Source organism: Eleutherodactylus coqui, chromosome 9 (assembly GCF_035609145.1).
Source record: "Eleutherodactylus coqui strain aEleCoq1 chromosome 9, aEleCoq1.hap1, whole genome shotgun sequence".
NCBI lineage: Eukaryota > Metazoa > Chordata > Amphibia > Anura > Eleutherodactylidae > Eleutherodactylus > Eleutherodactylus coqui.
Genome location: NC_089845.1, coordinates 116,316,657 through 116,377,604, shown reverse-complemented (window position 1 = coordinate 116,377,604; position 60,948 = coordinate 116,316,657). Strand labels below are relative to the sequence as shown.

Below are 60,948 nucleotides of genomic sequence, written 5' to 3'. Positions count from 1 at the left end.
AGTGTACAGAGTGCATCATGTCATCTTTGCTTGTCCAGACCCAGAGGGTCACGTTAAAGCCTCTTTATGAACACTGTAGGTTTGGGTGGGTGCTAAGGTTTCTCCTTGAGGAGAGCACAGAGTTCAATTCTCCCTTTTGGTAGAAAATGCAGATAGGGTATAGACAAGTAGCTCCACAGCGCCACCGATTGGAAGAAGACTTCCCTATATGTCAATTCTTGAACTTTCAACAGGCTTTTGTAAAGTCGAAAAACTGACTTTATAGGGAAGTCATCTTCCAATAGGCAGCGCTATGGAGGTACGTGACCACTCTAAAAATACATAGAGAAGATCTAAAACAAACCGTGAACCCCACGACCACAGGCCACATGATGGATTTGCAAGATTTATTTAAACAAAATCAACTTAGAAATATCACTGAATTAAACAAAATGTCCTGAACATGTAAACATATGACATGTTCCTGCAACTGGAATTCTCTCTAATATTTAATACATTTGTGTAAAAATTAGGAATCCTTTTCCCAGGGATCATCTCCCCTCCCTCCGCCCAGGAAAAAACCAAAACAAAAACTCAAAAATCTTAAAGTTGATCCACTGCCAATAATCAGTAAAGGCATCTATGCAGTCAGTCTATTCACTGGGTACTAGTGGCATCACTGTGGCACTAAGCACTTCATGCTTTAAGCCAGTGAACAGGTAGGTGTCAGTTTCCTTTTTATCTAATCCTGATCGGCTTCTTTAATGAAAGTGAATTAAAGCGTCCGATTGTATTTCAAAAACCACATCACTGCTTGTGTCAAGCCAAAAAGGGTCTGAGAGCTGCAATACAAGCTGGAAAAGACCCCCTTTTTTCAAATCCTGTACCCCTTTTACTAGGGTTTTCCTATCTTAAAGTGATGGTATATCACTAGGACTGTGCAGAACTGCAGCAGAGCTCCATTGAAGTGAATGCGGCTGGCTGCAGTTCCTGTACAGTCGGATGCCTGGAAGTGCCTTTGTGTAGGGATCAATCATTGAAGGGGCCGCAGAGCCGAATTGGCACTGTGCCCCCTTCATTCTCAGGTTGGTTCCCCACGGTTCATTAAGTGATGGCATTTGCTAGTGATCCCTCAATTGAAATTATTCAGAGTGCATGAAAGTTCTTCCAGAAGCCAAGGAGGCTGACCGTGCTGAACAGAATACAGCAGGATTATATAGAACGGTTGATCAGTAGCGTTGGTTAAGTGCGTTATGCTGCGGTTTTCATTGTAGGTTTAGGTGTTTTAAATAGGACATGGCTATCTTGATCCGCACTTGTCCTGGAGTTTCACTTCCTGCCCTCTGAGCATTTGGTAAGGCTATTTACAATGTCCGTCTTACCATGCACAATGTACAGATACAAAAGTTAGCAGGAGATTTTAATAAAGGTCATTACGTTGCCTGTAAATTCTGATGAAACCCACATGCATCTTTTTTTTTTTTTTTTTAGAAATGAACACGATTTGACAGGTTTTGAGCTCGGTAGGAAGGGGGGCAGAGTTACTCTCGAAACTACGCATGTCTCATTATAAAAACACTAATTTTGTTCATGAACACTACGGGTTAAGGCAGTAAAAACATTCCTGATTATTGGAGGTCTTGATAACGTCAATTAAAGCTGTCTTAAGCCACAACGCCCATACATATAACCTAGTATAGCTCACGTTATGGGACAAAAATGGCTGCCTTATCAATTACCAATGGTAGCCCTAAAGAAGAAGAAAAAAAAGAAAAAGATACTGCTTGGTTATCAACGGCCATCCTTGAAAACATGATTAGTAGCCAGACTATGTATGGCTAGAGTGCAACTATTACGTTTTATGGGACATTAACAGTATCATGGAAAAAAGGGGACACACCATGAAAAGCTAATACAAAATAGTAAGAGGATGACGATTCTAGTAAAGCCAAGGAAGGAAAAGAAAGAATGGAATAGGAACTGCTCATACATTCACTAGATCACAATTTAGTCTCTTATTCGTTGCTTGATGGCTCACACATCCCATGATGCTCCTGAAACGATCCCTAACACTACAGGCTGGCACATTGCTACTGTATGACAATAGCCACCAATATTAAAACGGACGATGAGGAGAGAGAGAGTGTCAATGAGATGGCAGAACTGTTATTTCACAGAATGGCCCTGCGTATCTTCCACTCTCTCGGAGATTAGATAGGGCACAAGATGAATGTAAACAGGTCACCATTTAGTAAAATCAGGAACTGAAGTCTCTTCTATATCAAATTAAAAAGTTCTCAGTTGGCAAGTACAACGTGATCTTCTGCGCGATTCCATTGTTGCTGGAAGGTCTTGATCGCGTCCGTAGATATTGAGTTCCTTTACTTTCCCCCCTCCTGCCTGTAGGGATGTCACATTGACAGCAGTTACTTTTAAAAATGCAGACGTTATAAAATTCTGTACATGTTCACAAATTATTGCATATACAGCATAATCTTCAAGAGTGTCTGAACATGTTTTTCCAGTGATGAAAGAAAATCACGTTTCTCTTCTGGCCTTTTTCTTCTTCTTCACTTGTTTTGGGGATTCCCAACTTTCTTCGGACTTAGCTGAAAAGTAATAAGATTTATTTGGATTAGGAACAGGCTTGTCAGATTTTAGAAAGTCTTAAAATGTACCAAGCTTTTACGGATAAGCTGCAATGTACATGAGGAATACCACCATTTCTTGCCATTATATGGCTTGTATCCTGCATTTCCCTCTCTGCAGGGTGTACATCTGATTCTCAGTTTTTTCAGGACTGGTGGGAATAGCCCATCTGCTGTGGTGTGTTCTATAGTCTGAGCAGAGAACTGCAGATTCTGCTTTTTTGGCTGTAACACACATGAAAAGCAATGTTTGATTGGTAGTGCTGCTGACAAAGTGCTAACGACCACTTGTCCGTGAGTGTGTGTGTGTGCTTCACATGCTCAGCCCTCTGATCACATGATGACAGCAGCCATGTGCTCACAGGACCTGTGATGTCACCCTTGTGTGATCAGTCACATGGTCTCTGACCCATATCACATGACACTGACCTCATCGCAGGTCCTAAACCAGCAGAGCCTGATCACATGATGGTGATGTTATCACAGGTCCTTCATCCCAGTGCACTGAACGAGAGATTACAAGTGGATTACATTCCCCACAAACCTCTGTGGCCTCAGTTGCTATGGATACACCAGTACCCAGTCTGGAAGTTTGTAGCTGGTTGTGAGACAGCTGCACACCTGTGTGGAGACTCCAATAAAAGGACACCTCACAAATGTACACATACATAGCTGGCAGTGCATATTGACCAACAACATTGAAGCATTGTTCTTCACCACTATCTTCTGCCACACACCTGTTGCTCTTACTGCTGGATATGACTTCCACCTGGGAATGGATGTTTTTTTAACATTGCCTGCGATTAGTGGGAACCTGTATATATTGGTTCTGTATTGTGCATGTTAAACAGCTTGACAAAAGCTACTAAGATGTCCGAAACGTTGCTTGTCTTATGTGGAGCAAATAAAATTTCCTTTCATGAGGTAAAGAATCTTTTGCACTTCATTGCTGCTCAGCTCATGTTTCTATGTAATCGTCTTGTCGGACAGTGTACAGCAGTACTGCGTAGTGGAGATGTGAGGAGCAGTAAATAACTCACCACTAACTCCAATATAATGTCTGATTATTCCTTCTCTCTGTATGTTCTCAGAGGCTTCAATAATTATGACAACTCATCCCCTTCTTCCACTTTGTGTTCTGCTGTCAGGCCATTTCCAGTAACAGATGACAGCAGGCAATGGACAGCAAGTTTAGAGGAAAGGGAAGATCTCTAGTGGCTGGCGCTTTAGCATGATTTTCCAGCAAAAAAATCATTTTAGGTAAAAGTAAAAAGTGCTTTCATTTGTTATTACACCAGCTATCATAATCATAAGTCATTTAAAAGGTAGTGCTCATTTAAAGAGGTTGTGCAGAATTAGAAAACATTGCTTTTTTCAGAAACCACACCTGTCCATAGGTTGTGTCTGGGTTTTACAGCTAGGGAGCATTAAAGTGAATGGAACTGAGCTGCAGTAGCAGACAACCTGTGGACAGGTGGGGCACCAATTCTGAAAGAAAGCAGCCATGGCTTTCTAATCCTTTGCAACTCCTTTACAAAATGTGCACAATTTCAAACAATCTCATTTGCACTGGAGTAACATCTGCCTAGCTTATTTACAGGCCCAAGTGTTTGTGTCCCACCACTGGAGCACCCATGAAGTCCGTGGTTCTTACCCCATGACTGTGAGGAGGAGAGTGAATAGAGCAGTCGAACATTACCTTGTGAAGGAGGAGACACATTATTTTGCTTGGTAGCCGAAGCGTTGGCCTCCTGCGGCTGCTGTGCTTGGGCAGGGCTCTTCTCAGAAATGTTATGAGCGGCTGACACAGGAGCCTCAGTAAATACAGTATGTAGGCGCTTTTCTTGCACAGTTTGTTTCTAGAACAAATTTAAAGCAATTACATATCTATATGCAAAAATAAACCACTAACATGTAACAGCCTTTTCAGCTATCATGACATTCACATATTAAGACATCCACCCTTTCTCCCAGCTCATTGGTTAAAATGGAGTAGATGCACAGATGGCAGCAGAAATTAATATCAGCTGTACCTTTTTGCTCAATTCACTTTAAAGTGGTTTATAACCTACCACTGGAGCATCCATTAGGACAGGTCATCAACAGCCGCTCAGCAGGGGCCTGCCGTTTGGGATCCTCAGACCCACCGTCCGTACGGGCAGCGCTGGAAGCCGATGTATGAATTGCAGCACTGGTCTGGTACTACAGGCAGAGTTCCCACTGATTTTAATGGGAGCTGTGCCTTCACCACACTGGGCCACTTCAACATGGACAGTACTAACTGCTTCTACCACTGTCAGATCACTAGCAGTGGGGCCTCTGCTGATCAGCTATTGATTACCTGTGCTGAGGATATGTCATCAATAGAAAAAATGGTGGAAGACTCCTTTAAGAGTGTGCTGATGTCGAGCTACAGGCATCAATGTAGTCGCACACTACAGCTTTCCCCATATGCCACCGAAAGGAAAAAGTGCACTTAAAGGAGTTGTCCCGCGAAAGCAAGTGGGGTTATACACTTCTGTATGGCCATATTAATGCACTTTGTAATATACATCGTGCATTAAATATGAGCCATACAGAAGTTATATACTCACCTTCCCTGCGCTGGCGTCCCTGTCTCCATGGTGCCGTCTAATCGCCCGATTAGACCGCTTGCGCAGAAGGGTCTTCTCCCTTCTGGTCGTTCCGGGCACTAGCGGCGTTCTGGCTCCGCCCCGTCATGTGTGCCGATTCCAGCCAATCAGGAGGCTGAAATCGGCAATGGACCGCACAGAGCCCACGGTGCACCATGGGAGAAGACCAGCGGTGCATCGTGGGTGAAGATCCCGGCGGCCATCTTGGAGGAAAAGAAGGAAGAAGTTGCAGAGAGGGGATTCGGGTAAGTAAAAAATTTTTTTTAAATTTCAACACATCCCTTGGGTTTGTCCTGCGCTGAACGCGAAGCCTATGCAAAAAAAAAAACAACGTTTCGGTGCGGGACAACCCCTTTTAAAAAAAAAAAAGCCATGGTGACTGCTGCCAGAAAACTGCCATAGTCTTTTAACTGCTAGAAGAGCCCTAAAAGGGTAAATATAGCTCTATCCAAAGTCACTGCCCCTTTATTAGATGGGTACCATAACACATTTGTTAAAATAGCAGCAGAAATTTGGAGAGTTTCTCTTCTATACTTCTTAATGCTTTGGTGCTTTCTTAAAGCAACCCTCCGGCTCTGAAGAAAGATGGTTGCACCGCTTCTCTGACTACCTGATGCACACTGTGCATTAGCATGCATCAGTAGTCTTGAGACTACATGAAGCTCACATGGACAGTGGGGTAGTATCTTAGATTAATGATGCATACTAATGCACAGAGTGCATCAGGTAGTCAGAGTAGCGGTGCAGTCATCTTTGTTTCTCCAAGCCCAAAGGCTCGATTTAATTATAAACAGATTCACTTTAAAGGGGTTGTCCCGAGGCAGCAAGTGGGTCTATACACTTCTGTATGGCCATAATAATGCACTTTGTAATATACATTGTGCATTAATTATGAGCCATACAGAAGTTATAAAAAGTTTTTTACTTACCTGCTCCGTTGCTAGCGTCGTCTCCATGGTGCCGACTAATTTTTGGCCTCCGATGGCCAAATTAGCCGCGCTTGCGCAGTCCGGGTCTTCAGCAGTCTTCTATGGAGCCGCTCGTGCCAGAGAGCGGCTCCGTGTAGCTCCGCCCCGTCACGTGCCGATTCCAGCCAATCAGGAGGCTGGAATCGGCAGTGGACCGCACAGAAGAGCTGCGGTCCACGAAGACAGAGGATCCCGGCGGCCATCTTCAGCGGTAAGTATTGAAGTCACCGGAGCGCGGGGATTAAGGTAAGCGCTCCGGTAAACTTTCTTTACTTCCCTGCATCGGGGTTGTCTCGCGCCGAACGGGGGGGGGGGTTTGAAAAAAAAAAAACCCGTTTCGGCGCGGGACAACCCCTTTAAGCCTGTATACAAGGGAGAGAAGACCATACAAGGTACAACTTAACAAAAGTTTTACCTTTTACCTACACCGAGTTCTTACCCTTACAGCAGAAGCACTATGTAAACTAGATTTAATATGCTGCATGCAACTTTAGACTGGTTATGACGAAGTTGTGCAGTGAACATACCTTTGAAACCTCTTTCAGTTCCTTACTTTTTGCAACTCCGGTGGGGATTACAGGAGCTGATGAAGCTGGGACAGAATCCTCTTTGCAATTGACAATTTCATGTGTGTTCTCAGATTCCTGAAAGAGAAAAGGCATCATAAAATATCACCAAATAGCCATTGACAATTCTAGTTCCTTTTCACAACATGTAGAATGAGAAGTGATCAAGCTGAATATGGAGAATACTAGCCGATGTTCAGTGAAACTAGATGTCATGAAACGACCATTTGTTCGCATCTCTACAAACATTTAACATAAGGCTGTTGTCACTCAAACATTAAGGAAGCATTTAGACATCTGTAAGGCCTCCTGCACACAGGCGGATTTGCACTGCAAAATCCAGAGTGGGATTCCACCTCCGGATTCTGCAGCATATCCAGCCCTTAGCATGCAATGACAATCCACGATTTTCTGCCCACAAGCAGAAATAGATAGCGATTTTCCGCTCGCGGGTGAGAAATCACAGCATGCTGCAATTTTGTGCGGGCTACGCATGTCTAGCTTCCATTAAGTCAATGGAAGCCGTCCTGTGGCACTTCCGCAGTGTGCACTGAGGAAGCGTCGCGAAATCCGCGTCATCTGCACATGGGCGACAGAATGCCGGACAGAAGGTACCAGACAGGTACACAGGGGAGGGGGTCACCGGCTGGGCACCAGGTCAAACTCCACTGCGGAAATCCCGCATGCGGGATCCGACCCACCTGTGTGCAAGAGGCCTAATAAAGATGAGTGCCCTGGCCTGAGCGCAGGTTTCATGACCCAAACAGAGTAACAGAGAATCAGCTGTTTGCTGGCCTGCTGCGCTTGTGCACAGTGCCGTTATAATGCCAAAAGCAAACAGCCACATACACATTGCAGCAGCTTGGGTTGGTACTGCAATGTTTCTATTGGTGTTGGTCCGTAATGGTGGATCCACCACCAATCAATTATTGATGATAGGTCATTAATAGTACAATGGTGGACAACCCCTTTAAACTGGTTGATCTGCTTTAACAAATCCCATCCTCACGCAGAGTAAAGTTTTCATGCAGAACGTGACCTGCTGCGTGGATTTTTAAATCCAAAGCACATCAACCTCTATTGTGGATTGGTCTAGGATTTGTCATGCATTTTACCCATTAATTTCAAAGAGATAGTCAAAATCCGCTACAAAAAATGGTTTAAAAAAAAAAAAAAGCCAATCTACTCTATTACCGATGTTTTCAATGTTTTCATCTCCCGCCCTCCACTGATGACATGCTGACATATGACTGCTGTAGTGGTAACAAAGGTCAACAGGATATTGGTAGGAGACTATCAAGTTAAAGGGGTTGTCCCGCGAAACAAAGTGGGTCTATACACTTCTGTATGGCCATATTAATGCACTTTGTAATGTACATTGTGCATTAATTATGAGCCATACAGAAGTTATCAAAAGTTTTATACTTACCTGCTCCGTTGCTAGCGTCCTCGTTTCCATGGTGCCGACTAATTTTCGGCCTCTAATGGCCAAATTAGCCGCGCTTGCGCAGTCCGGGTCTTCTACTGTCTTCAATGGGGCCGCTCGTGCAGAATGCCACCTGTGTAGCTCCGCCCCGTCACGTGCCGATTCCAGCCAATCAGGAGGCTGGAATCGGCAATGGACCGCACAGAAGCCCTGCGGTCCACAGAGAGAGAGGATCCCGGCGGCCATCTTCAGCAGGTGAGTATGAAGACGCCGGACCGCCGGGATTCGGGTAAGTACTACCCGGTTTGTTTTAACCCCTGCATCGGGGTTGTCTCGCACCGAACGGGGGGGGGTGGTTAAAAAAAACAAAAAAAAAACGTTTCGGCGCGGGACAACCCCTTTAAAGCCAAATCTAGCATGTATTTCCTTCAAGATGCCATCAGATTTGCAGTTCGATATCTGTAGGAGAGCAGCTTCAGATGGTTTTCTGTGGCCCGCAGTTCTAATCTGCCTCCTCAGCGAAGCTGAAAATCCACCTTCAGCCTCACTGAAGAATGATTTTACAAGTGAAGTGAGAAAAAGCAGTCAGTGCATCAGTCAGTGGCGCGAAGAGGAGTCTGTTAAGTGGGGAACAAGGTACTTTTCTGTAATAAGATATTACCAAGTTCTTTGTTTTACTACAAAGGGGTTTTCCAGGCAAAAACTATTGAGGACCTAATCTCGGGGTATAAAGTAAATATGGCAGTATTCATGGGTGAAGTCACAAAAGTTTCCTTTATTCTCCCATACAGGCTACCTGTATATATTTTTTGTTATGGAAGAATAAAGGAAACTTTTGTGACTTCTACACCCATGAATGCTGCCACATTCACTTTCTACATTTGACTGCGGATTAGGTCTGGATCCAGGTGGCTGGTGCATTATTGAGGGTCCCACCACAGGAGTGGTTGTTATATTGTGCTGCTGGTAATATCTGTACTTTGCTAATCTCGGGATAGGTTATCAATAGTTAAAAACCACTAGGGACCTCCGACTCAGGATCCCCAGCAATGCGCAGATCACCAGGCTCGCAGTCAGTGGGCAGAAGCAGAAGTGCCATTGAGGTGGTGTTCACTCCCATTAAAATAAATGGGAACAAAGGCCAGCTATCAAGGTTGGATACAAAAGTGTAATAGTTGCTTCAGCTCCCACTGATTTCAATGAGAGTGAAACCCTCGATTGCACTTCCGCCTCCGTGCTCTATGATGTCTGGCCCCACTGCACTGACAGTGATCGCGGGTCCCCGGTGATTAACTATTGATGACCTTGCTCAGTAAACCCCTTTAAAAAGGGAAAAATTCAAGCTACCAATACACTAATCTCTCAGACATACTTTTGTAAAAATACAAATGGACAGATTAGTGTGATAAAATTCTGAAAGATGAACTGCAGTAGTGGTACCTGTGTGGGAGAACCAGAATCCTCTCCCTGCTTCTTCTTCTTTTTCTTCTTCTTCTTAGTTTTGTTGCTAGCAGAAGTTTGAGCAGCCAGATCTTCCTTTTCTTTATCTTCATCGGAAACCTGCCAAACACACAACACACCTGGGTTATGTACAAAGAAACTTGTAACCGTTCTCTAAAACGCTGCTGCCAGATTAATCTGACAAATGTTAATTCTCGACACTGCCTAAAGACACTGACATTTTTTCCATGGACTAATTGTCATGCATAAAGGCCCATTTACACAGGATGAATGTCGGGCAAATGATGCCTGACACTCGCCCCTGTGTGTCCGCGCTCCCGTACTGTCATATGGGAGCTAGTATTGCTGGCTCGCTCACAGAGCGGCCAGCAGGGAGGCAGGAAATTTCTCTCCTCTCGCTCCCCCGCCCCTCTCCAATCACTTAATACAGCGGCCATTCAGTTCTGAACGGCCGCCATTTACACTGAACGATGAGCTCATCGTCTATAGTTTATGCAGCCCCCCTGCTGACTGCTCTGTGACTACTAGCTTCCATGTGACAGCACGACAGCAGACACACAGGGACGAGTGTCGGGCATCGTTTGCCCTACATTCGTGCCATGTAAATGGACCCTAAAATGGAGACAATGGATTGTGTGGAACAATACAAGTCATTCATTAATCTAGTCCAAGTCACATACACATTACATGTAATGCTGCACTTTCCTATACAACACCACAATTTTATATATAGCATTTCCACATCTGTGCCACTTCACACTGATAAAAGTTACCTTAGGGACTTCTTGCTCACGCTCCTCAGTCTGTGCACTTGGTGCTGGTTCCTCTTCTCCATAGTTTCCCCACTCCTCCGCTGGTGCATTCCAGTCAGAACTAGGGTCAGATGAATTAAGACCGTCTGCAGATACAAAATTGTAAGTAAATTTTATGTCAAACTCCATTAAATAGATTTTAAAGCTATTTTTGCAAAGCAGCAAAGTTTTATTTTTGTAGAAAGGGAAGCAAAAATGCGTTTCCATTAGTTTTTTTTTGACAAAACTAAGTTCTGTTCATACCAGGTAAGTGCTGAAGGCGTATGTGATAAACATATGTAGTAAGTTCTGTGGGCCTAATGCAGCGTGGCATAGAATCACACAGCATGTGCAAGTTATGCTTTTAATTCCCACAGAAACGAGATGCATACCGCGTGGTACAGTTGCATCCGCAGGAATACAGCAAACGATGTGAACAAAGCCTTAATCTTAACAGAAATTTGGCGAGTACGCCTTACGCCCCCTGTGTAAATGTAACCCGTTTTCAAGTAACAGACATGGTGCCTGTAATCTAGCTGGCAGTATTCGGCTTTCTTTAAAGTGTAGCACCAATTAAATAGAACAACAATTATAGTGCACAGTAATAGGGTTTCTAAATAACTTGCCTTGCAGATGCTGCTTTCAAGAAGCGACAGACTGTCCGCCGATCACACTTCTGCACTGGGAGACAGAGCATCCTGCTTTGTCTCCTAGGCTCCCGTATCAAATGGAATCAGAGCTGTAGGACAGTTTCTTAATGCATAAACATGGCCAGCCAATAGTATGACCGGTGGTCCATGCAGCTATTTAGAAGCATCATCCGTAAGCTGGATTCACACGAGTTCAGGCATGTTTGCGAATGGGTGTTACGTATTTGCACTCGCCTTGGTGTATTTTACTGTACTTTTTGTGCAGGCAGAAAAACATGCACCGATGCTCTCAGCCACTGAAATGGCCAAAAGTTTCATAAGTTCAAAAGATTCTTTTACTGTGCAAATGCGCAGGAAAAAAAAAAAAAAAAAAAGATCACACTGCATATATTTTAGTGCGACCAAACTGAGCATGCCAAACAAATGCGTGTGAACTAACACACTGAAATCAATGGGTTCTAGTTTCTACATATTGAGTGCGCACAAATCTTTTAGGCACAATCTGCTCGTGTGCATCTGGCCACAGGCAATATATTTAGAGAAGTTCCCATTGTGCACAATCCTGCACCATCATTGTTTCTCTATATAAACGGGGCTTACACTTTATTACAGTGAGAGAAAACCAATAAAGTTCACACTTACTCAGCCCAGACCATTCATCATCAACATTGGGCTCTGTAGGAGTCACTTCCCACTGGTTATCAGTTGTTTGTGAAACAGGTTCACTGACTGAAGCTTAAAATAAGGACAAGAGAGCAGTTCTTCAGTAAATTACCGAGATGCACATATTACAACTTACTGCGATTTTAGCGCCAGGTTATAAAACCACTAATATTTTAGCGCTTACAATTTGTAAGGTGCAGTCCCGAAAAAGTTTGGACACGGTTTCCATTATAAAGCTTGAGCACTGGGTTTAAAGGGGTTGTCCGGTTACCGGTCAGCACCACTTCAGTAGCACTCACTGTAGTAAAATAAGCTGAGCAGTACTTACCCCTCCTGCACCACCAGGATCCAGTGCTGCAGCCTGGCTATGACAGCTGACATCACTGAAGTCAGATAACTGATGCAGAATTACCATTTGGCTCTCCTGGCATCATGGCACTCAGGAGCCTGATCGGCTGTAGTGGTTACCTGACCTCCACTGATGTCAGCTATCACAACATACACTGCGACTGCAGCGCTGGATCCCGGTGACGGAGGAGTGGCAAGTACTGATCGGTTTATTATTTTACCACAGTGAGTGCTATTGCAGGGATTTTATTTGGTAACTAGAGATGAGCGAGCACGCTCGGACAAGAATGCAGTTACTCGAGAAGAGCTTGGCTCGCTCATCTCTATTGGTAACCGAACTGCTTTAGGAGAATGCTCCTTTAAACAATTTATAGGGATCCTGTCATCCACTTTAAGCTGGCCCACACGCTCGACTCTTCAGAAGACTGTACATGCACACTCCCACCGAGATGAATGGGAATGTGCTTGATGTGTGCAGAGGAACCAGGTGAGTAAGAGGCTCCCCCGACTCCACATCACCTATACTATAAGCACCATAGCTAAGTTTATAGTTGATGACATGTTCCCTTTAACCCTTTAAAGACACAGCATAGTCTGAGCTTTAAGATTACAGCGATCCCCCTTCATCCCAATCGCTGCAAAAACACACTTTTTGTCAATTCAGCTAAAAGGCTTATACTTTACTGTGAGATTTTAGTGCTACCATTTAGGAGGCACATATAATGTATGGATCATTTAGTTTTAGGAGGAGGGCATTAGCACACCATTGCCATGTCACTGGAGCGCCAGTAGGCTTATCAGAGACCCCCTTCCTCCGGTGGTGTGGTTATTAATTGCATCTAAGGGGTTAAACTGCTAAAATTGGTATCTTCAATGAATACTGAAAGGACCAAGGTGTAGTTGCATAATATATTCAGCAGCTGCAAGTTATGGCACGGTCACAACCTTTATGCCTGCATCGTACCAATAGGGTACTTCACAGGAATGACCAAATCACATTACACCACTAGGAGGAAAGGGGTTAAACATACATATTTGAGATGCAGAAATGTAATTTGGATATCCTAAAATACTACACCACAAGCATTCAGAAGTCCCCGGTGCATGCCTTCCACACCGACTCCTAGGCTCCTGTATACGTTTGCAGCGAATAATAATGGTAACAGTTTGTAAGGCTGAAAAAAGACATATGTCCATCTAGTTCAGCCTATTAACCCCAATGTTGATCCAGAGGAAGGGGAAAAGAAACCTTAAGATAGAAGCCAGTTTTCCCCATTTAACCCATTAAGGACCAAGCGCTGTAAATTTACAGCACTTGGTCCTGGGCTTTAATTCCAGCTAAGCATGGGATTAAAGCCCCTGTTCTGCAATCACGCAGGACAGGTTGTCAGCTGTTCATCACAAGAAGTCAAAGTGGAATTATAACTTTCATTACGTGAGCCGACAGTCACGTGACCGCCGGGATCCCCTGGCACAGCAGAGTTACAGGGCCCCAGCAAACCCTCATCAGCTCTGCCAGTGACTATTGTCACTACAGGGGATGTTTATTCCTGTAACTAGGGCTCCTATGGATGCCCCAGCTACAGTGGAAAAATGTCAAATAAAAAAATAAAAACATTTAAAAAACCCTCAAAATGTGAATGTCCCCCCAGAGGTTTTATATAATGTCATGGGGGACATAGTTTAAAAAAAACAAACAAAAAAAAAAACAAACACACACACTACATAAATAAGTAAAAGAAAAGAAAATAATAAAATTCAAATATATACAGAAAAAAAGAAAATAACCCAAAGCAGACACCAACCAAAACCGTCGCCATATGTGCCCTGTAATCCAAAACCATACATATTCAATATCAAACTGTCCGAAAACAAGATGAGGAACCCGTTCCGGTACTTTATTTTAGCGTAAATATACCAATTTTAAAACAAACAAAAAAGAAAAACTATAAATGTTGACAAAAGAAAAGCTATTTTTTGTTAGCTTTTTACCCCCAATGAAACTAAAAATAAAAAATAGGGCAGTAAAACCACCACATGGGTAAAATCCCAAAAGTGTCTGGTCCTTAAGGGGTTAAGGGAAAAAATTCCTTCTCAACTTGAAGGATTGAAGTATGCTATATTCTGTACACTGACAGGTAAACGACCTGCAGACGCATTTCTGGTGTGATGCCAAGAGGACTAATGCCAGGAGAAACTGATTATGTCTAGAAGTCATTCAATGCTCAGAAAGGAGTTTAAATTTTATATTTTAAATGGCACATTAAACCTTAGGAAAAGAAACCAGCAATAAAATCCCTAATATTTGGAAGAATCAAACATACCTGAAACAGAATTACTTAATCCGATGGTGGAGAAAGGTGGCCTCTTTTCCGATGAGTTCAGTCTTGTATCCACACTGGACCATGTGGCTGACAAAGAAACCAAAAGTTTAGTAATATCAAGTCACAGCAGTCAGTATGAGACAGGAAGAGTTCAGTGAAAACCTTGTGTAGATGTTTGTATGTAATTCTTTTCAGCCTAGAATCTCCTTTCCAACACCTCTTGACGGACCGCTTACCTATTCCAGGGAAGATTGAACGCTCGCTCCACGGTGCGCTCCACTCCTTGCCATTCGAGTCTACGGTATCCTGGTTCCAAGTGCAAGGCTCAGCTTTCTTCTTGCCTGCCGTATTGGTAACGGGCACCCATTTTTCTTCCACTATCTGGGAGGATATCACTTTAGTTGGCTTCTCATTCCAACTACTTCCATTCAGTGCAGAGGCTTCACTCGGGCCTGGTAGATAGACAAACAGTATAAAGAATGTGTGAGGCAAATAAGCAGAAGTACAAGAGTATTTAATAGGGACTGTCCAACCATTAAATATAATCATTGTACAGATCATAAAACAACCGTGTTTCCCCATTAATAAGCCCTACCCCGATTTCTGGGGGGGGCGCAAGCTTGAAATATAAGCCCTCCACAAAAAATAAGCCCTAGCTACACTACATGAGAAATAAAAAAAAAAAAAACTCACCTAGCAGCCGGTGTTCAGGGTCCCTGCGCTGAAGACTTGAAGATATTTTTCTGTAATACTACGTTTTCTGAAAATACAGTGTTTCCCAGAAAATAAGACGCTGTCATATTACTTTTTGCCCCAAGAGGCACAGTCTCATTTTTTTAGGGGGTGTCTTAAAACGCTTGGCTAGCAGCCAGCGTTCAGATCCTCACGCTGGTGTCTGCTGCTGCATGCCGACAGAGCAGTTTTTCCTGGTAGCGGGAATTGAATACCCCGCTTCCAGCAAGCTAATGCTCAGCCAATGAAAGTCGGCACTCAATTAACCAATCATAGCCATTCAATGATGCAAAAATTAATATACGACAGTGTTTTATTTTCTGGAAAATATGGTATTTTCAGAAAATGTAAAATTTAGTATTACGGAAAATCTTCAAAACTGATTCCACCTGGAAACCGCTAACAATTATGGGCTGCATGCATCTATATAATGCTGCAATTACAGAACGCTGTATTGTTCTACAGCAGAGGGCATTTAGCTCTCATTAACTTAGTATTAATACATTGAGAGTTACAAGAACCTTGATCAATGCAGTTTTGTTAGAAAGGTCCCTCAATGGTAATCGAACTACAAGGTGTCAGCTATAACCGGTCTTGAGAACTTGATGACAAGTATTCAATTCCCTGCAATACCACCTCGGAGAGAAGGTATTACAGGGCATCCACTGAAAGCAATGTACTGTGATGCATGGACAAGCCGGATCGCTATAGTAAGAGGTGCTCTCCACGACTGCTCTCCACTCAAGCTAATAGTTACCACATGGGATCCCTCATTCTCATCTAAGACAACCTAGGAATCGGAAAATTGGTTCTCTCAGCGTTTAGGCATAAAATCATTTTTTCTAAAGAGAATTAAAAGAGCAAAAATGAAAATAATTATAATTCTAACCAATTCACAAGAATCACTCTTTTGAACTAGAATTCGAGTTCCCTGGGTAGTAAAGTAAGACAAAGTTTGTGTCACCTTTAGACTTTCGGATGTTCGCAGACTGGGTTGGTAGAACTGTGAAGGCTTCAACCACTGAAGTGGTGGCATCAGATACATCAGCGTCGGCTCCTTTGTCACGTTTGCGTTGTTGCCTTTTTTCCTTGTTGCTTATTTTGGTTTCCCAGTTTCCTATAAAATATCTATAATGTAACTAAGTTCTCATCTATTTCCACCCATTCTTCAATGAAAAGTCAGTCTAAGGCCGGGCTCACACAGCTGTATGCATAAACTGCGGTGTGAGTCACGCAGTTGTTTTTCATGCAGTGAAGCCGTCCGTGACCCGGCCTATCACCACGTATGACAGCGAAAGTATCTTCAACATGGCAGTGCATCTCACACACGCTGTCATACGCAGTCCACCTGTGCTCTCTTTTTCCCTTATACTTCCTGCATCATCGCTTCCCAGCGGTGCATATACACATCGCCCATATCCAATATAATTGGGTATGGGCGCCGTTGATTACGCACTCAGAACAATGGCTCTCTCGCATCTGTTACGTTGCAAAATAGAACATGCTGCATTTTTTTCTGCGCTTTTGTATTTTGCAATTCCTACAGGCTAATGTCAGCGAACTGGGTAAGCCAATGTAATTGATTGCCTGCGAATCAGTGCATATCACATGAGCGTACAGCACATGCCGAATACGCGGTAATTTTATGTTTGTGTGAGCCTGGCCCGCATTCACACAGTCGAGAGCAAATTTAGTTAGTGAAAAACTGAGCATTTCATGTGCAATTTCAATACAACTTTCATGCAACATTTGCATCAGTTTTTCACTGCTCTGCACTAAAATAAATAAATTATATTATATTATATATTATATTATATTATGGTCACTATAGTAACAACGTTAACGGATCACAATGGTATGCAAATCACATGTCACGCGACTGAGACCCGTTTGCAGTAATGGTCGATTCTTGAAGAATAGCACAAAAATAGGAAATGCAATTTTTCTAACTCATTATCAGTCAGAGAAAAATCGCTTGTGTGAAACAACCCATTCAGATGAACGGACTCCTTTCCAGGACACGTTATGTACATCTTGGAATCAGACAGAACTCGTGCGGCAAAATCTCCCTTATGAATACGGCCTAACAGTTATTGCACAATCTCTCAGTTAAAGTGAATCTTTTCCATTTATACATCCAAAATTCTGTGCCAATTAATTTCTTCAAGGAGTTTTCCATGTCTGACCTGATGACCTACACTCAGAATAGGTTAATAAGTCAATTGTCAGGGATCTGCACTCTGGTCCACCATAATCATTCACTGGGCCGCTGTCCGTGTGGATGAGTGTGGTATATTACAAGATTACGCCCGATAGCAGGCACCAACCAACAAGTCTGGTGCTTATTTACCTTCCCTTTAAATGGACTGATTCAGAAGGTATGGAGGTGAACGATAGTACAAATGTTCAGCAGCACATCCCCTTTTTACATGCAGAGAAGTACTGCTGACATTTACTCCTATATTGGCTGATGGGGTGCACCTTCATACAGACTGATGATTAGACCAAACACACTCGGGTGAATCTTCTTGTCCGATTATCAAGCTATTTAAATGGCCCTTAAGTGCCGCTGTGCTCTGGATGTCACTCAGTGACACAAGTGATGCATAATCTTCCTAGCTTCTGAAAACAGTAATACCCAAGACATTCATGTAGAGTCAGTCACATGTCCTGCCAAAACTGGCAAATGATGGTGAATGACAAGGGTCATTATTCAAGTCCCAACGAGTAAGATGCGGTGAGAATTTCCTTGGCATGTGTCACTTCCAGACTATCATTGTGATGAAAGTCAGAGCCCCTTTAACTGTGGAGAATCATTAAATGACACTTTAAGTCGGTCCAATAAGTGATTACAGCTCACCTTCCTCGGCTTCCTTCTTATCTTGGTTGGATGATGGCTGTGTTTGTTTCGCATCTGCCTTTGGTTTCTTTTTGTTTTTCTTTAGCTAAGAAAATAAAACCGGGAAAAAAAGTAAATTCCCATAAATATACAGCCGCTACCTGCGTACTGACTGGGAGGCGCTCTGTAATGCTTCAGGTTTCTCTGCAACATGGGCAGCTGAAAACAGACTTAAATAGCCTTTACACTCACTGCAGGGAATAGGTGGGTATTTAAAGAGGGCCTTTAGGACTTGAAGGGTAAATAATGCGTTACTTTGGTATAGATTGGACATTTATGGACACAGCCATACAACATTTTTATTTAGGATAGATATATATATATATATATATATAGTTCTTTTTTTTTAAACCTTACACTTTTTTTTAATAATAAAACTAAGTTGACTTTATTTTCTGTTTTACCCCCATAGGGGACAATACCTTGCACTTGTTTGAACGCACGTACAGTATAAAATAATACCATAGTATTACATTATACCGCGATCTGACAGGCAATCAATCAAGTCATATCACAAGCATTGCTCAATAGACAATCTGTCATGATAGCCCTGGAAGCTTTTCCCACGGGAGGGTGGGGGGGAAACAGTATGGGACCCCCAAACATCGATCAGGGCATTTAAAGGCTGTGGTCATAATTGGCAGCAGCATTTAAAGTGTTAACAGCTCCAATCAGTAGCACAGCTAAATCAGAGCTGTTGTGGGCGGGTGTCGGCTAAAAGAAACAGCCAGCACCCGCATTGTATTGAGTGGGATTGACCCTCGATTCCCCTCCAAACAAACTCCGAAACTCCAGGACGCAAATATATGCCCTGGAGTGTTAAGGGGTTAATAGGAGTATACGCCATTAAATCTGGAAGTGGACCTGCACCTCAAAAGCTTTCTTTAACCCTTAATGACATGCCCCCCCCCCCCACTCCCTCCATTTTTGTTTTTTCCTCACCCCTTTAAAATAAATAAATAAATTTGTAACTCCTTTATTTGTCCATTGACGTCGCTGTATGAGGGCTTGTTCTTTGTGGGACGAGTTGTATTTTTCAATGGTGCTATTTACTGTACTAAATACGTTTAAAAAAAATTCTAAGTGGAGTAAAATGGAAAAAAAAACCAAAAACAACAAACTTCGACCATTTTCAGTGCATCTTGTGTCTATGGCCACAAACTGCAACAAAAAAAATAAAAATGACATAACTTTATTCTATGGGTCAGTACGATTTCTAGGATACTAAACTTATTTTTTTTTGCTGTACTACTATACTTTTTTTATTATTTTCTGCCACCATCTTCTGCACGTAATAACTTTTTTTAGTGACAGTTGAGAGGGCTCATTTTTTGCGGGACGGCCTGTAGTTTGCGTTGGTACCATTTTGGAATACATATCACTTTTTGATAGTCTTTTATTGCTTTTTTTTTGTTCTTAAGGACAGGGTGACCAAAAGAGCGTATTTGTTGTTTTTTTCCCCCAGATGATATTCATCATACATTTCATAGAGCGGACTTTTACGAACGCAGCGATACCAAATATGGATTTTTGTTTTATTATTTAGATGTTTTTTTTATTGTAAATATGGCAAAAGGGTTTTTTTTTTTACTTTTTATTAATTACTTTTTCCCCCTTATTGACCTCATTTGCACTCTTTTTTTAGTCCCCACAGGGGACAAAAACTTGCGATACTTTGATCGCTCCTGCAGTATGATGTAACGCTGTAGCATTACATCATACTACGATCGAGCAAGCAGTTTATCAAGCAACCCCACAGGAATGGCTTGATAGGAATTCTGCCAAGACAAGCCTGGGGCCTTTCAGAAGGCCCCTGGCTGTCATGACATCCGCACGGCTAAATGCGATCTCGTCGCAGGGAGACTTAAATGCCGCCATCAAAATTGACAGCAGCGTTTAAATGGATAATAGCTGCCGTGCTGAATGAAGGGAGGTCACCGCATAATCTTCCTTCGTACATACCCTGACCCTGCAGGACGTAAATGTACACCCTATAGCGGGAAGGGGTTAAACACAAACCCCAAAAAACTCCTTCCGCTCGAGTTCCTGAAGAACGATCCAGTCTTAAAACTTACAATGGACCAAAATTTACAATCAAACCAAGCCATCGCTGAGGAGGAAGTTGAGGAGACTAAAGCGGATCTTAGGCCACGCGGAGCTCCTGACCCAGACAGCTGGATGGCTCTTTATTATAAAATAAAAATTACCACTTCCCTTTTTCGCCCTTTAATATATTTCTGTAATAATATATTATCTGTAAAAGCTACGTCCGATGAATTCTTACCCGCATAAGTCATCCCAAAACTGAACATGGATCATACTACTCCCAAAAACTAATCACCCAATTTTGTTACTAAACGTAGACTACAAAATCCTTACACGTATACTAGCCACCTGTTGGGATGGTTTTCTTCCCTCGCTTCTACGCAACACCCAAGTGGGCCTTATAACGTCTCGACAAGCCCCAAATAACGTGAGAAGCCTTAACCCCATCCATATCTTACAAGATCCCATTGACAGTCCTAGCTCTAGGTATCGAAAAGGCATTTAATGGCCTCTCTTGGGAATATCTGCGTTTTTTATTACAGCCCTTCGATCCATATATTCTACTCCTCTGTGCTACTAAAACTCCCTTGCTCTAGTTCAATATCTATATGAAGGGGCACAAGCCACGGATGTCCCTTGTCCCCTGCCCTCTTTGCACTGGTAATGTAACCCTCGGCCTGCCTTAATAGAAATAACCCAAAAGTTTCTGCCAGTACAAGCGGAAATATAAAATTAAGCCTCTTCGCAGACGACATCCTTCTCACCCTTTCTGGCCTCTCACCCCTCTTCCGAATCTAACAGCAGTATTGGACCCTTGCAGATGTATTCAGATTGTTAATATGGACAAAATGGAAGCCCTTTACCATAATGTCCCCCTCAAAGACGCAGAAACTAATAGAACTTTATTTTGGGTTTCAGGCTCCCCACATTAGATTACATATTTAGGCATCAAGCTCACTCCTTCCTGGGATACATTATATAAATGGAATGACCCTCCGCTATGAAGAGATGAGATCAGCCCACTCTTTCTTGTACAAGGACTCATTGATGTCTTCCGCCTTTACTACCTTTTATCCCCAACCAAGCCTTTGATGCCAGTACTAAGTGATAGGTTCCCTTGGTGGTGTGACAGATGTTTGACATTATTGCACTATATAAGCTCCTCAAGCCCCACAATACTCTATGCCGCATCACTGTAGGCCAGAATTGTCCTAAATATACAGATTCCTCCGATCTTTGTTGGGCCCCAATTCTGCAGCCACCACCTCCCAGAGAACAAGATCCCCTCTTCAACCAGGAGTGATGTCCCTCCTATACACTAGCATGAATCTAATTATGTATTTACGCCACGCTCTTTACCTCGGTGGTAACACTGCTGTTCTATCTCAAAAGCCAGCCATCAGTTACTGCAGCTGAATCATGTAAGATATTACACAGAACTTATCTAGTCCCCCCGACAATCCATGAAGTCTCCCCAAATACTTCAACTGTCTTAGAGATTGTAATTAACTGGGATAGACGTTACATATTTGGTAGAAACGGCCAAAAGTTGTCAGCCAGGATAAAATAGAGCCATTTCTTAAAACTTGGCAAGCCTGGTCTACTTTCTTGGAGATCCCCGGTTGCTTACTACATGAGGATTGCGTGTAGGATAGACGTTGGGAGGCGAGCCTTGCGCTCCTATCTCAACATGACTTTTCTCTTTTGAGAGTATATAATAAGTCTGCCCATTTTTTGCTTTTATTCTGCACAGTGTGGCTGTTCTGTTTATCCGTCGTTTCATAATGGAGAACAACCAGCGAGGCGATTCTATAACTTATATTGTACTGTACAAACCTCCAATAAAGTTGTTTGAGAAAAAAACATGTACAAGCTTAAAGCCCGAGGCATATAGGTGGTCACTAAGGGGTTAATATACTTGGCTTGTAAGTATAAAAAAAAACTCTGAAAATGTACACTTGGTGGTGTCTATGATGATTTCTATATGGAGAAGCTGTTTGTGCACCCTCTTCTATGGTAGAATCATAACCAGCCCGAATTTTCAGAGGAGACAAAGCTGATCTGCCCTGGTAGAAGCGGTTATTATGTTTTATGGCATTAGACCAAGTGGTTCATTATGGTCAGAATGTAAATGGCAATATAAAAACAACCAAAGAGGCTTCAAAAGAAATCACCTTCTCGTTCTTCTTTTCTGCGTCGAGGGTTTGTCTTGGACTTTCTTTCTTGACTGTGGGGATCACCACCTCCTCACTCAGCTCCACTGGCCGACCATTGGGCTGCAAAACAAGTGGCCAACATTAAACAATCCATTTAATAAAAAAAAAAAAGAAGGATTAAAAGAGACAGTTAACTAGACATCAAGCATCTATATGGGAAGATGGAATATCTATCTCTGCAGCGCCACCTATTGGAAGGCAGCATTCTTGCTAGTCAACAGCTTTTTTAACCAGTCTTGTAACAATGACTGGGAATTGTAAGCCAAAGCCAGAATAACCATACACAGACTGCTGTTTGGGGTTTTTGCCCCTCATCAGTGTGCAGTAGGTTTCTGGCTTGACTAAAGAGGCCTGCAGACAGGGCGGAGGGGGGGGGGTCAGGAAGGGTACCGACACTTAGACACTAACTTTTCACACAACTTATATTCATCTAACAGCCTGTGTGTATCATCAGTCTTGTACCATAACTGTTATAAAAATGAAAAAACCACAAACTTGCTTTGCTTTTAACTGATGCCCATTAATGCTTTTTTTATTAAATCCACACAACCCCTTTAAGGCCCCTATAGGTGAGTGGCCTGAACCCACCGATAACGATGGGGCTGTATGACTGATGTGTATGGGGGTACGGGGGTGGGGTGGCTCAAGTTTTCCTCCACAAGTGTTGGAGGAAAGCAAGCTTGGGGACATTGAATTTCAACACCCGATCTGCTTGTTCCCCAAGAGATGAGCCAGTGCCAGATCTGTCCGGCTGCGGCTTACCTCCCTAAACACAAGAATATTCAGTCTAGTCTGATGTATGGGGAAGCCGATGGAAATAACTGCTGGACAACTGATCATCCACCCACCAGTTGTTGGATGTGAATGGGGGAAGGGATGCGGAGGAGTGAAAGTGAGAACGGAGATAAAAATATCAGTGTCCTTGCACCTATCACAGAAGTTGTGGGGGGTGCAAGAGATTCCCCTTAAATCCAATGTACTACTGTGGACCACAGGGCACCTGCTGAGGGGATATACTACATGTTTCCACTGCATATACAGCTGCTGCACATGGCAATAAAAAATGATAGTAAAGTGATTGACAACTGTCGGCGAGCGGCGCTGCACGTATTCGGATACCGGTCTCTCTCGCTCTGCAGCAGCACGCACCGTCTAGTGAAATACTCTGCTTTCATCACACTTTGCAGCATGGAGAGAGTGACCTAGTGAAAGTCACATAGCGAGCGCTGGATGGTGTTACACATTTCACAAGACTGGGAACAGCTTTCTAAATCTAGCCGTGATTGTAGGAATGCTGACTGTAGGCTTCTGCCGTACCGTGAAGGGGCACGCATCAGACTATACTATACAGAGCGACACCGGGAAATAAAACTCCGGCCGTCCTCATCTGGCAACTTATTACAACTTCTAACAAACCTCTTCCAACTTCCCACCATGTAGGAGAGCTGGGTGACACCCAACTGTCACTTCTTTCCTATCCAAGTAGTTTCATATCCCCTTCTCGAGTGTCACTACGTAGATAGCCCATGTACAAGCAGTAGTGAGGGCTATAGATCGCATCTTCCCCGAACAGCGTGAACTACCCAGAACATACAAGTATCATGTAAAAATGATTGGTAACACCCCGCTACATGTGCGGTAGAAAAAAAGTCAGAGAAAAAGTGGAATATAATACAAAAACGGAGGTCATGCCTTATCTATAGCATCGCTCCTAGTTCTTCCACCGACCAGGTGTCAGCACCCGTCAGACGGCGCCATGTCACCAAATGCCGCCCCTATAACATTACGTTCTCTCGATGTGAGATTTCAAGTTGCTTGTGGTAGGAACGCACGAAAGTGTCACCAAGGCCTTCGAGAAGCGTGTGGCGAACAGGCACGGTCATGCGGTCAGGACGAGCAGCGGTTAAGGAAGGACGCGAAAGTGTCAAACGTGAGGCTGGAACAGCCAGGCTTGAATCTCTCGGTTGCTCAAGTCTGCCCGCTACTGGAAGACGACCTACTATGAAGATTTTCCCGAGGTTCAAGCGAGTCACCAAATGGAATGTCTCAGCGCCCGACGTGGCACAATATGCCACGAGGAGAATCTTTTCTGAGACGCATTACCACAATTGACGAGACGCGGGCATGGCACTACAAGCCCGAGATGACATAGCAATCTGTTAAGTGGAGGCACCAACAATCCCCCGTCCCAAGCACCGTTACAGTAATGCTCATAACTAGGAGGGTGTTCCTGACGCACGCCGCGCCTACGACCGCCCGGTATTACCATCTTTGTCACAAGAGAGCTGCTCTCCTGCAGAATTCGCCAGTCGTTCTGCACAACGCTCTGTCGTGTGTACGCTATTGTGGACCAACTGTTTCAAGACGGGGTTGGGAGTCGGTGAAGCAACCCCCTTGGGCCGCCTGCACACCAACGAGTTCGAACTGCGGAATCTGTGACGGTCTCCCATGAGGACAATGCATGGCATTCAGCACAAATCCAAACCAATAGAGCAGCCGCATGTCTTCTCACACCAGCGGACAGCAATTGCGATTTTCCGCTCGTGGGGAGAAAAAAAAAAATGTATTCTGCGGTTTAAAAATTAAAAAAAAAAAAAAGTAAAATCTGTAGCGCGCATGTTCGCCGGCGAGCTGTACGGAGCATCCGCAGTAGAGATTATAAAGACAAAATACAGGTAGGTGCGGATGCTTCCACTATGATCCTCGAGTATTGTGGTGCACACAGTGGATAACAGATTGGCGGACCCAAACCAATGACTTCGGCCGCCTGCAGACGAGCGGGTCGGATCCGGCGGCGAGAATTCTCGCCGCGGGACCCGACCCGAGCGCCTGCAGAGACGAGCGTGTACTCACCCACGCCCGGCGGCCCCGGCTCTTTCATGTGCAGGCGCATGCGCAGACCGGAGGCGGCGGCTGGGTGAGTGACGTGTCTGTGCGAGGCTCTGCGAGCCCCGCACAAAAATAGGACATGCCGCGGTTTGTTTGCCGCGCGACATTTCGCGCGGCCAAACCACGGCCGTCTGCATAGGAGTGCGTATTGTAATGCACTCCTATGCAGGCTTTGAGCGGCGGAAATCCCGCTCGTGTGCAGGCGGCCTTAGTCGGCGGCCCGTGTGACTGAGGCCCAAGGCCGTATCAGCCATCATACTGCTGCATTTCACAGCCACTAGTCTGATTGCCAACCCCCCATTACATACAGCTTGTATCCCTACTGTGAGAAGCCCTCGCTGCCCCCTTCAGGTGGCATGGGGGTACTGACAGCTGATGAGGTCACACAACATGAATGGTGGAATCCATCTCCCGGATTGACAACTACAGCCCTGCTGGGTGTAAGGTGGCGGTCATCTCCAGGTCACTGGCATCATGACTGACCAGACACGCTCTGCCACATGTCGCTGACCATTAACACTTTCCTCACCCCTCCGAATGTGTGCCACTATTACAGCCATATAGTCTTTTGTGAAGAGAGGGGGAGCCAATAATTTGGTCAAACCTGTAGTCGGCTATGCTTTGAATAGTTTATATAGTTATGGTGCCATTAGGGGGCAGGAAGCCGGTGGCGGCGGGGTATAAGTACTTTTCATGCCCGCCCCGCAATCCAGCGCAGTCACATGGTGAAGATTGCATGGCATTCAACAATCTGACTCTTCAGGGTCCGGGCGCGGCACTCCTATAGACATATGGGATTCCGAAGAGTCAGATTCGCCTGTGCCGGGCGGACTTCCCCCCGGGTGACAGCGCTGGATCGTGGGAGCGGGTGAGTATGAAAAATATGTGACCCGGATCCCGGTAACGCCCCCTAATGGCACCAGAAGTTAATTTATGCATCTGTGGGGATGCAACAGGTTCCCCTATAAGTAAAGCTACTCAGAACAGTGCTTTACATGCTGCCACAGAAGGCAGAAGTGTCAATCAGTTGATCGTGGGGGTCCCAAGTGGCAGACCCCTGCCAAAACCCTGCAGTATAGATGGCGTCGCTCCTGGAAAGCCCCGCTACTACAAAGGGGAACCTTTTTGTGTTGCTGACAGGAAGTTAACAACTTGCACTTCTTGGCAGACACACGGCTGCACAGGCGCTCCGCGGTCTCAGCGCTGCCACCTCTTCTACAACATAGTATGATTGGACTGTTCGCAGCGCCCCCTGGGTATAGGATGCTACAGGACGGCCGTGCCCACACATGCAGATTGTGCCCCACCATCCCTTGTTATAGGAGGACGGAACTCACTGGTGGTCTGTGGTGCGACAATGAAACTGTCCTTATAAACGGAAATCACATGGAAGTGAGAGCGGTCTAAGAGCGCAGAGCTAGACTAGAGTGTCTTAAGGGAGTTGTCCCAAAAGTGACAGTTTTCACCTACCATAGGTTAGGAAAGACTGAACGTTGGGGGTCTCCGTGCTGAGCCCCCCACTGATCCCAAGCACAAAGGTTTCATGCCCTCCTTTGCCCAACAGAGTGCAGCGGTGGTCTCACATGTGCCGCTCCACTCATCATCAATGGGACAGTCGGAGACGGACGAGCGCTGGGATATGTCCAACAACCCCATTCAAATGAATGGATCAGCGGCGCCATGCATGTGTGACCGCTGCTCCATCACGGGGGGGGGGGGGGGGTAGGGGTTCACAGGACCTCCTTCTAGGGATCAGTGGGGTCTCATCAGTGAGACCCCCTCTGATGACACCACCTATCCTGTGGAATCTGCCTGCGCCACATTTGCCGCGGATTCTGCTGCGCACGCGATTTACTCGCCAATGACAACGCCCGCATGTACGACTTCCGCCCGACTGTGCGAAGCAGCAACAAGTCCCTTCCTCACATGATCTACACAGCAACTCGCTGGGACCGCCGCACGTGGATTTTACTCGCTGACAGCACCAAACCTGCAGACCTCTGTCCCGTTTAAAGGGGGCGCTGCGGACGTGCATCATAATGTGCCATTTTTGGCGATTTTCCGCCCCAATTCGGCTAGGCATGAGGTCCCGCCAGCTCCGATAATTGCACTCATTACAACTCCCTAATCTTGGCGCCCGCTGTCATGGCCTGCTCAGGGATAGTATGACTTGGGGCGTGACCCTGTGTAACCTCCCAGAGGTCAGGGGTGAAAGGGTCAGCTCCACGGGCACACGTCTCACCTTGCCCTTGTCCGCCGCCACCTTCTTCTTGCTCCTCTTCTTGGGCTCCTCCACCTTCACCGCCTTGTTGGGCACCGGGGCGCGGAGCTGGTTGGCCGGCTGCTCCTTCTCATGCTGAACCACTCGCTTGCTGCTGGGGGCGCTGCGGCTGCTGGCACAGTGCAGCAGCAGGAAGAGGAGGAAGAGCCCCAGAGAGACTGGCACCGCCAGGAACACCCAGGCCGGGTATCGCTGGGGCTCAAGGCCTAGCTCCAGGCCCAGCTCAGAGCGGAGAAGCCCGAGCCCCTGGATTAGCAGCTGCCTCAGCCGGGCAGACACCTCCTCGGCCTGCTGGGCCGCGGCCTCCTGCCAGCCTGAGCTCATGGCGCCCCCTTCTCGCCCGTGCACGTCAGCGACTAGAGAAAGACAGAAGCGACCTGAGAGGCGCTCAGCGGCGTCCCGGCTCCGCCCAGGCCTAGCGCAGGAGCAACGTCATCACTCCAGCCGAACGGACGCCATGCTGCTGTGAACTGGGAGTTGACCGCGTCACGTGGTACAGCGGGAGTTGCTGACGTGTCCGAGCCGCTCGCGAGGGAAGTCACGTGACGTCTGCCTCCGGCGACGGAAACAAAGCGAATTATACAGAATAAAGCCATCATTCGCGTGTATTCCTGCGGTAGTTACGTGATTCGCAGTTATTATCGTTAATATTGTTGCTTTCCCTTTAGAAGTTCTTTGCCAGTACTCGATATGGCGACGTAAGAGCAGAAAGCGTGGCGTACTGCGCATATCTCAATTGATGACGCAGGACCGGGAAGTCAGTTGCGCATGCGCTGTGTTTTACACTGCCACACAAAGCCAATTCCAGTTAGTTATACTTTTTACTATACTTTACTTTCTAATGAGTCAATATTTCAAAACTTTCTCCTTGCTTGTCAGTGAATGGAGACAAACTTACACTACAAGTGTAGCTGCCAGATTTTAACCTCTTAAAGCACTTGTCCCAACAAAAGACGTCTGGGGATAAGGGATAACCGTATGAACGGCGGGAGCCTGACCGCTGGGATCCCCATCGATCATGAGGATGGGGGTCCTAAAGGTCATTAATTAACACTTAAGGACGCGGCCCTTTTTTTCATTTGCGGTTTTTTCCTCCTCACTTTTAAAAAACCCTAAGACCTCCTGCACACTGGCCAAGGCGATATCGCCTGTGATTCATGGTCCAATATCGCCCTCACAATTCTTCTGGAAACCCCTGAATGCGAGGAGTCTTCACATGGAGACAGCCTCGCAACCCTTCGGGGTTCCCTTCATCTCCGCTGCGGCTGGGATCAAAATGTTCTCCCACTGTTTTCAGTGGGGCCGGCGCTGCTGCCCTCACTTATTTATCCATCACCATCGCTGTTTGAGGGCTTGTTTTTTGCGGGACGAGTTGTATTTTTCAGTGGTGCTATTTAATGTATCATATAATGTACTGAAAAACTTTAAACAATTCTAAGGCAGCCTTCACACTGGCGAGAAAATATGAACCCCATTCAATGCGATGTGGCAGACAGACCGCAGCATGTCCTATCTAGCTGTGAGATCGTCCATGGGAGAGCAATGGGAGAACTCGCAGTAGTGAAAACGCCGAGCATCCATGGGGCTTTCAAATGGTGGAAAGTGCGTGACTCACGGCCTGATCTCGCCCCCGCCCGTGTGAAGGAGCCCTAAGTGGAGTGAAATAGAAATAAAACTCAATTCCGCCACCTTGGGGTGGGTCTTGTTTCTACGGCGTACACACTGCAGCAAAAATGACAACTTTATGTTATGGGTTGGTACGATTACTATGATACAACACTTCTAGAGTTTTTTATGCTATACTAATAAAATATGTCTGGAAAAAAATACAATTATTTTCTACCACCGTTTTCTGACAGCCGTAACATTTTTATTTTTCCATCAGCACAGTTGTGCTGGCGCTCATATTTTGTGGGACGGCCTGTAGTTTCCATTGGTACCATTTTGGAATACATATGACTTTTTAATCGCTCTTTTTACAGTTTTTCTTGGAGACGGGGTGACCAAAAAAAGCGCAATTCTGACGTGTATATGTAACCTCACCTTCGGTATTTGTTTTTAATCACCCCTTATTTGTCTTTCAGATACCTACTGGATGCATGTGCTCCGGACTCCATTCTTCGACCATTGTTTTCACCTTAGATTGTCTTGCTGCCCATAGGGAGGCATTAGCATCAGTAGGGCTGCTAAAAGCATGCAGATGGGATTCCTTCCCAGAGTGCGGGTAACACGCACAGGAAGAAATCGCAGCATGCTCTATTTTCCTGCGGATCTGCCACACGGACGGCTCCCGCGGCTTCCATTGAAGCCTATGGAAGCTGTTCGTATCTGCGGCACAGCCGCAGCTGTTTTTGTGCTGTGCTGTGGATACGTGGGAGAACAGGAGATTTTTTAAAATATTGGTGCACATGCACACGGCACGCTGCCGGCGTGCTGAGCACACCCGCTGACCGGAAGAAAGAAGATCAGGCCTGCACAGAGGGGAGCCCCGCAGCGTCCAGAGAGGTAAGTATAATGTATTTTCCCTCTCCATGTCCGCGGGCATGTACAGATTTCACTGCGGGATTCAGCAGTGAAATCCGTGCGTGTAAGTGGGCATGAGGCCTAGGAGAGATAGATAGATAGATACATAGATATGAGAGAGATTCAGAGATAGATAGGAGGGAAAGAGAGATAGATAAATAGATAGATATGAGAGAGAGAGATAGATAGATAGATAGATAGATAGATAGATAGATAGATAGATAGATAGATAGATAGATATATGGGATAGATAGATAGATAGGAGATAGATAGATAGATAGATAAGATAGATAGATATGAGATAGAAAGATATGAGATAGATAGATAGATAGATAGATAAATAGGTGGGATAGATAGATAGATGGATATGAGATAGATATATAGATAGATATGAGAGAGATAGATATATGGGATAGATAGATATAGATAGATAGATAGATGGATATGAGAGAGATAGATAGATAGATAGATAGATAGATAGATAGATAGATAGATAGATAGGAGATAGATAGATAGATAGATAGATGGATATGAGAGAGATAGATAGATAGATAGATATGACATAGATAAATAGATAGATAGATATGAGATAGATAGATATGAGAAATAGATAGATAGATAGATAGATAGATGGATAGATGGGATAGATAGATAGATAGATAGATAGGAGATAGATAGATAGATATAGATAGATGGTGCCCGGACTACCTCTCTGCTGAGGAGAGCAGCTGTACACAGTGTCGGCAGGACTGAAGCAGCAGGGAGATGACATCATTCCTGCTCCACTCGATGCCTTGCTGTGCTGTGCCCGCGTGCGGTGAGTCTGCTTCTGTGTCCTCTCTGCTCTTTCCCCTCCCCCCTCCTCTTCCCCTGTCTTCTCTTCACATACTCCCCCTCCCTTCTCCTACTCTACTCTCTGGCTCATGCTGTCGGCCGGCCGGATCGCACTAATTTAGCAAGCGACGGCCGACAGCGCGAAGTGAAAGTAAAGCAGTATATGTTGGAGGGGGGCCCCCCTGCCGGTACGCCTATGATCTATCTATCTATCTATCTATCTATCTATCTATCTATCTATCTATCTATCTATCTATCTATCTATCTATCTATCTATCTATCTATCGCTCATATCTATCTATCTATCTATCTATCTATCTATCTATCTATCTATCTATCTATCTATCTATCTATCTATCTATCTATCATATCTATCTCATCTATCTCATACCTATTTCTCTCATATCTATCTATCTATCTATCTATCTATCTATCTATCTATCTATCTATCTATCTATCTATCTATCTATCTATCTATCATATCTATCTAATACCTATTTCTCTCATATCTATCTTTCTATTTATCTCATAATTATCTCTCTCACTCCTATCTATAGGCCTATTTAGACGGGACGAGTGTCCAGCACTCGTCCCTGCACATACTAGCTCCTGTGCCCCTGCACGGGAGCTAGTAACATTGGTTCTCAGCGGGGAGGCAGCAGGAGATTTTTCTCCTTTCACTCTCCCACTCTCTCCATTGACATAACACAGCGGCCGTTCAATACTGAACGGCCGCTATTTAAACTGAACGAGGAGCGATCAGCTGATTGTTTATCGTTTATGCAGCATAAACGATGGACTTGAAAAAGGCTACAGATAGCCGAAACGCGTTGTATGTTTTTGGTTCCCCTGAGGGGGAACCTTTTGTGCATGTAAAAAAATCCTATTTCACTATTGGATTGCCGTGCAGTGGTTTTGATCCTGGTGGACGTGGATCTGGACTATTCTTATTCAAGGCTCCCCTAGACCTTAAGAGGGGAGGATTGTTGCCCAGTTATCTGGATACCTGCTCCCCTCTCTTAAGTGTGTACTCCCTCATTCTGTATGTTTCTAGCGCAGCTTAGTTTGCAATTTATGTGACTCCTTTACCTCCATCACTTGTTGATGGAGGGTTTATTTTTCCCTATTGCGGCAGCTCTCCACTGATTGGATTACATATAGTTTAGACTTGGACTTTCTCAGCACTACCCTTATTGGACTTGGACAATTTATGTTTTTTACCCCAAGGCGCTGTCCCACCCTCTTCATTATCCTGTGCAGGGGCACGGGAGCTAGTATATGCAGGGACGAGTGTCGGGTATCGTTTGCCCGACACCCGTCCCGTCTAAATGGAGCTTATCTCTTTTCTATCTATCTATCTCTCATATCTATCTCATACCCGTATCTATCTATCTATCTATCTATCTATCTATCTATCTATCTATCTATCTATCTATCTATCTACCTACCGTGTTTTCCCAATAATAAGCCATACCCCAATAATAAGTCCTAGATACTCTACATGTAAAAAAAAAAACAATACTCACCTATCAGCCGGAGTTCAGGTCCCTAGTGCTGGACTGTGATGCAGCTGCAGGCTGCCAGTCCTGCTCCACGCCGACAGAGCAGTTCTTCCTGGTAGCGGGGCTTGAATACCCTGCCTTCAGCAAGCTAATGCTTTGATTGGTTAATCGAGCGTTGCGTCAGCCAATGAGAGCGGTGCTCGATTAGCCAATCACAGACATTTATTGAATGTCATCATTGGATTTTTAAATTCATGTCGTGGGAAAAAATTGACCTGTCAATAACTGATCCAGTCTTCATACAAAAACTGCATTAGGCGGACAAATGTGGGTTTGCCCCATTGACTGGGTCTAAATCTGCATGGGGATCCACAATAAAATCTATAAAGTACTCCGAAGCTTAGCCTCTGAAGTTTGTCGCAAATTAACCCCTTAGGCTGCCTGTCCACGGGCGGGTTTTCATTGCGTTCCCCGCGACGATAATCTGCTCTGGAGAACGCTTCCTCCTGTCCTGAATTATTGCGATTCTCCGCTCGCGTCCCGCAAATCGCAGGATGCTGCGATTTGCCGCGATTCTCTGCTGTCTTCCGCGGTTAGCCTGTCAGATCCGGCGGAGATCCGTCTGCCAGCTACTGCTCCCGTGGACAGGCAGCCTTAGTGACCAAGCCTATTTGCGTCTTAATGACCAGAACAAATTTTGGAAATCTGACATGTCTCACTTTAACATAGAATATCTCTGTAAAGGTTTTGCATATCTAAGTGATTCTAACATTGTTTTTTCGCCACATATTGTATTTAATTTAGTTTGTAAACAATAAACCGATAAAATTTGTGGATATTTATTAAAAGCGCCAAAATTGGGAACATTTTCAAGTGCAATATGTGAAATATGTGCAAACACAGTACAAAGTTTTGATGAAATATATATTTTGATCTGTTTGCTTTATTCTGGAAGCACATTTGAAAAACTTTTTTTTTTTTTTTTTTAGCAATTTAGGAGACGTACAAATTTAACATTAATTGTTAACATTTTGAGGAACAATTTGTTTTCCTATACCAAGCCAAGATTGCAAAGGTTCATAGCCTGATTGACAGTGTCAGACTGATAGATACCCCCACAAACTACCCCATTTAAAAAATATACCCCTTAATGTATTCATTGAGGTATGTCATTTTGACCCCACAGTTTTTTTTTCAGGAGTTAATGCAATTTTCAAATATTTGCAAATATGTCATTTTAAAAGTTTTTATTCTATAGTGCACATGAAAATAAGGATTTGCAGCCCCTAATCTGGAGGTTTAAGGTGACGGTACCTGCCTTCATATATGAAGAAATCACAGGTATAGCCTGTAGTGCTATCTCACTCCTTATATACCATACCTATGTGTTTGGATAGGATGGACTGCCAGTAGAGATGAGCGAGCACCAAAATGCTCGGGTGCTCGTTACTCGAGACGAAATTTTCGCGATGCTCGAGGGTTCGTTTCGAGTAACGAACCCCATTGAAGTCAATGGGAGACTCGAGCATTTTTGTATATCGCTGATGCTCGCTAAGGTTTTCATTTGTGAAAATTTGGGAAATTCAAGAAAGTGATGGGAACGACACAGAAACGGATAGGGCAGGCGAGGGGCTACATGTTGGGCTGCATATGAAGTTCCCAGGTCCCACTATTAAGCCACAATAGCAGCAAGAGTGGGCCCCCCCCCCAACAACTTTTACATCTGAAAAGCCCTCATTAGCAATGCATACCTTAGCTAAGCACCACACTACCTCCAACAAAGCACAATCACTGCCTGCATGACACTCCGCTGCCACTTCTCCTGGGTTACATGCTGCCAACCCCCCCCCCCCACCCCACGACCCAGTGTCCACAGCGCACACCAAACTGTCCCTGCCCAGCCTTCAGCTGCCCTCATGCCACGCCACCCTCATGTCTATTTATAAGTGCGTCTGCCACAGGAAAAGCAGGCACACACTGCAGAGGGGTGGCACGGCTAGGCAGCGACCCTCTTTAAAAGGGGCTGGGCGATAGCCCACAATGCTGTACAGAAGCAATGAGAAATCCAATCCTGTGCCACCTCCATCTGGAGCTGCACACGTGGGCATAGCAATGGGGAACCTATGTGCCACACACTATTCATTCTGTCAAGGTGTCTGCATGCCCCAGTCAGACCGCGTTTTTTTATATATAGTCACAGGCAGGTACAACTCCGCAATGGGAATTCCGTGTGCACCCACAGCATGGGTGGCTCCCTGGAACCCACCGGCGGTACATAAATATATCCCATTGCAGTGCCCATCACAGCTGATGTAATGTCGTGCTTAATGCAGGTGGGCTTCGGCCCACACTGCATACCCCAGTCAGACTGGGGTTCTTTAGAAGTGGACACATGCAGTTACAACTCCCTGTGGACCCACAGCATGGGTGGGTGCCAGGAAGCCACCGGCGGTACATAAATATATCCCATTGCAGTGCCCATCACAGCTGATGTAATGTCGTGCTTAATGCAGGTGGGCTTCGGCCCACACTGCATACCCCAGTCAGACTGGGGTTCTTTAGAAGTGGACACAGATGCATTTACAACTCCCTGTGGACCCACAGCATGGGTGGGTGCCAGGAAGCCACCGGCGGTACATAAAAATATCCCATTGCATTGCCCATCACAGCTGAGGTAGTAATGTCATGTTTAATGCAGGTGGGCTTCGGCCCACACTGCATACCCCAGTCAGACTGGGGTTCTTTAGAAGTGGACACAGATGCATTTACAACTCCTTGTGGATCCACAGCATGGGTGGCTCCCTGGAACCCACCGGCGGTACATAAAAATATCCCATTGCATTGCCCATCACAGCTGAGGTAATAATGTCATGTTTAATGCAGGTGGGCTTCGGCCCACACTGCATGCCCCAGTCAGACTGGGGTTCTTTAGAAGTGGAAACAGATGCATTTACAACTCCCTGTGGACCCACAGCATGGGTGGGTGCCAGGAAGCCACCGGCGGTACATAAATACATCCCATTGCAGTGCCCAACACAGCTGATGTAACGTCAGCTGTAATGCAGGTGGGCTAAAAATTTATTTGATTACACTGTAGGTGAGGGCCCCCAAAAATTGCTGTATCAACAGTACTAATGTACCTCAGAAAAATTGCCCATACCCAACCAAGAGGGCAGGTGAAACCCATTAATCGCTTTGGTTAATGTGGCTTAATTGGTAACTAGGCCAGGAGGCAGCCCAGTTAAAATAAAAATTGGTTCAGGTGAAAGTTTCAACGCTTTAATTGAAACGTATAAAAATTGTTTAGAAAAATTATATGACTGAGCCTTGTGGGCCTAAGAAAAATTGCCCGTTCGGCGTGATTATGTGAGGTTTCAGGAGGAGGAGGAGGAATATTATACACATTGATGAAACGAAAAGGTCCCCGTTTTTGATGGGGATACAGAACGATACTTCCATCCGCGGGTGCAGCCTACGTATTGCTTAGGTATCGCTGCTGTCCGCTGGTGGAGAAGAGAAGTCTGGGGAAATCCAGGCTTTGTTATCTTGATGAGTGTTAGCCTGTCGGCACTGTCGGTTGACAGGTGGGTACGCTTATCTGTGATGATTCCCCCAGCCGCACTAAACACCCTCTCTGACAAGACGCTAGCCGCAGGACAAGCAAGCACCTCCAGGGCATACAGCGCGAGTTCAGGCCACGTGTCCAGCTTCGACACCCAGTAGTTGTAGGGGGCAGAGGCGTCACGGAGGACGGTCGTGCGATCGGCTACGTACTCCCTCACCATCCTTTTACAGTGCTCCCGCCGACTCAGCCGCGACTGGGGAGCGGTGACACAGTCTTGCTGGGGAGCCATAAAGCAGTCAAGGGCCTTAAAGAGTGTTGCCCTGCCTGTGCTGTACATGCTGCCTGATCTCCGAGCCTCCCCTGCTACCTGGCCCTCGGAACTGCGCCTTCGGCCACTAGCGCTGTCGTATGGGAATGTTACCATCAGTTTGTCCGCCAGGGTCCTGTGGTATAGCAACACTCTCGAACCCCTTTCCTCTTCGGGTATGAGAGTGGAAAGGTTCTCCTTATACCGTGGGTCGAGCAGTGTGTACACCCAGTAATCCGTAGTGGCCAGAATGCGTGTAACGCGAGGGTCACGAGAAAGGCATCCTAACATGAAGTCAGCCATGTGTGCCAGGGTACCTGTACGCAACACATGACTGTCCTCACTAGGAAGATCACTTTCAGGATCCTCCTCCTCCTCCTCCTCCTCCTCCTCAGGCCATACACGCTGAAAGGATGACAGGCCAGCAGCATGTGTATCCTCACCAGTGGGCCAAGCTGTCTCTTCCCCCTCCTCCTCATCTTCCTCCTCCTCCTCCTCCTCCTTACCGCGCTGAGATATAGACAGGAGGGTGCTCTGACTATCCAGCGACATACTGTCTTCCCCCTGCTCTGTTTCCGAGCGCAAAGCGTCTGCCTTTATGCTTTGCAGGGAACTTCTCAAGAGGCATAGCAGAGGAATGGTGACGCTAATGATTGCAGCATCGCCGCTCACCACCTGGGTAGACTCCTCAAACTTTCCAAGGACCTGGCAGATGTCTGCCAACCAGGCCCACTCTTCGGAAAATAATTGAGGAGGCTGACTCCCACTGCGCCGCCCATGTTGGAGTTGGTATTCCACTATAGCTCTACGCTGCTCATAGAGCCTGGCCAACATGTGGAGCGTAGAGTTCCACCGTGTGGGCACGTCGCTCAGCAGTCGGTGCACTGGCAGATTAAACCGATGTTGCAGGGTGGCAGCGTCCGTGTGGGACTTGCGGAAATGTGCGCAGAGGCGGCGCACCTTTCCGAGCAGGTCTGACAAGCGTGGGTAGCTTTTCAGAAAGCGCTGAACCACCAAATTAAAGACGTGGGCCAGGCATGGCACGTGCGTGAGGCTGCCGAGCTGCAGAGCCGCCACCAGGTTACGACCGTTGTCACACACGGCCATGCCCGGTTGGAGGCTCAGCGGCGCAAGCCAGCGGTCGGTCTGCTCTGTCAGACCCTGCAGCAGTTCGTGGGCCGTGTGCCTCTTATCTCCTAAGCTGAGTAGTTTCAGCACGGCCTGCTAACGCTTGCCCACCGCTGTGCTGCCACGACGCGCGACACTGACTGCTGGCGTCGTGCTGCTGATGCTGACACATCTTGATTGCGAGACAGAGGTTGCGTTGGAGGAGGAGGAGGAGGGTGGTTTAGTGGAGGAAGCATACACCGCCGCAGATACCACCACCGAGCTGGGGCCCGCAATTCTGGGGTGGGTAGGACGTGAGCGGTCCCAGGCTCTGACTCTGTCCCAGCCTCCACTAAATTCACCCAATGTGCCGTCAGCGAGATATAGTGGCCCTGCCCACCTGTGCTTGTCCACGTGTCCGTAGTTAAGTGGACCGTGGCAGTAACCGCGTTGGTGAGGGCGCGTACAATGTTGCGGGAGACGTGGTTGTGCAGGGCTGGGACGGCACATCGGGAAAAATAGTGGCGACTGGGAACTGAGTAGCGCGGGGCCGCCGCCACCATCATACTTTTGAAGGACTCCGTTTCCACAACCCTATATGGCAGCATCTCCAGGCTGATAAATTTGGCTACGTGCACGTTTAATGCTTGAGCGTGCGGGTGCGTGGCGGCGTACTTGTGCTTGCGCTCAAACACTTGCGCTTGCGATGGCTGGACGGTGCGCTGAGAGACATTGGTGGATGGGGCCGAGGACAGCGGAGGTGAGGGTGTGGGTGCAGGCCAGGAGACGGTAGTGCCTGTGTCCTCAGAGCGGGGTTGGATCTCAGTGGCAGGTTGGGGCACAGGGGGAGAGGCAGCGGTGCAAACCGGAGGCGGTGAACAGCCTTCGACCCACCTTGTGGGGTGCTTGGCCATCATATGTCTGCGCATGCTGGTGGTGGTGAGGCTGGTGGTGGTGGCTCCCCGGCTGATCTTGGCGCGACAAAGGTTGCACACCACTGTTCGTCGGTCGTCTGCACTCTCAGTGAAAAACTGCCAGACCTTTGAGCACCTCGGCCTCTGCAGGGTGGCATGGCGCGAGGGGGCGCTTTGGGAAACAGTTGGTGGATAATTCGGTCTGGCCCTGCCTCTACCCCTGGCCACTGCACTGCCTCTTGCAACCTGCCCTGCTGCTGCCCTTACCTCCCCCTCTGAAGACCTGTCCTCAGTAGGCGTAGCAAACCAGGTGGGGTCAGTCACCTCATTGTCCTGCTGCTCTTCCTCAGAATCCTCAGTGCGCTCCTCCCTCGGACTTAATGCCCTTACTACTACCTCACTGATAGACAACTGTGTCTCATCGTCATCGGCCTCCTCACCCACTGAAAGGTCTTGAGACAGTTGCCAGAAGTCCCCAGCCTCATCCCCCGGACCCCGGGAACTTTCCAATGGTTGGGCATCAGTCACGATAAACTCCTCTGGTGGGAGAGGAACCACTGCTGCCCAATCTGAGCAGGGGCCCGAGAACAGTTCCTGGGAGTCTGCCCGCTCCTCAGAATGTCTCATTTTCATGGAGTGAGGAGGCTGGGAGGAAGGAGGAGCAGCAGCCAGAGGATTCTGAGTTGCAGCAGTGGACGGCGCAGAACTGTGGGTGGACGATAGGTTGCTGGAAGCACTTTCTGCCATCCACGACAGGACCTGCTCACACTGCTCATTTTCTAATAAAGGTCTACCGCGTGGACCCATTAAATGTGCTATGAATGTGGGGACGCCAGAAACGTGCCTCTCTCCTAATCCCGCAGCAGTCGGCTGCGATACACCAGGATCAGGAGCTCGGCTTGTGCCCACACCCGGACTAGGGCCTCCGCGTCCTCGGCCGCGCCCACGTCCTCTAGGCCTACCCATACCCCTCTGCATTCTGTATTACCAGTAATGCAGAAACAGAACGCTGTAATTAAATGTGCCGCTTATTGGCCTGTGGTTGGAGGCTGAATTCGCTTACGGAACGCCAGGAAATAATTTGGCGCACGCCTGCTGTAACACTTAGCTGCCTGCGTATTTATTTGTAGAACTACTACCCCCAGCACACACGGACCCAGAACACTGAGCAGAGTGACAGGCAGGCCAAATAGATTTTTTGCCCAATATTTTTTTGAAAAGGGCAACTGCGTATATTCAATCAATAATATATGTCTTCAGGCCCTGCCTACACAATTCTGTCCCTGTAGTATTACTGCAGGGCGCAATGCTCTGCACGGCCGATATACCCAAAAAAAAAAAAAAGTGCAACACTGCAAAAAGCAGCCTCCACAGTACTGCACACGGTTAGATGTGGCCCTAAGAAGGACCGTTGGGGTTCTTGAAGCCTACAATCACTCCTAACACTCTCCCTGCCTAACCACCACTTCTGTCCCTGTAGTATTACTGCAGGGCGCAATGCTCTGCACGGCCGATATACCAAAAAAAAAAAAATGTGCAACACTGCAAAAAGCAGCCTCCACACTACTGCACACGGTTAGATGTGGCCCTAAGAAGGACCGTTGGGGTTCTTGAAGCCTACACTAACTCCTAACACTCTCCATACAGCAGCTCCAACACGATAGCACTGTCCCTCAGCTATGTCAGAACGCATCTGTGGCGAGCCGCGGGAGGGGCCGATTTTTATACTCGGGTGACACCTGATCTCGCCAGCCACTCACTGCAGGGGGGTGGTATAGGGCTTGAACGTCGCAGGGGGAAGTTGTAATGCCTTCCCTGTCTTTCAATTGGCCAGAAAAGCGCGCTAACGTCTCAGAAATGAAAGTGAAAGTAACCCGAACATCGCGTGGTGCTCGTTACGAGTAACGAGCATCTCGAACACGCTAATACTCGAAAGAGTATCAAGCTCGGACGAGTACGTTCGCTCATCTCTAACTGCCAGAAGAAAAGTCGTCCTTGCAGTTCATCAGGGACTTGTTAACTAACAGGTTTTTCTCGCCGGTATATACATTTCAAAAGGATTGTTTCAGCAGGGAGATTAGTAGCCTCAGTTTATACAATCTGTTGTCAGCAGGGTCATCTCTTTGGGGGACTTGGGACTTATTGGAGAAATGGAGAAGATGCATTAGATTTTCAAAGCGGCGTCGGAGCATAACGGCTGCAAATATAGGGGTTGCATGCACAGCACTAGTGGACCAATACGAGCAGATGGAGCATTTTTTTACTAAACCAATTAATAATACCATCCCCCATTTTTTACATTATTACATTTCTGGGACATTTGTGGGGTCCACAGTATGGAACAAACAAAGGTGCATACAAAGATCAGCGGAGGGGCCTGGGACTGAAGATCGAGTTGAAGGACATCGCTGATTAGATTGGTGAGGGGAGATGAAATCATAACTTTTCAAAGCTTCTGACACATTTTCATGTGATCATCGTTAACCGTGTGACCAGGGACCACACATAGCGGCCACAGGTGACAGCTCCAAGCTGTCGGCTACCTCCGGTAGTCAATTGCAGGGAGCTGTCACACTCCCGACCCCGCAGCTTTTTTCTACAGGGCCGACATATTTTTAAGGCTCTTTAGAATAAAGCCTAGACATCCAGGACGTGAAAACACATATGGGTGGTCACTGAGGGGTTCAAGTGTCAAAGTTACAGTGGAAATGGACTTGGATCTCTTGTGTGAACAAGGCCTTATACCGTGACATCATTGTCGATTATCCCATAACTATGACATCACTGTGTCTATTATCCCTGTACTGTGACATCACTGTGTCTATTATTCCTGCACTGTGACATCACTGTTCATCCCTGTACTGTGACATCACTGTGTCTATTATTCCTGCACTGTGACATCACTGTTCATCCCTGTATTGTAACATAACTGTGTCTATTATCCCTGTACTGTGACATCACTGTGTCTTTTAGTATTGTACTGTGACATCACTGTTCTTCACTGTACTGTAAAATGTGATTGCTCCCAGCAAAAGAAAACACATAATCTTATACATACCTTTTAATGGCTAACAAAATACATGATGTTAATGCGAGCTTCCAAACCTACACAGGGTTAAAATTTTTATATATTTGCAAATATGTCATTTTAAGGAAAGTTTTTATTCTGTAGTGCACATGAAAATAAGGATTTGCACCCCAAAACAGATTAATCCCAAAAGCTCGCATTAACATAATCTATTTTTGTTAGCTATTAAAAGGTATGATATCTACAAGATTACTTGGCTTCTCTTGCTGAGAACAATCAAATTTTGTTCTACTGGCTAACATGGTGCTAAACTTTTTTACTTATCCCTGTACTGTGACATCACTGTGTCTATTATCCCGAGACTATGACATCACTATTTAACCCTGTACTGTGACATCACTGTGTCTATTATACCTGTACTGGGAAATCACTGTTGATGCCTGTTGTTTGGCATCACTGTGTCTATTATCCCTGGACTTTGACATCACCGTTCATCCCTGTACTGTGACATCACTGTGACTATTATCCCTGTAATGTGACATCACTCTGTCTATTATCCGTGAACTGTGACATCACTGGGTCTATTATTCCTGAACTGTAACATCATTGTGTCTTATTATCCCAGTACTGTGACATCACTGTGTCTATTATTCCTGTACTATGACATCACTGTGTCTATTATTCCTGCACTATGACATCATTGTTTATCCCTGTACTGTGACATCACTGTGTCTATTATTCCTGTACTATGACATAACTGTGTGTATTATTCCTGCACTGTGACATCACTATTCATCCCTGTACTGTGACATCACTGAGTCTGTTATCCCTGCACTGTGACATCACTATTTATCCCTATACTGTGACATCACTATGTCTATCCCTGCAATGTGACATCACTGTGTCTATCATCCGTGGACTATGACATCACTGTGTCTATTATCCCTGTAATGTGACATTACTGTGTCTATTATTCCTGTACTGTGACATCATTGTTTATCCATGTACCGTGACTTCACTGTGTCTATTATTCCTGTACTATGACATAACTGTGTCTTTTATTCCTGCACTGTGACATCACTATTCATCCCTGTACTGTGACATCACTGTGCCTTTTATCCCTGCACTGTGACATCACTTTTTTAACCCCTCTATTGTGACATCACTGTGTCTATTATCCCTGTAATGTGATATCACTCTGTCTATTATCCGTGGACTGTGACATCACTGTGTCTATTATCCCTGTAATGTGACATTACTGTGTCTATTATCTGTGGACTGTGGCATCACTCTTCATTCCTGTACTCTGACATCGCTGTGTCTATTATTCCTGCACTGTGAAAACACATTTTTATCACTGTTTGGGTAAGAATACAAGAAGAGAACAACAGAAAGGACACTATTGTAGGCATTTACTATAGGCCACCTGGACAAGCAGGCGATATTGATGAACTCTTTCTACATCAGATAGCCAAAAATATGACACAGTGATTATGGGAGATTTTAACTATCCAGACATTTGTTTGGAATCTCTCTCAGGTAAAAGTAATGGATCCAACAAATTCTTATCCGCTCTTGCTGACAACTTTATCTTCCAAAAGGTAGAAAAGAAAACAAGGGGATCTGCCATCTTGGACCTAATTCTTACCAACAGGGAGGAAATGGTTGAGGAAGTAAGAGTGGCTGAGACCTTAGGAGGCGGTGATCATGTGATCCTTGAATTTCGGATAAAAAGGGGAGGAAAACCTGAGAAAACTCAGACCTTAAGGTTGGATTTTAGAAAGGCAGATTTCAATTAATTCAAAGAGGGTAGGAAGAATCTAATGGCTGGATGTTTTTAAGGACAGAAATGTCCAAGACGTTTGGGAAATATTGTGAAATGAGATTCTCAAAGCACAATCGTTAACAATCCCTAAAAGAAGGAAGAATTGGAAGCATTTAAAGAAACAAGGATGGATAAACACAGAACTTGCTCACATGTTAAAAAAGAAGAAAAATATGTTTATCAAAAGGAAAGAGGGGGGAATATCTAAAGAAGAATATAATGCAGTCTGCAGAAACTGTAGGGCAAATGTCAGTAAAGCTAATAATGAATTGAGGCTTGCAACAGAGGCCAAAAGCAATAAAAGTATTTTGGGGGTATGTCAGAAGCAAAAGAAAAGTTAAAGATGCTATTCGATGCTTACAAGATGAAAATAGTTAATTGGTTAAGAATGATGTTCAGAAGGCCAAACTTTTAATTTCCTATTTTGTATCTGTTTTCTCTCAGAAAATAGATGGAACATCAACTGGTCTTCCCTATGGCGGTAATAAAGGAATGCAGGCTATCTATAAGCACAGAGATGGTGAGGGAACACACAGCTAACGTGAATGAATTCAAGTCTCAAGGTTCTGTGATATCACTGCACTGTGACATCACTGTGTCTCTTAATCTTGTTTTGTGACATCACTGTGTCTATTCATTATCCCTGTACTGTGACATCACTGTATCTATTATTCCTGCACTATGTCATCACTGTATGTATTTTTCTTGCACTGTGACATCATTGTTCATGCCTATACTGCAAAATCACTGTCTGTTATTCCTGCACTGTGACATCACTGTTCATCCCTATACTGTGACATCAGTGTTAATCCCTGTGCTGTGACATTATTGTGTCTATCCTTGCACTTTGACATCACTGTGCCTATTATCTCTGCATTGTTTATCCCTGTAATGTGACATCACTGTGTCTATTATCCCTGTACTATGCCGTTTATTATCCCTGCACTTTCTTATCACTGTATTTGTAATTTCTATCTGGTTACATCACTGGGTCTATTATTCCTGTACTGTGACATCACTCTTTATTCCTGTACTGTGAAATCATAGTTTATCATTAAGCGCTGCAGAATAAGTTGGCGCTATACAAATAAAGATTATTATTATCCCTGTACTGTGACATCATTGTCTGCTTTTCCAGTACTGTGACATCACTGTGTCTATTATCCCTGTACTGTGACATCATTGTTTATCCCTGTACTTACTGTGACATCACTGTGTCTATTATCCCTTTACTGTAACATTGCTGTGTCTATTATTCCGGCACTGTGGCATCACTGTTTATCCCAGTACTGTGACATTACTGTGTCTATTATTCCTGTACTGTGACATCACTGTTCATCCCTGTATTGTTACATTACTCTGTCTATTATTCCTGCACTGTGACATCACTGTTCATCCCTGTATTGTAACATAACAGTGTCTATTATCCCTGTACTGTGACATCACTGTGTCTTTTATTCCTGCACTGTAACATGACTGTGTCTATTATTTCTGTACTGTGGCATTAATGTGTTTATTATCTGTGCATAGCTACATCACTGTTCATCCCATGTACTGTGACATTACTGTATCTATTATAACTGTACTGGGACATTACTGTGTCTGTTATCCCTGCAGTGTGACATCCTAGTGTCTATTATTCCTTCACTGTGACATCCTTGCGTCTATTATTCCTGTACTGTGACATCACTATTATCCCTGCACTGTGACATCACTGTCTTTTATTGTTGTACTGTGACATCACTTTTCATCCTTGTACGGTGACATCATGGTGTCTATTATTCCAGTAGGAAATTATAGTACCAGAGTAGCTGTGCTACATGGTACATTCATTATGATCTCCACACATCACACACAGCTCTACTACATCCATCTTGATTCCCTACACAATACAAACACAGCTTGGCTCATCCCACAGCAGTGATGTCACCACAGGTCCTTTAGCTCACGGGATCTATGTGGTGGTGATAGATCGGTGTCTTCTGTCAGGACTGCTGAGTTGTGTCTGAGATAATAATGGCTTAGTTGTCTTCTCATTTTGTTATTTTTGTCCTCCTCTTTTCAAGAGCCCTGACTGTTTTGTTCTTTCATCAGTCAGGCTCTGTTTTTTCTATATGTTGTAGGACGTGCAATGATGTCACCAGGGGTGAAGCTTGAGATAGAATATCGTTGGATACTTTGATGAGGAGATATACGGTTAGGGGTTTATGTACTGAATTTGTAACAGGGTAAAGATGGGCACGGTCGTGTCAGATTTAATAGGAGGTCTTGTTTCTGCAGGAAAGTATGGGACCAGGTGTATTTTGGACTTGGTAGATGTATGGCTTATCTAGTCATTATAATATGATTTCCATATACACTTAACCCTTGCCAGTTCAAAAACATAGGTAGGCCCCTTACTGAGTGCGTAGCCATAACTTGGCGGTTCTTTTAGTACATGTATACATACTCACAATCGGGATTTGTCTCTTTGTTTTACACTTTATTTACCATGCTGTCTCATGTATGATACTGAGGCAATTCCTGTGTATAACTGGGGTTAATGAGGTGACATGTCTATATACATAATGGGCTAATGCTGCATAATGTCATGTGTATTATTCTTTGCCAGGTCGGCCTCCATTGGGCTTTGCGCACGCAGTAGTGGTTGGAGCACTTGACGCGGTGACTATCATGAGATTTGACTCTGACGCATGCGCAGTCTGCATACTCTTTGCTCCTGTGTGATAGCAGCTGAGGATGCTGCTGAATTTACAATGATGGCGGTCTGGATGGATAGAGCAGCCCAGGTTGTAGCACTACATTTTATGCTTGTATGCATAATGATGTAATGTGTTTTTAAGTGTACATGTGTTGTTAATTATTAAAGGGGTGTGGCATCACTGTGTTTATTTCACTGTACTGTGACATCACTGTGACTATTATCCCTGGACTGTGACATCACTGCATCTATTATTCCTGTACTGTGACAACACTGCGACTATTATCCCTGCACTATGACACCACTATATCTATTATCCCAGTACTGTGACATCACTGTGTTTACTATCCCTGAAGTGTGACATCACTGTGTTTATTATCCCTGCACTGGGACATCAGTGGGTCTATTATTCCTGTACTGTGACATCATTTTTTAATCCCTGTACTGTGTCTATTATCCCTTTACTGTGACATCACTGTGTCTATTATTTCTTGACTGTGACATCACTATGTCTATTATACCTGTACTGAGAGATCCCTGTTCATCTCTGTACTGTGGCATCACTGTGTCTATTGTGCCTGTACTGTGACATCACTCTTCATCCTTATACTGTGACCTTACTGTATCTATTATTCTTGTTCTGTGACATCATTGTGTCTGTTATTCCTGTATGGTGACATCACAGTGTTCGTTATCCCTCCACTGTGACATCACTGTGTCTATTATCCCTGTACTGTGACATCACTATTCATCCCTATACTGTAACATCACTGTGTCTATTATTCCTGAATTTTAACATCACTCTTCATACCTGTACTGTGGCATCAATGTGTCTATTATTCCTGTACTATGACATCACCTCTTCATACTTATACTGTGACATCGCTGTGTCTACTATTCCTGTCCTGTGACATCACTGTGTTTATTATCCCGGCACTGTGACATCAGTGTGTCTAATATCCCTTCACTGTCACATCACTGTATCTATTATCCCTTCACTCTTCAACCCTGTACTGTGACATCACTGTTTCTATTATACCTGTACAGGGACATTACTCCTCAGTCCTGTACTGTGACATCACAGTGTCTATTATCTCTGCACTGTGACAACATTGTTTATGCCTGTACTATGACATCACTATGTCTACAGCCCTGTACTGTGACATTAATGTTCATCTGTGTACTATGTCATCACTTTATTTGTTATTCCTGTACTGTTACATCACTTTGTCTATAATCCCTGCACTGTGACATCACTCTGTCTATTTTCCCTGTACTATGACATCACTGTTTCTATTATCTCTGCACTGTGATATCACTCTGTCTATTATCCCTGTACTGTGACATCAGTGTTTCTATTATCCCTGCACTGTGACATTACTGGGTCTATTATTCCTGTACTGTGACATCATTGTTTATCCCTGTATTGTGACATCACTGTGTCTATTATCCGTGTACTGTGAGATCGCTGTGTCTATTATTTCTGTACTCTGACATCACTTTTCATCTCTGCACTGTGTCTATTATACCTACACTGTGATATCAGTGCATATATTATCCCTGCACTGTAACATCCCTGTGTCTATTATTCCTGTACTGTGACATCACTCTTCATCATTATAGTGTGACCTCACTGCATCTATTATACCTATACTGTGACATCACTGTGTCTGTTATCTCTCTACTGTGAGATCACTGTGTCTGTTATCCCTCTACTGTGACATCACTGTGTCTATTATCCCCACAATGTGACATCACTGCTCATCCCTATACTTTGACATCACTAGATTTATTTTCCTTGTACTGTGACATCATTGTGTCTGTTATTCCTGTATGGTGACATCACTGTGTCTTTTATACCGGTACTGTGACATCAATGTTCATCCCTGTACTATGACACCACTGTGTTTGTTATACCTGTACCTTGGACATCACTGTTACAGGTATGTGAATTTGTGCATGCCAAAAATACGCACCAATTCTCCCAGCCATTGAAATGGCTAATTAGTCTAATGAGTTCAAGATGTGTTATTTTACTGCGAAATATTGTACTCATTATCTCGCCATTGAAAATTTTGGTGCGCAAATGTGCTGGAAAATAGAGCATGGTGCTTTTTTTTTGAGCAACCGAAAAGTGCAGGTGAAATATGCACATGTGAACTCACCCATTGAAATCAATAGGTTCCATTCACTGCATATTGCATGCGCATATTCATCCTTGTGAAGCCGGCCGAATGGAACTGCAGACAACAGTAGAAAATAAACTTTATTGATAGGTTTGGTTTGATCCTCCAAAGTTTTCCTGACACAGGATCCCATGATGTGGGATCTCACAGAGTTGTCCTTCCGGCTTCCTCAGCACCTGCATGGATGGGAGTCACGGTTGGCTCCATCTGTCATTCAGATGAGGGCTCCGTAGACTTTGTTTTTCATTTTTCCTTGAAGTTTTGACCTTATCAGTGTTTCAAAGTCATTAATTTGCGCCACAAGGAAGTTGGGACTCGGCAAACACCTCCTGATGGTTTTTCTTGATGGATGAGAAACCACCAAGAAACTTCTCAGTATTGTGGTTTCCATTAATTATGATCAGAATGAACTTTAGTGCAACTTTTTACAGCTACTACTCTTATGGGGGTACTGTTGTACTGTTATGGCGGCACTATTATGAGTACGCAGTGTATCTAATGCCAGATGGAACAATTATCATTCAGAAAATCATTCAAACAAGCAAAACTAAACGATAGTTCTTCCGTTTAAATGCGATCCAATGACTGAACGACAAACAAGAATCGTGAGTTCAGTTTCAGCCGGCATAAAAATCAGTGATTTTGTCAGGCAGTTTAAACGCTGATAATTCAGTGTTTCACATAGGAATGTGAAACCCTGAACAACAAGTGAGCGAAAAGTGCATGATTCTCAACAAGAATCTGCAGTCTGAACAGGCAACCCGAGAGCGAAGGAGCTGGTGATGACATCATCCTCTCATTCGCTTGGGCAAATAAGAATTGTTCCGTGTAAAAGGGCCATTATACTGCCCATTTGGCTGCTGTGGAAAATAAGTTTAGAAAATGTTTGATTTAGGTCTATTGCTTAGTTTGGTAGTACCTGTATGTGAGCAGCAGGTGGCAGTATAGTACTGCTGATATTTTGTACAAAGCAGCTCTAGGGGATCAGAGTTGTATTTTTTAAAATAAAAGGTGTGAAAATTAAGCTCTTCTTGTTCTTCAGCTGTTATTTTAAAAAGTACCGTAGTCAATAACTTGATTACACTCACATGATCGGTGTGAGCTGTGACTATGAATACATTAAATGTACGCTGCACTGATTTAAGTCACATATTTGCCATCTTTCACATCGTCTTCTTAAGTATATGACCATGAATTCTTCAGGCGGCAAATCTAAATGTGCTCATTTCTCACATCCCACCTTGTATTTTCAGGGGAAGTTGTAATTGAATATACGGTACATTTCTCTGTGGCGGCCTCTGCAGGAAGAATATAGTATTACAGTACATACTGATTAGTCACCCAAAAGAAAACAGGGGGAAAAATGTGATTGTTCTTGGTAAGAGAAACCAAGTAATCTTGTAGATATGATACCTTTTAATGGCTAACAGAAATACATGATATTGTGAGCTTTCGGACCTCTCAGGATCCTTCCTCAGGCATAATGAAACAGATATGGGTGGGGTATATATATATACAAATGTACACACATGAAAAGGCACAGACATAGTGAGACTAATTTGCACTTAAAACAATACCAGACAAGATGAGCAGAGAGGTAAATACTTAATGAGTCCACTGGTAAGAAATGTGACAGTTTTATGATCTCTAAATTGATGTAAGGAGGTCTGTGTGTTATGACCTGCAAATAAGTAAGATGGAATGATACCTCTGCAGGTACGTAACATTACAGATATATAGTTTATAGCATGACTCGGTGTTCCGTCTCTTCATAATGACGCTGTGCATGGGGTATGCGTCATTGCGTCCAACGTGTCGAATTTGGAAAGCATAGCGTGCGGTTCAATGCGGCGTGATGACGTCACTCCATTTTCCTCTGTGCTGGCTTCATTCAATAATGAAAAACTCTATTAGTATCACCCCGTGTTACATACTCCGTGCACAGCATCACTATGAAGCGACGGAACACCGAGTCATGCTGTAAACTCGGTGAGTAGACATCGCCCTATATATATCTGTAATGTAAGATCATTTTTTTGCTTGACAAGGGGGCATCAAGTGGCCGAAACGCGTTGCAGCTGTCATTTGACCTCCTGTGTGAGGGACAACATTTGTTCATTTGTGATTGTAACATTTGGAATAAAGAAGATAAACTATCTCCGAGTGAGATCGCATAATCTTGACGAAGGATTACCTTCACTGATTGACAGGCTGTCTTGGGACTCCAAGGGAGGAGGTTACACCCCATTAGTCCATCAGTAGGCAACCTCCCCCCTCAGAGTGTGTACCCAGATTATTGTTACTGTTCTCTTATTCGAGCGCATGGCAAAATGATCTAACACTGTAACATAGGAGGGGAATGGTTTTCAGGCGGTCATCCTTGTGTAGGGTATGGTGGAGTTTCTTTGCGGTTTTCCTTAGTACCTCTAGCTGCGGATTGAAGGTCACTAATAGAGGTACACGATTGTTTCTTTCCTTCTGCTGTGGAGCTCTGACTACATTAATTCGTTCTGCTATGTTGGACTGGAGTTTCATGAGCGCCCCAGAGGGCAGGATTCTGGGGTTTCATCTTCCTCTAATCTAAACTCCTATATGTCTACTTTTAATTGCATCATATCATCAGTGACATCTCATAGGTTATTTGTAAATCATCCAGTAATAAATAGACACTAGTAACAAGTGATTGGCTCCAAATGGGGTTGTCTATTGGGGCCCATTATTGTGTCAGAGCATGGGATCTTAGAGGGTCCTCAGGGTCTTCAATTTTCTACAATGTCTATCTGCATCTATGTTTACAAAGTTGTACTTTATAGATGTATATATGTAAAATTGCTGACAGGGAACTTCAGGCTACAAAACTCGTTATGTACATAGCCCGTACACTATACTACCAAAAGTAATTGGTCACCTGAGCAAGAATAACAAGTAGTATTTATTTCCATATGTTAATACTCAGTGGGGTTCCTTTGGCCCTAATGAGATCAGATACTTTCTGTGACATATTTTCTACTAATGTTTGATACACTTCAGCTGGTATTTCCCTTGAGTCATCCTGCAAACATCTGGTGAGTTTTCTCAAAGCAGATGGGCGCTGTTTGTATTTCTTGATTCGGCATTCCAGTAAATCCAAAAGATGTTCGATAGGGTTTAGATCTGGACTCTGCAGCCCAGTCTATCCATATCCTCAAACCAACATAAAACAGCGTTGGATTTGTGACAAGGTGCATTGTCTTGATGGAAATATTGCCGACCATTCCCAGAGTATTGCCACATTGTTGGCAGCTAGAAGGTCAAGGTACAGCTCCGTGTTCATTGTTCTTACTGCTCTACAACAAACATCCCAAGTCTATAACCGAACCTTCCCTGTACTGAACTGTTGGACAACACACTCAGACAAAAGGCATTCCCCAGCCATCCTCCACACCAAGGTACATCCATCTGATGTGAAGATGAAGAACTGTGACTCATCACTCCATAGAACATTCTTCCACTGCTCAACTGTCCAATGACGAAGCTCCATGCAACATTGTAGACAGACTGATGATTGCACCTCGTGATGGACGTCTTGTGTGCAGCAGCATAACCCCTATATACAATAGTGTGCACAGTTCCTATCACAAACTGTGGTGCCCCCCCTAAACGTCTGCATCTTATGTAGCATGGCTTACAACAAATGACATGCCAATGAGATATAATCCATCGCACCTATAGGGGTGTCCAAGTACTTTTAGTAGTATAGTGTACGACAAGTGGGAGCCGGACTCCGGGACTCAGCGTCTGGGATTCCTTACTCACTGATTGCATAGCAGATGTTTTCCAGGACTTCGATGAATAATGAAAGGCAAGTAATGAGTCATTTACATCCACATGGGGGAGTCTATCAGTCTGGTATCGCACCACATTACATCACTGCAACATGCAGCTTCATGCACGTAAAAATCACATGTTGTTTCAACAGGAAAAAGAGAAAAATCACACTTGCATGAAAATTGCGTCTACATGCGAGGGCGGTGCATTTTTTTTTGCTCCCATAGGAAATAATAGGTGATTCTGAAACAGAATTGCCCACAAATAGGACATGCAACGATTTTTCAATCTCGATCTGACAGAAAAGTTGCCCATGTGAATAAACCCATTAAAAGTAATGTGTCCTTTTCACATTCGATATCAGACTATATCGCAATCGGTCAGGTATCGCACGTGAACATCACTCAGGTGAATGCACTTTAATACTGCAAGGGCCCATTCAGATGGGTATATGGCCATTCCCTATGCTGTTGGTGTGTTCCACGGACGGCGCAGTTAGGCTTTCATGCAAATGATTTTTCACATCTTCAGTGAATGGAGTCCATGACAATTGGACAGCGTACAGACTGCGTTCAAGGCGCTCACACTAAATGCGCAATGTGTAGTAAAAGCTAATAAAGTCTTGGGGTGCATTAAAAGAGGTATGGGGGCGAGGGACGAGAAGATTATCCTTCCATTATATAAGGCACTTGTCAGGCCTCACATGGAATACTGCGCACAGTTCTGGTCACCAGTGCTCAGGAAAGATGTTACAGCGCTTGACAGGGTTCAAAGAAGGGCAACTAAACTAATACATGGAATGATGGGACTGGAATACCCAGAGAGGCTATCAAAATTGGGATTATTTACTCTAGAAAAAAGAAGGTTAAGAGGCGACCAAATAACCATGTATAAGTACATGAGGGGACAACACATGGATCTCTCCCAAGATCTGTTTATACCCAGGACTACGTCGGTAACAAGAGGGCATCCGCTACGTTTAGAGGAAAGCAGGTTTCATCACCAACATAGAAAAGGGTTCTTTACTGTAAGAGCAGTTAGACTGTGGAACTCTCTGCCGGAGGAAGTGGTGATGGCAAAATCCATAGAGGAGTTTAAAAGGGGACTTGAAGTCTTTCTGGAGAGGAAGGATATTATAGGTTATAAATCTTAGGTTAATTGTTAATCCGGCTATACAGGCAGGTAGGAACTATTAGGGGTTGATCCAGGGAACAGTCTGATTGCCATTAGGGAGTCGGGAAGGAATTTTTTCCCCAAAAGGGCTCATTGGCTTCTGCTCTTGAGGTTTTTTGCCTTCCTCTGGATCAACAACATAGGAGGATAAACAGGCTGAATTAGATGGACATTGTCTTCATTCGGCCTTACGAACTATGTTACTATGTAAAATACCTAGCATCCACCTCTTTAGGGTATGTCTGCACAGGACGGAATGCTGCGGAATGTTCACAGTGGAAATTCGGATGCAAAACAAATCCACATGCAAAACCGAGTCAAAATACGCACCATTGGTGTGGATATTGACTAGAAATAAGCTGCATACCCACAGCTGATTCCAGAACATACAGCGCTCACCTCTGAAGTCTTCAGCTGTCAACGCACTCCCTTACCCAGCACCCGGCGGTCTGCAGTGAATGTAGCGCCGCTGGTTAGGTGACGGCACTTCCGCATCACCTGACCAATGGTGCTGCGCCCATTAGAGGCCGCTGGGTACTGGGTGAAGGAGTGCATTGACAGCACATTGTTGTTTTGGTAGTTTGCACCACCCATCCTCTGGGCGAATTCATCCAATAGGGAGTGTCAGAAATTCTTGTCTCATGCTGTATTTACATGAGTGAGCGTGATATCCGAATGGTCCGAAGAAATGGGACCAATATGGTGCTTGTAAACTTGCTGGATGCGAGCACAATGCGTTTCTGCTTAAAAACGCATGGCCTCGCATCCATGTACTCACGATTTTCAATCAATTTTTCACGCACAAGTACTTCCAATAGATTTCAATGATAAGAATTGCATCGCACTTCCATCCAAATCTCATTGCATGTGTGTGTGCGGTGCGATAAAAAAAAAAAAAAAAAGAAGATCCCATAGGAAATAATGAACAATTCCTCACGAGCAATCATCCAAAAACAGGACATGCCACATTTCTTTTTTCAATCTCGCAGCGTGACTGCGAGCGAAAAATTGCTCATGTTAATAAACACTTGAAATCAGTCTTTTATTAAGATGTGCGAGTTCTGTCTATATCGCTATCGGGTGGGACCCGTGTGTGAAACTCACCCGTGTGAACAATCTGACATGGACCATAGAGAGCCTTTTGTAGGGATCTTACTTGCCATTGGCAGCACATCAAGGTAATTGAAGTTGCTTGCTAACGAGTCCCGGGATGCCAGTGTTAGCGGAGTTGAAAGTATCCGCCAACTCCCAGATTCTCCCAGGGAGAACACCTTGAAGAGGAGACTTATAAGGCCATCCATGCTCCTCTGGGAAATATGCAAATGAGAAAATGGAACAGTACTTCCGCAGCGCCACCTATTGGAAGGTAGTATTCCTGCAAGTCCATGTCAGACTTTTTCAACAAGCCTTGTAACAGTGACTGGGGAATGTGAGCCAAAGCCAGAATACCATACACAGACAGCTGTTTCAAGGTTTTTGCCTCTCATCAGTGTGCAGTAGGTTTCTGGCTTGCCTAGTGAGAGGCCTATAGGCATGGGTCGGGAAGGGTATTGTTTCTCCTTTCCAATAGGTGGCACTGCAGAGGTGTTTTATCCTTGCATTTGCATATTTCCCAGAGGAACATGGATGATTTTATAAGTCTCCTCACTCACCTTTTCGGTGCGGTTTGTATCAGCTGAGAATATGAGAGTCTAAAGCTCCATTTACATGCAATGATTATCGCTCAAAATTTGTTAAAATGATGGCTTTTGAGTGATAATCGTTGCATGTAAATTCTACCATTATGCACTTTTCGTCCGAGCAATGAATTTTAGGTGAGTTTAAAATCCATGGTTCAGACTGCACACTGTGTTCTCCACGGGAACAGGTGATTACATTGTATTCTCTCTGAAGCCCCTGAGAGAAAACAGACTACAGGCTGTTATCTCCATGGGAGCTAGAGATTACATTATATTCTCTTAGCAGCCCATGGCTGAACAATAGAGCTAATTGCAGAGCTCAGACCACCTGCTGAGTTCTGCAAGCAGCTCTGGAGGCTCATTTGCATGCAAATGACGCTGCTAAAGTACTAATGGGCATTACTGCCCATTAGTACTTTATGCAAAATGATCGGTAATCTTTCAATCTTTTGAAAGATTATCATTTTGTGTAAATGGGCCTTAAGGTACTTGTTATCCCATAAGATCCAGATAAATAAATTTCTGGTTGTTTTACAAAAGGAGTGGGGACGGTTAATTGGGACCGTCTGTATTACGTATAGGAACGTGGGTAGGTATGGGTATTAAGGATGTTCTTCCTACTTATCCAACAGGTATAAGGTAGATGCATTTCTTGCAGTTGTTTAATGTTGCTGAGTGGGGGCGTATAGTTTTTAGTATAGAACAGCGAAAGGTCTGCAGTGATTTGAATGCCTAAATACTAGTTTGCTCAGATTTATTTTGAATCTTCCCCAAAATTGTGAAACGGACGCAAAATGTAGAGAAATGCCTGAGTGGAATAGGTCAACAAAATTAATCAATTGTCTGCAGAGGCTGCAGCAGTGTGCGTAAAAGAACCAATTCTCCAACACCTTTAATCTGCTGATTGTTGGATGGTTTGGGTTGAGTTTCCATAATTAATAGGAATAATTCTGGGATGAAACTTCCAACTTGTTTTTTGCGATTCCTTTCAAGGACTCTAAAATTACTAACCAAGTAACGAAGGATACCCTAAGAGTATGGCAGTCGCGACAGGTTGCTTGGTCATCCCCCTTACCTTTTCACCGTCGCCCTTGTCGTCTTTCTGGTATGAACATCAAATTAAGCCCTTGTTACCTCAGCCTTCTCTTGGGGATCTCACATTTAGCACTTTTTTCATAGACAACAAGCCAGTGGACATAGAAAAACGTATCTTGGTTGATTAAATAGAAGACTTTACGTTTTTTCATATATCGACCTTCAGACAACAATGTAGAGGTCCCCCTTCGGAAAATGAATACCCAACTACGAGATACTGAATGGATTGAGAATTTTCAGTTTCTTCCTAAACTTAGTTTCGAGACTTTATAAGTTGATACTTGACTCCTCTGCACCTCACACACCGATCTATATTAAGGCTTGGGAGACCGAACGGAATAGGAATTGTACAAGGAATGAGATTCAGTTTATCCTCAGGCACTCTCATTGCTTTTCTAGCTGCGTTAGAATCCAGGAGAGCTCTCTTAAAAGTTGTGACTAGATGGTATAAGACCCCGTTTTTTTCTTAAAAGAGCACATCTATCCTCCTTGGATGTTTGCGGGAGGTGTCATTCAGCCCAAGGCACCTAATCTCATTTGTAGCTTTCATGCCCTATGCTCTCCCACTTTTGGAGTCAGGTGAGGCTTGTAATTAAAAAGTTATGCTCGATTGAAATCCGCCTCTCACCAGAATTGATTTTACTTTGGGTCCATGACGCAAATTTTAGACTGAGAGGACATGACCTTGAGACCTGGATGCTGACAGCTGCCAAACTAATAATTCTGAAACACTGGCGTTCTCTAGCGCCCCCTACCATCCAACAGTAGTCAAAAAAATAGACCAACTTTACAGATTTGAGCCCCTATTAGCATGCAAAATTAACACCAAGAGCCATATCTGAACTTCTCACGCTCCTTCTCTGAGACCCTTTTCTCTTAAAGAACAATGGCTTTGGTTCCCGACACTGGTGTCAGTTGGTTACCATTTGGCCCTTTCCATGACTGGAGAGAGGTAGATATGTGCTGCTTCTATACAATGCTTCCTTACAGTTGTGCGCCAACTGGAACAATATAGCACCCCAAATTCATCTTCTTCTGGGCAATCCGCCCACAGACCCCTGTCCACTTTTAAAGATACAGACACAAAAAAGAAACATCAAAATAATCAAAAACGATATGCTACAAATAAACAATGTCGGGGTAATATGGGTGTCCCCCTTACACATGCACAAAACTCCACACAACTGGAAGACATCTCCATGGAAGAGCGGATAAAAAATTTCTAGTTGATTTTAGAGACCGACAGAAATTTATTAACATCCTAGAGGAGGTTTTTTAGGCGAAAATGGAACAAAACAAAAAAAACTGTGAATATCAATTTGTTATTGTTCATTCTGATTTGGCTTTATCTTTCTATACTGTTAGAATGAAGACTCCATACTGATAGATCCACATTTTAAAAACATAGAAAAAACTTTCCATAGCGTGTTCTTGCTTTGTCACATGACTGTAACTGTGATAATCCGCATGCAGCACGCATTGTTTTCGTACATGGCTCAGTTGTTATCTCAGACTAAAAGAATCAGCCCTCTCTATGTGTTTCTTGTAATCCCAAAGCCATAAACCTCTGGATTTTAGAGGACTGTTGGGTCAGGTTACAAAACAGCTGGTGTCTTTTCATCTCCATCACAAATATTCAGAGAGAAGAGACAACAGTGACATGTGATAACAGTAATGAGGTGAGAAGTATATCGTGTTTATTTACTTTAACGAGGAATTCATAAACCAAGTAATAGCGGTTTTTAGATCCTCTTCCTTTAAGGCTATAGCGGATGAGGCTGCTGGGCCCTTACATACAGCATGCATTCATATGGAACGGGATAAAGGCCATCATATGATGTTTATCAGTGTGTATTACTGTTTTAGCACGTGTCTATCTTAGGCTAGTTTCACATGGGCGATCACGGAGAAAATTGCGAGAAAATCAATTTTCCCCCCATGATTTTTGAGCGTTAGCACGTTTTTTCTTGCAAAATCATCATTGCCGCTAGCAATTTTATCGCAAAATTTTGCCGCGATTTTTTTTAGAGAACGTCAATAGGATTTTCTAATGTTAAAGTTTATTGCGTTGCGATGTGATAAAAAGGAGGCTCCATAGGGAAACATGGGAGATAAAAAATCGCACATCGCAGAAAGATAGATCACTGATTTCTTTGCTCTGGCAACATTGCATGAGTGAAATCATCATTAATGGGAGGAAACCATTGGGAATTATTGGTTTCATAATCTGCTTTTTTACTGACTCTCACATCACGCGAAAATCGCACAATTTTCTCACTTGTGTGAAACCACCCTAAGGTTAGTTCCACTAGAGCGTTTTATTGCATCAAAAACTCACGAGCAACTGAAGCATTGAATTCTAATGCATTTGTTCAGATGGGAGATTTTCCGGTGCTTTTAGGTCTTGTCCTATCTTTTGCCAGAATACGCCGGGCGTTCCCATAGACTCCTATGGAAGCCTATGAGAGCCGTCAGAAAAGGGAAGGTGGAGGGATTACAGCAGCGTCTAGCTAAAGTTCCTCCCCTTGCCAGCAGCTCTCATAGGCTGGGGCGGAGAGAGTTTAACACAAGAGCTCCACTAAGCTCCCGCCCCTTTCCTTATTCGGCAAAGGGCGGAGAGGAGGAGGGAAGGGGGAGGGAGTTTAGCAGAGTTGAACTCCCTCGACACGGCCGACGGTATTCCGGGCTGCAGCGTATATATATACCGCACCCGGCTGTCTGAATGGGCAAGAAAACAGGGCATGCAGTCGCAACTTGGTTGCATACACCTTCGGTTTAATTTCAGCATGTTGGAGCATGGAAGAAACCACAGAAAAACAGGAAAAACATGAAAAATCTATGTTGATATTTTTCTGGTCGGGCATCTAACCATGGTGTCACCCCAACCCCCCCCCCCCATGCCTCATCCTCATTTTTCCATGTCTATATAGAGCATTGGCCTCTGAATTATGCTTTCACATGTACTTCACCGTTGTGCTGTTCTTTAATATTGTCGAACAAGTTTACAGCAGTGTGACTAAACTAAGTCATTTCTGAGTTATCTCTGTCTGCTGTGTAAAATAGACATTTTGATGTGCTGTATTATCTGAACAGCCAATATATCCTTTCTAGTCTATCGGCTGTATTCTGACTCTGATTGCTGCACGCAGGAGTATTCTGGACGCGCAGTAGATGAACATTGACAAATTTAGTGTCTGTGTGGATTCCGTATGTGCACTATACAGAGCGCATTTTGTGCCTGTAGCCTGTACATATAGATACAGACCACCATAAACAGTACTAGTCTGTGCTTTACTGGGCAACTATGAAGAATCTGAATTTCCTGTATGATATTCTCTTTGATAGTGTTCCTCCTTCTGCATTGCTTGTAACCCCATTCTAGAGATACACTTGATTATTATAAACCAGTCAGCACAGACCTACATGGCTACTAACACATTTCAATGTTTCAAGTTCACATTTGCTCAGTCTGTATTGGAGCAAAATGGGCTGTCCATTCGCAAACTACTTATGATCGGTGGGGGTCTGTCGCCAGGCACCCCTGTTGATCAGCTATTTTTCAGGCCAGTACATTCATGCACTCAGCTGATTTCTGCAGAAAGCATACAGCTCCATTCCCACTGCTGTGGCCAAGCTTGCTATTACAGGTGATGTTCTTCTTTCATTTCAATGGGAACTTGGTCTGCAATTCCAAACCTGGCCACTGCAATGAGAACAGAGCTGTCTGCTTCCTGCAGAAATCAGCTCAATGCATGAGCACACCAGCCTGGGAAACAAATGATCGTGAGGGATCCCTGTCAATCTACTGTTGATGGCTATCCTCCACATAGGCCATCAATAATTTACAACTGGACAAGCACTTTAAACCTGTAGTTTACATTAGAGATGAGCAAACTGTTTTGATTTGCATATTTACGGATTTTCCTGTCAATAGAATTAAAGAAGAAGAACCAATTCACATATTATTCTTTTAAAGACAACCCCTCCTAAAAGACACCTGGCTTCCCAAGAAGCCATGAGTGACCATAGCTGTAGCTTTACATGGCAACCATTTGAATGAATGGCCATTGATGAAATATATATACACGCCGGGTCCACTAGAGCTTACAGATCAGATCCCTCCTAGATGACATCCATGTGCCCCAATAGGGTATATGTGTAAAGCCCCATCCGGCTTTGGGTATAGGTCAACATGGAGGGATTGTTTATTGATGCTGGTTACACCAGGTGTAGTCATAGCCATTGCATACCTGGTGAAAAATCTCTGGTCACATGGAATCAGAAGAAGGAATTGGTGAGGAGGCAAGTAACAATGTTGAAGCTACATAGCTTGCAACGTTTGCTTTTACTTCTCAAACCAAACAGAACACAGAACCAATGCCCACAAAATTGTTCCGAGTCCCATGGCACAGTCAGAAGGCACTCATTCATTCGCTGCGCTATTCTCAGCGGCTACCAAAGTTGCTCCCTCTCAACAGCTTAATTATCTAACTCTCCCTTTCTCTCTCTGGCAGGAGCGATGTCAAGCTGTGATTCACAGCTCCATATCGCCCTCACAATCCATTGCAAACCCCCAGATGCGAGGCGTTTTCATGTGAAAACAGCCTCACATCACTGCGCGGAATCCCTTCATCCCATTGCTTTCAATAGGGCTGCAGCAGCGCCGGCCCATTGAAAGCAATTGGAGAACATTGCCATTCTTAATGGGCGATATCGCAAAAAGAATGGACATGCTACGACTTTTTTTTCCACGCAGCACCGTAGGGGGGAAAACATCACAAATGTGAATGTAACCATTGAAATTTATTGGCTTCATAATCATACGTTTTCACTTACTCTCCTATTGCAAGAACATCGCCTCTAAGGGCGCCTTCACAGTGGCGAGAAAATCAGCGATATCCGTGAGTGAAAACGCATGATTATGAAACCAATGAATTTCAATGGTTTCATTCTCATTTGTGATGTTTTCACTCCTACGATGCTGCATGAAACAAATCGCAGCATGTCCATTCTTTTTGCGATATTGCCCATTGTTTCCATTTGAGCCGGTGTCACGTGAATCATGGCCCAATATCGCTCTAGCCAGTGTGCAGGAGCCCTAAATCTGCGTCCGCCGCAGAGACTTTTCCCCTTTTCTGCTCTCTCTTCTTAGGGCTCATGTCCACAGGTATTTTTTCACCGC

General features: G+C 44.5%; 1 protein-coding gene across 2 annotated transcripts; it reads right to left on the bottom strand.

The window, feature by feature from the left end:
* Nucleotides 1-372: 372 nt before the first annotated feature.
* MTDH (metadherin) lies at nt 373-28,008 on the bottom strand. 2 transcript variants are annotated; one of them, XM_066578372.1, is made up of 12 exons: nt 27,482-28,007; nt 22,309-22,410; nt 18,050-18,134; nt 16,154-16,306; nt 14,694-14,909; nt 14,458-14,544; nt 11,765-11,857; nt 10,455-10,579; nt 9,661-9,780; nt 6,756-6,872; nt 4,327-4,486; nt 373-2,588 (listed from the first exon to the last, which is right to left on the bottom strand). In XM_066578372.1, the coding sequence occupies exons 1-12, from the start codon at nt 27,842-27,844 to the stop codon at nt 2,518-2,520; spliced, it is 1,692 nt and encodes a 563-aa protein (XP_066434469.1). In that variant the 5' UTR covers nt 27,845-28,007; the 3' UTR covers nt 373-2,517. The 2 variants fall into 2 exon arrangements, with proteins under 2 accessions (XP_066434469.1, XP_066434470.1); XM_066578373.1 differs by lacking the exon at nt 11,765-11,857 and having other exon boundaries at nt 27,482-28,008.
* Nucleotides 28,009-60,948: the final 32,940 nt, after the last annotated feature.

Bases quoted from the DNA above. Each gene is read 5' to 3' on its own strand.
- MTDH (XM_066578372.1), bottom strand. From the start codon at position 27,844: ATGAGCTCAGGCTGGCAGGAGGCCGCGGCCCAGCAGGCCGAGGAGGTG. The intron at 14,545-14,693 runs GTAAGCGGTCCG...TTTCTTTGTCAG, and splicing joins TTCAATCTTCCCTGGAATAG to CCACATGGTCCAGTGTGGAT. The intron at 6,873-9,660 runs GTACCACTACTG...TTTCTCTTTCAG, and splicing joins ATTCTGGTTCTCCCACACAG to GAATCTGAGAACACACATGA.